We start from the raw sequence: 72,089 nt of genomic DNA on the forward strand, positions 1-72,089 counted from the left end.
CTACCATTTTGCAATAGTCATGAACATATACATGAATATAAAATGCATCTATAAAATAAAGCGCATACTCCTACGATGCCTGTCTAGATTTATCTAAGTATACCTAGCATGTGAGTAGGTGCGAAAGAAAGCCAAGAATCCCGCTAGGATTTAGTCAAACTCATTACCTGAATGATGAGAGTGTGGGACTCCGTCCTGGTCTCGAGTTGGACACCCTGCAAGGGATGGTTAGACCACTGTCAGCTGGAGCGACTGCATGCAGGAGCCTCAGCGTTTCTGGTCAGTGTGTCGGCCTGGAAGTCTGGATTCCCTCTCACTAGTGATAGCAAGAGGTGCTGTATTTATACAGAAAAGAATATAGAGTCCCTTTGTCCCTTGTGCTTGTGTTAGCCATTGTTGGGTATGAGGATGCCGTATGAGATGAACCTTTCTGCGTAGATAGTAGAAAGGTGGTGTATAGCTCCTGCCTGGTTTCCAAGTAGCCTCATGAATTATTCATACGTGCAGTGTCAGTCTATGGATGAAATCATAGAGCACTATTGTTCGGAAAAAACCCTCCTTCTGCACCCAGGCCTAGAACTAGGTAAAAAGTTCAGTCCATAAAAGGCGTTCAATCCTTTTAAGGCGTTGTGTCCTTAAAAGGCTCGTTAGTGTGCAATGTAGGGGAGGTGATGTAGGTGAAAGGGTATGATAATCCCTGGGCCTATATTAGGGAGCCTATAGGAAACATAACAAATAAATGCGTGAGATGCTCTTCCTCAATCTCCCATATTAGCGGCCAAGTATCTTACTGCATGCAGGTTCTTGTTCAGTTGACGGCATCTTTTAGACACCTTGCAGCTTTGCGACTTATGCATTTAGTCCTATTACCTGGCATGGGGCGCAGATGGTCATCTCTGGATATACGCCACAGTCAGCGCCCCATATTCTTGTATCCGTCTCAATGTATACTGAACTGGGTCCAGCCTCTGTCATGAGATAGCTTGCTTTTTTCTTTTTATATTTTTCTTTTTTTCTTTATCATTTTTTTCTAGATTGGTGTCTAGGATTGGTGTCATCTCTATATTTCCACCGTAGTCTACCTAACCCGAGGCATGGCGGACATCTTTTGATTCGGTCGCTTTCCTCATTAATGCACTGTTATTCATGCGCTTGTTCGTTGAAAACTGTTCCCCATTCTACCACCAACAGGATCGCTATACAAGGGATTCCTCCTAGGTATGCATTAGCCGGTACCTCCCCCTTGGACTGACCCCCAGTTGTCCTTGCCAGTTCGTACTGATTGCAATTATGTTAAGATTTTGATCATTTCTTCGCACTTGCTCATTTTAGGACCCCTGCCTGTTGGGCCGCTTGTTGTTTCATCTTGGTTACCCTCATAGTATGTACATTCCCAGACGCAGATCTGTGGTTAAGTAAGTAGCTAGCCTCTTTTAGACCCTGTAGGTGCTTGGCACATATGGTGACCTTTAAACTCTCTGGGTCTGCGGTTACTGTCTGACCGAACTGGTAGAATAGCTTCTTTTTACTCTCACTTTTTGAGTTATGACGAATGTTATTCTCGATGGCACTCGCATAGGGAGATGCATGTTGTATTTATCTGTACTCTATTCTTTTCATCATTGGTTTTCTTCGGTGAGATGGGGCTCTATCTTTTGTTTCAGTTTGTACACTTTTAACATTTGTTGCACGTATCCCTTGAGTAGTCCAACTATGAGCGACTTTCTACTCCCCCCTCCCCTGTCTAGTCTGTAGTGTTTACATTAGTACATGAGCCTAGCTATTCCGTTCACTGTTGCATTTATCCTTTTTCCATTTTTAGACTTTGACTTCTGTCTGGCACCAAGACTCTCTGATTCTCCTATGTTATTAGCGCCCTGAAGAAGGTGTGACCTATTTATTTATTTATAAAGCTTTATATAGCTCAAATTAGACCCTGTGAGGGTATCAGAGTGCTTTAAAAATGTTACATCAAAAGAAATAAAGTGAGAACTAGGCACATAGATATGAGTAGCTAACAGGAGAGTGTAAATGTTGTCCGTACTCTTTGTAGGTCTGGAGGTATTCAGGAGTGTGTTAGTTATTCTCGCTTAGAGTTCATCGTGGATCCTGGTAGGTGAGCTGCGTCTGGTTGGTACCCCACTCGCACCAGAACTGGGATCAGGGGAGAGATTTATTCATTAGAAGTAGTTTGACTTCTTTTTTAAGGAGGTGGTAGAAGGGTTAATTTTGATTGCCGGGGGTAGGGCATTCCAGATCCTAGGTGCTAGGCCGGAGAAGGTGCGGGTGTTGGTTTTCTTTTTCCAAACTGTTTGCGGTTTCAGTAGCAAGGTGTTGGTACTTCTCGTAGTTCTGCTACTGCCTGATAATTCCAGTTTATTGGCTCGATACTTTGGTGTGTTGAAGTGCAGGGCTTTGAGTGTCATGCAGGCAATTTTTAGCTCATATGGGAGCCAGTTCAGTGCCTTTTGATCAGAGGTGATATGGTTCTTCTTTTTGGAGCCGGTGACGAGTCTTGCAGCCGCGTTGAGTGAGGTTCTTAGAGGAGCTGGTCTGGATCACAGTAAGCCAAATAGGGTGGTGTTCCCATAGTCTATTCTGGGCATCACTAGAGCTTGTACGGCTGTTTTTAGGTCGTTGTCGTTGAGGAAGGGTTTTAGTTTTCTGAGAATGTTTATATGAAAGTTTGTTCCTCTGGTGGCGGTGCTGATGTGTTCCTTCATGGTGAGAGTCATGTTGAGTATTATTCCCAGCGATCTTGTAGAGCCTATAATGTGAGGTGTGCAGTTGAAAGCTGTTAAGTGTTTCATCCAGTTTTCAATGTCACCATGTCCTTGTGGTGGGGAGATTCGGAGAAAGTCTGTTTTGAGCGCATTGAGTTTGAGGTGGGTTTTTGTCAGCCAGTTGTGGGTTTTTTGCAAAGTTGTGTTGAGTGAGCAGATGTCATCCAGAGATGATATTTTTAGGTATAGTTGGGTATCATCCGCATAGATGTGGTAATGAACATTGGAGAGTTTCAGAATTTCGGTTAAGGGTTCCATGAATGGATTGAAGAGGGTAGGTGATAAGGAGGAACCTTGAGGGACTCCCAGGGTGACCGGCGTGGACATGGACAGCGATTGGTTAATCTTGATTCTTCGAATTCAGTTGTCTTAGAAGGAGACAAACCACTTTTGGACAATCCTTGTTAAAACCATTCTGTATTCAACTAGGTCCAGGAGACTGTTATGTTTGACCGTATCGAAGGCTGATGATAGGGCTAGGAGGATTAGGAGGCAGGACTCGTTTTGATCTAGTATTCTGAGTGCGTCATCAACAATGTGTGTCAGGGCAGTTTCCGTGCTGTGATTTTGCCAGGAGCCTGATTGGTACTGGTCAATGAGGTGGAATTGAGCTATATTGTTGCACAGTTGGGAATGGACGCATTTCTCCAGGAGTTTTGCTAGGGAAGGAACAGTAGATATTGGACGGTAGTTATCTGGGATTGTGTGGTCTGCTGTAGGTTTTTTTAGAATGGGGTTACCTGTTCTGCTTATAGGCATTCTGGAAGGGTTCCTTGTGATAGTGATACGTTCACTATCTTTGTCCAGATGGGTATAGGAGAAGTTTTGATCTCGCTGAAGATATTGGCTGGGAGAGGATCGCAGAAGTGATTTGATGGTTTGAGTGTAGTTACTAGCTTGAGGATGCCATTTTCGTCAAAGCTTTTGAAAGTGCTCCAAGATGATTTGTTTTTGAGGGTAAGTCCATGTTGGCTTGGGGTTTGTACAGTCTGTGGTGTGTGGGGGTTAAGTGGAGGTGGCAATGTGAAATGTTCGTTTGGTGTATGAAGCTCTTTTTCTATCATTTTAGATTTTTCCAAGAAGTGGGAGGCAAATGTGTTGCAATTAGGTTGCGAGTTGGGACCTAAAGAGGAGTCGTTGGGTTGATGAGAGGATTGATGCTTGATAATTTCGAACAGTTTTCTTGTTCGATTTCTATCATTGTTTAGTTGATCTTTGAAGAAGTTTGCTTTAGAAATTCTGATGTGTTTGTTGTAGATGCTCCTCCTCGATCTTAGTTGCTTAAGGTGCTCTAGGGATGGTGGGGATCTCCAGGCCTGTTCCGCTAGTCTTAGGTTGCGTCGCTCATTATTTAGGCTCCCATTGTCCCAAGGTTTGGAGTCTTTAGAGGACGGCCTTTTTAGTTGAAAGGGCGCAACTGTGTCAAGGATGCTAGTTATCGAGTTGTTATAGAAGGTTGTGAGGTTGTGGACATCTGTCATGTCCGCTGGTGGCGGTAGTAGATTGTTGCTGAGGGATGACAGGACGTTGTGGTTAATGTTGCTGGTGTTTCTTTTACATTTTCCATAGGTCAAACACCGAAACGTTCGTCGGCGCATTCTGAGAAGACCACCTTTTATTTATTTTTTATTTATTTTTATTTATTTGTAGAGTTTTATATAGCGCTGACTAGACCCGGAGGTATCAGAGTGCATTACATGAGGATTATCGAGTTACAAAATTCCATCAGTTACAGGAGCCTAGTATAACATGGGGAAAAAAACAAGAAACAGTGTAACACAATAACATGAGTTACTAGAGCATAGTTTAAACAAATACACATATCCTATGGGGTATAGGAGGTAGAGGGGAAACGTGAAAAGGGGTTGGAATGAAGATCGGGTCAGGAAAGACCAGCAAGGGGGAAAGTAATTCAGGGGAACCAAAAAGAAAAAAAGTCAAAGTCAAACAAGGCGGCTGAATCGTCGGAAGGCGGGGGAGGAAGGAGACACTGCAGAGAGACTAAGGAAAGTCTGCCCAATGTCCGGCTGGGTAGGTGACGGCCGAGGGGGAAATCCATAGCCCATCTCCTCTATAGCTACCTAGGTAGCTCCACTGGGCTAGGTCTCCGTGGTCGGTAGAATGTTCACAAATTCCTCGGCAGTTGCTGAGGCTGGTTTCAAATTCAATCGCTCGAATTGGAGATTTAAAGGAGCGCAGTCCTTAGAACCCCAGGTGTGTATCAAGGTTCAAGTAGGGGGTACTTTGTCGGAGGGAGGGGGAGGAAGGAGACACAACGGGGAGACGAGGAGAACAGTGCCCAATGTCCGGCTAGGTAGGTGACGGCCGGGGAGTGAACCAGAACCGATCTCCTCTATAGCTTTCAAGGCAGCTCCACCGGGCATCAGCCATATTGCTCGGTCTCCGCAGTCAGGATAATAATCTCGGTATCTCTGAAGATTTTGAGTTTAAATGCGGGAGTTGGAGAGATGAGAACCGCAGTCAAATCTAACCCCAGGTGTATTTAAGGGTCCAAGAAGGGGGTAGCTTCCAGGGGATTAACGCCAAAAAGGCAATCCCTAGCTGGGGAGATTCCTGGCCAGCGCTGATCATCTGTCAGCCATCTTGAAGACATCCTGTATGAGATACATTGCAGGACAAGCTGGTACCCGGCTGAACCGTATTGCAGATTGATTCCCCGCTTGGTGCCATAAGGAAGGGTTGAAATGAAGTTCCGTGTCGCAACAACCACAGACGGCTATTTTGCTGATAGATTTGCTGATAGCTACCAGGCCCCGCTACTTAGGGCCAGGACCCGCTCTGGGGAAGATTGTTGTGCTGGTGGAATCAGATTTGTGCAAAAAAGCGTTCCTTACAGTAAGCGGACACAGTCTTACTTAAAATATTGGTTTGTGTTGCTGATCTTTACAGCACAATTACGCAGGGAAAAATAGAGCGCTTCCCGTACACTTTAGCCTCTGTCTTAGGGTCAGGCCACTTTAATTGATGATTGCCGCAAGGTTTGGAAACGCTGGTCATGGCAACAAAAGTAATTATGCCTTGTCGGAAAATAAGGTGGGTAAAATCCTTATGAAGCAGGCGCTCAGGAGGGCAATCCGGTTGTTATTCAGTACCTTCTGTGCTGGTTTTATTGAGGCCTCTCGTAATCAGCCATTTTGAATCATACAGAAACATTGTATAAGACGCTCTACGGAACTATGATACATACTGTCACTCAGAATTATACCCCCTCTGGATATTCAATCACCCCCACTGTGATTCAACAATCTTACTGTTAGCAATTGTTGTTTGCTTTTGACATTAATGTAAGATATTGAGACTGCTCCGATTTTATACATTACTTTATATGGTAAGATCTTTAATCCTTATTCTGGGATGGTCTCTCTAAAGTTGTTCATTTCTTCGTGTTGTTTTTAGGATGTGTTTAATGTTTGTGGTATGAATGTGGTATGCCTGAAAGTGTGAGATCAGACATGATGATTCTCTTTGTGTCTTGGTGTTGTCTTTATTATTTTATTAATTGTATTGCATTGATCATCCTGATTTGATCACAAAATGTCTAGTTTGTTTGTTTTGATATGAATAAAAAAAAGAAATGCAAGTTTTTCCTATGTCTTGTGATCTTATTTAATGCATACTATCTGACCCAACTTTTGTACCTTTATCAACTGTAATCCTTGTGATCGGAACTTATGCTAGGCGCATGTTTGTGACTCGTTAGAGCACTCAAGAGGCGAGTTTTTTTCTGTCATTTATAGTATTTTGCAGACAGGATAATTCTTTTATCTGACTGCCCTTTTCTCCCCTGATTTTCTGCCTGCGTATCCTTCCCCAGGGGCCTTCTCTTTTCTGCAAATATTGTTTAAAGCTGTCTAACTTAACACATGAAAGACAGAATTGTCCAAGGTGGAATAAAGTAAATTCAAAGTTGAATGTAAATGTTGCCCTCTTCCTCGCTTTTTGGACATCCATAACCTAAAATGAGTGACGGATAACCTTTTCCTGTGCACCTTGCACACATCCTGTGTTTTCGCAGTCACAACTATTGTTTAAAGCTGTCTAACAAATTAATTGAAAGGGATCATTATTAAAGGGGAATAAAACTGAGGTTGTGGTTGGGATGCAGTGCCAAATTTTGTTACATGCTGACTAAATTAACAAATGAAAGGCAGCGTTGTCCAAGCTGGAATAAAGGTAGATATAAAACTGAATGTAAATGTTGTCCTCTTTGTAGCTGTTTGGACCCCTTTAAGCTAAAATAAGTGAAGGGTAACATACCTTGCACACATCCTGTGTTTTTGCAGTCACAACTATTGTTTAAAGCTGTCTAACAAAAAGAATTAAAAGGCAGCATTGTTCAAGGGGAATACAACTTAATTTCTGGTTGAAGTGCGGTCGCGAATATTGTGTAAAGCTGTCTAACTTAACAAATGAAAGCCAACTTGTCTGAGGGGGAGTAAATGTACATTTAAAGCTGATTGTAAATGTTGCCTTCTGGGTCGCTTTTTGACACCCATAAGTTAAAATGAGTGAAGGGTAACATTTTCCGGTGTACTTTGCACACATCCTATCTTTTTGTAGTCATAACTATTGTTTACAGCATTCTAACATAACAAAAGAAATGCAGGTTTGTTCGAGGTGGAATAAAGGTAAATAGCCCTCACATTTAAGGTTTAATTAGTTTGAGATAAGATAATGCCCTTCCCATACTGCTTTCACTTGCGATGTTAAGGGAGAGGGCTGGATTATTCTGTTTTGTTACATATCCACATTAACTAATTTGCACAACAATCAGAAGTTGTGGTGCTGCTGGGACTCGAATGCATTCCCTGCTTCAAAGCCAAGATCTGCACATAGCAAAACACGTAGCAATGCCAGGCTCGCTATTTACAGGGCAGTGGCCTTTGAAGCTGGGTACCTGTTAATGTCCTGTAGAAAAGGTGAATTAATTTCCCCCGTAACATTGCAAGTGAAGATAGAGTTGAAAGTACACTTTCTTATCTCAAAAGTAACTGAATGCGACAGAGTGTGTGTATAACAGGCAAGCAGTTCCCTGAATGTGACAACATGTCTGCTAGAGCTAAGAATAAACAAACACTCACGTGCAGTGTCCCCTCACATGAACTCAAGCGAATGAAAATTAAAAAAATGCACAGTAAGGGTGAGGCTAAGATGTAGTTGCAGACAGTGGTGAAAGCTAAATAAACTAGTGGACACAGACAATGGGAGGGTGGGAGGGAGCAGACGACAGAGCCAGCTACAAAGGATGCACTCTATAGCGAGGCTCTACAAAAAGAAACAAATACCTCCCGAAAGCGCGAGCCGTGTAAGGACACAAGTACTTGGGCCATGCTCTATGGGAAGGTCACATGCAAGAAGAGAGAAGTGCTGACCGCAGAGCAGACCAGCAGGAAGCAAGCAATCGGGAGTAGCTTTGATGCCCACCGATGGTAAGTAATGGGAGGGCTCCAAGCCCACTAACAGTCAACAAAATGTTTCGAAGAGACAGCACATGTGCTGTCTATGTGAGACCTAAAACACAGGCTTTATGCAATTACATTAGTGAAACAGACTTTTTTTAATAATAAATGCAATTTTTAATAAAGTTTCATATGACTTATTTTGTCTGTTACAAAGGCCAATGGGTTGAGATGTGGTAAACTGGCTGAACTGCATAATTGAGACGCGAGAGCCCCGGCTAGAATCTTGACCTCAGCCTCGGACTGAAACTCTTGTGATTTAGGGCAAATTGTTTAATATCCCTGCTTTTAAATACATTAAATCGAATTGTGAAATTAGAATACATGCTGATAGCATCAGTGCTGTTCCCACCACCAGGGCCCTGGACTCCTTAATCCAATGGACATACAAGGCTGAACGCCTCTCAGACAAATGCATCTGGTTCACTTCTGCCCTGTCACCATTTTGTATAGCGCACTACTCAGCATTTCCATCACCTCTGTATAGCGCATTACTCAGCATTTCCATCACCTCTTAGCGCTTGCTGCCTTGTTCGCTGAGATCCTTGCACAGATGTGGCTTTCAATTCATCTATAAGTGAGTTAATGGGCAGCCATCTCTCCTCTACAGCCACTGAGTGAACGTTTCATACCTGAGCCCTCTGCACTTCTTTTCTTGGTGGAGAGTTGTTAGCTGTACCTTCCCATACAACCTATGGCTAATTATTTTCTTTTTCTTTTTAGTTTTCACTGTCAGTAGGTTCTCCTGAATCTTCCTCTTTTTGCCCCTTGATATATTTTTGTTACTTTCTCATGTCTTATACTGTATATTTCTTACAATGAGACCCCGGCCTTGTGCCCATGTGTACTCTGTTTTACTTTGTGTCCATCCTTTAAATGCTGTGTATGCTATTATTTAACATAATGCTTCCTGTATAAAGCACTCGTGTCGCCCACTGTGCCTTATTCAGTCTACAAAAAGCGTAAAATAAATTGTTGTCTGCTGGTTGTGCGTTTTTCTAATGGTGAGGCCTCTGTGTTGTTGTTAGTGTTTTGCGACTTTGTCTGCACCTCTGTATGATCAGCGGGTCGTGTGCTTTGTTTAAAGTGCATGCGCCAGGGTCTCCCTATTGCTGTGCACGAGCTGTGCTTAATTTGAGTCCGTGGATTCCGGTGCCGGGCACCGGCACTTAATTGTCAATACTGGCACTTATGACAGTCTAGACAAGCATTGGCAATGCAATAGGTCTCGCATTTGCGAGTGTTTGAGCTATTGGCATTGTAAATGATAATGCCATTTATTTATGTGTTGGTTTTCAAAACAGATTAAAAAAAAGGCATTGTCATTAACAATGCCAATAGCTTAAACTTTCGCAAATGCGAGACCTATTGCATTGCAAATGCTTGTTATTTTATACCCTGTAAAATCAAATCCTCTCCAACACTTCTTTAAACGAACCAATAACTGATTACCTGGCAACACTGACTATAGATTAATAAGAAGCTTAAACAAAGGCTTACTCATCTAAACCCCTATACAAAAAGGTTCGGGCACATGCAGCACCTATATATTGTATCTTTCTGAAAGCAAGATATCTTCTAAAACATTGTGAAGACATTTTGAGTACTTAAGGCAAGCCTAATATTGCTATCACCTTACCATGGAGGAATGATTATGTGGCTTCTGTGACCACTGATTCAAGTCCCCTAGTACATGGAGTTATTTTTCTTGCCTGCTCTATTGGCATTGTGTTCTTTTTGTAGTTATATGTGAACACTCAATGCAAAAGTTGGCAAGTGCTGGCTAAAATGTTGATCAAGTTCTGATGTTGATATAGTTAGAAGCTTCTCCAAAGGCTTATTCATTTAAACCGCTTGACAAAAAGTCACAGAAACATGCAGCGGTTGTGTCTTTTTGAAAGATCATTAGTGAAACATTGTGAAGATATTTTGGAGTACCTAACACGAGCCTAAAAGTGTATTTATTATCCAACCAGAAATGATTATATGGTTTCTGCGTCCACTGATTCAAGTCCCCTGGCATATGAAGTAATTTTTCTTACTGCCTTTAATGGCAGAGGGGCCGTTTTTGTGGTTGCACATATATTCTTAATGCTAAAGCTGGCCAAGTGCTGATATCGCAAGTGATGAATCCCTGTTATATACGTTATGAACAGAATCTGTCAATAAGCGTCCTGGACTTGTCAAAGGCATAGGGAAATGTGCATCAGTTCAAGTGAACTCAGCGACAGCCCAAAACAAGCATTGGCCGCGCGGCCGTGAAAGCGAAAGTAATCGCGATCAAAGTTGAAAGTTATTGCGAGGACGGGCGCGCTGTGTGGTAAGCGCGCGAGTGGTGCGTGCGCAGCCGTGATTGGCGGCTGCGCGCGTGCACGCTCACGTGAACACAAGCGTTAGGCCAGCGCTGGTAACGCTTTGAAAATCCCGTATACAAAATGTCTCGCCTGTGGCAGCGCATGCGCTGGCTTAGGCGAGACCTAAAAAACAGATAATGGTGTTCCTTAGAGGAGCAGCCCGATGATGAAGCATGACACCCTACCAGGTGTGTGAGGGCTTTCTAATCCAACAAAATGGATTTCCGACCTTGAACCATTGTGGTCAGATTGGTGTAGTTTCCCTATTTTCTGACTCTTTCTTCTAAGGAACAGCATTATCTGTTTTTCTAGACTTCTGTCAGGGCACTTTTGCTGGACCTTCTCATAAAAGCCCTTCTGTCCCCCCTTTGAATACTTATGAAAGTCTGCCATGGCGTGGCGCTGTTTGTCTAATTTAGAGAGCAGCACAATAACAATTGTAAATTGAATTAATAAACATTAAAAATGGACACTACCTGCCGCACAAGCCATTCTTTTAACTCTGGGGGGCCGGAATAGTCTATAATGTCACACTTGTATGTGTGTGATGGTTAGTAGTTGTTTTTGGGAGTGTCATTGTCAGCGCTGGCAGGGGCAATGGCTGGTGCAAGCTGCAGTGGCCCCCTGACTAGGGCCGGGCACGTATTTATTTACGATGTATAAGCACTGTGCACGAGCCATGTATTCTACAGCTCGGCATGTTCCCTGCACGAGCCACGTGTATTCCCTGTCTCAGCCTATTCCCTGTCTCATTTTATGTTCATCAGTGTTAGAACCTGCCCAGCCCTGTGTCAGTGTGTACCCTGTTGTAGAGGCAGGGGTACCCCCAAACCTCCAGGGGGAGCGTATTCAGCCCAAGGCCAAGTAATATCTGTTATATATGGGACACTTGTGGTCTTCATCGCATTCTGCAGGGGGCCCTATCATTTTACGTTACGCCACTGCCTTGTTGTTGCTTGTCACTACGCAAAATGTACTGCAAACCCTGTCCTGGAGAATTGCCTACCCAGCAGCGAGTCCGGCCCTGCCCCAGCAGTGGTGTGGTCCAAGACCTCTGTCCTGGAATGCTGCTCCCTCTTCCTTGTTGATGAATGTTTTCAGGCATGCCTTGACAGAGCATTGCCTATTGTTTCAAATTCTTTAAAATATACAAAAGGTGGGCTTTGGCTCCGCCCAGTAAAGTGTCTTTCTTGCCTCATGCTATGTACTGTCTGCTATGTCATTCCACCTCCTATGAAGTGCTTGCATTGTAATGGATGAGGGGCTACTTCAAATCTCAAAGTACACTCAGTCATCACAGATTAAATTCTTCCTTTCATATATGAATTCTCCGCAGAAGGTCATTTATTTTTAATTTTGTGTTTTCAATGGAGCAGGCTTTAAAAAAACAGTTTTGGTTAGAACCTGGCTGATTGTCACACCCACATATACACGTACATGTTGACATACACGCACATGTGAATGCATAAGGCCCACAATCTAGCTACTTAAAACACAAGCATTGACAGTAGCAGTATGGTAACACATATAAACACAGGCACACACAAATGCAGTTTGTGTGCATTACAGCCACGGCCGGTCCATTGGGGCTGAGCACCCAGCCCCCAACTCCTCCCCCACTTTTTATTCCTTAGGAACAGTGTCTGTCAGGCTGAACAAAGGTCAGCCTGACAGACACTGGTAATTTTCAGGTCAGGCAGCCAAGTGCCAGACAAACACGCTGAATGCATGCGCAGGCTCCTGGCTGTCTGAGATGAACTTAGCTGGGCTGAGGAAGTCACAGCTCCTGTGGGCGTGACCTCTTCGGCTCAGCAAACGTCCCTTAGGCCCGCCCCTCAGTGACGAGGAGTGGCATCACTGATTGCCTCGCTCCTGGGTGGTGCAGTTTTAAGCCCTGAAGCGCCCATGGTTGAGTGTCAATCAGTGACACTACATCACAGAATGGGGTGGGATCAGCAGTCTCACTGACTCCATCCCACCCTGTGATGACGCTGGGGCTGCTGCCTTCCTAAGGTCAGCCAATGAGGGAAGACAGCAGTGCCAAGCCTCCTGGGACCTCTGAGGCACAGCTACAGATAAGTGTGGTGTTTTCTTTTTAATTTATTTTTGGTTTGCGCGTGCATGTATGTATGAATGTTTGGTAATGAGTGTTGTGAATGGATGTGTTTGTGTGTGTTAATGCATGGCTGTGAGTATATATGTGTATGTGTGCCTGTATGCCCTGTCTGCCCCCCTTTCTCCAAAACTTACCGGCCGCCACTGGTGCATTAGCACATTAAAGCCAGACCTTTTGGCTTTGCCAATGCTTGTTTAATAAAGCACTGCTGGACACAACTCGACACTAGCAAAGACACAACATACATGTGAAATAAAGGAGGCCTAAACAACACCCGGGCAGGTGAGGAGAGACGAGGAAGTTTGACTAAATACCAGCAGAAAGATTGACTGGTGTGAGTAATAGTCACAGGTGAATGGCTGGATGTCCAGCAGCAGGGAGAAAGGGTCTGTAACAACAGGAAGGAGACAGACAAGAGGTACAAAGACCCAAGAGGACAGTCAGAGTAATGGGGTTTGGGGAGCGGGGTCCAGGGAGGCGTGGCAGAGAGGGCTTGTCCTCTAGTGCACATAGTTTATTCATCACAGAATGCACTTGTAGACTCCATGTATGTGTCCTTATCTGGGCAGATCAGGGTAAGGCGAATGATTTATTTATAATTTGGGGAGAGCAGTATTAAAAGACCACATTTATATTCATTTTAGGAGTTTTGTTTTCAAATTCCGAGTTGGGTAGTTTGTTAGTTTCCCACAGACTTGGCTGCCTGTAGAGGGAGAGCAAAGGGCGGGAATGGGTAACTGGTAGGTGGAGCCCTGTGTAGAAATAACAGTGTTGATGAAAATTCTAGTAACCCAGTTACAAATGCGTTTAACTAGATTCAGTCCCTACACCTGTGTTTTTTGATAACTACTGAAATGGGAGGGAGAACATTAGAGGTGATTCCAGTTGCTGTTGGAGTCTATCGGACATGACGGTATTTTATTTAATAGCAGAATGTTTCTTTACTGCCACATTGATCGCTGCCTAAAACCAGCCTGTGTCAGCTGGGGCTTGTGGAAATCATTCCTAGCATTTTTCAGAGAAATTGCATCTGCAAAGCCACAAAGCTTATGTGAAAGTAACTATTGCAAAGAGAGGCAATAAACTCAGCAGCCATTTGTAAATTGACTGCCCAGAGTAGAGCTCAGATCAGATAATACTCTATTTCGGTGGCAAGCCACAGCCACAGCCATAAACGCACAAATCTGATAGAGACATCTAGCTGCAGATGTTTGAACTTCCAGGTGTCAGGCTGTATCCGGAAGATTGTTCGTAGCAGTACCCCTGCGTGCTGGTAGGTGCCTCCGGTCGAGAGAGCTACCCCCTGTCTTTTTTTGACAGACTTTCTTTTAGACTTTTTGTCGACTCCGTTGGTGTGTTAGAATGTCAAGGAAGAAGACCTCGGGGTTCAAGCTGTGCGGCACCTGTCACAATGCCATATTGGTTATGGACCCCATTTGGTTTGTCTGTGGTGTCTGGAACCCGACCACGACTCTAAGTCTTGCGCCAAAGGCTTGGAGGGAGTGGTCCCTAAAGCTTCTCGAGCCTGGCATCTGCCACCGCGGAGGTCTCCTTGCCGGTCTCGATCCCGGTCCCCGTCTCGGTCGAGCGGAAGGTCTGAGCACCGCTCCGGCGAATCGAAGTCCTCTTTGTCGAAGTCGTCGAAGTCAGGTAAAAGGCACCACAAAAAGCACAAGAAGTCGAAGCCTGCTTCGAGTTCGCTCCGCCTGTCTCGTGACGCGTCAGAGGAACCTCAGCGCTCAAAGTCCCGCTCCACGGGTGCCTCGGTCAAAAACTCCACCTCAGCAAGACCTGGACTGGTATGATGAATTGGGTGACGCCAGTGGTCTGGACACCTTCCCAGATTCTGGCATACTTTGCCTCCTACCCTGGCTACTGAGGAGGGAGCACCTTTTGCCATGGTGGTGCATAGAGCTGCAGAGGTCTTTGACCTACAGCTTCCTACAGTGGCGGTCAAGACCAATGTCTTGACAGAGGTCCTGCAGCCTGGGGTTTCAAGCTCGGAACCCCTGCTGTTTATCAATGTGGCCTTGACAGACATGCTTTTGGGGACATGGTCCAAACCCAGCACAGGGGTTTCTGTGAATAGGACAATCGCCCGCCGTCATCGCCCCGCACCAGGGGATCCACTTTTCCTCACCACCCACCCCACCCCCCAAAGCTTGGTAATCCAAGCTTCCACATCCCGAGGCACATTGCCTTCTGAACCCCCGGACAGGGAATCCAAGAAACTGGGAAAACTTATGGAAGAAGATTTTCTCTCCCACCGCCTAGCGCTGCAGTCAGTGAAGTGAACACCGCATGCCTCTTGGGTCATTATTCCCATTCCCAATGGGATACGGTTGCGCAGGTGCTGCCCAGAGTTTCGGAGGAGGACTGGGCACTACTCTCCCAAGCTGTATCAGATGGAAGAGACGCAGCTAAGTTCGCCATCCGATGTGGCTTGAACACAACGGACTCGCTAGGTCGATCGATTTCCAAGACGGTGGCAGTTCGTCGCCACATCTGACTGAAAAAATCTGCTATTTTGGGGGATGTCCAAGCCAACCTCATGGACATGCCCTTTGATGGCTCCCGTCTCTTCGGAGACTAGGTGGATACTGCCCTCGAGCGCTTCAAGGACTAGCGGGCCACAGCCAAGTCCTTGGGCCTCACTACTGCCCCCAGGGCTTCATCCAGCTTTCGCTGCTTTCGTGGCTACGCAAGGGGCTACCAGCTGCGCCAACCCTATTCTGGCCAGAGGGGCCCGCAACTTTAGCAACCTCTGCCGGGCCGTGGAAGCAGCTCACCCTGGCCTCAAGGGTCCGGGAACCAGAAATTGAGCCAAGCCACTATCTCATCCTCCACCGTAAAACTTTCTTAGTTCGATCCTCCAGGGACACTCTCTGCCTGTTAGTGGCAGAATACTCTATCTCTTCCAGCACTGGCAAACCATTACATCGGACAGGTGGGTGTTGCAAATACTCCGGAGGAGCTACTCCCTCCCCTTCGAGACTACCCCTCCTTCTATGCCTCCAACATACGATCGGCCGACGGAGGATCACCTTGCCTTACTCCGCGAGGAAGTCAATGCTCTCTTGGCCAAGGGAGCTATAGAGAGGGTTCCTGGGCCCAAAGTGGGCAGTAGTTGCTACTCCCGCTACTTGCTGGTCCCCAAGAAGGACGGAGGCCTTCGCCCTATCCTAAATCTCAGAACCTTCAATTTCGTCCTCAAGAAGGAGAAATTCAAAATGCTCACTCTTGCTCAGGTCCAGTCTGCCCTGGACCCAAGGAGACTGGATGGTAGCGCTGAATTTGCAGGATGCCTACTTTCATGTCCCCATCCTGCCTACCCATTGTCGCTACCTGCGGTTTACCGTGGGCCACGAGCATTCACGGTGCTTCTCTTCGACCTAACCAGTGCCTCTCGGGTGTTCACGAAAGTGATGGCGGTGGTCGTAGCTCATCTGCAGAGATATGGGATCCCAGTCTTTCCCCAATACGATGACTGGTTGTTGAAGGTGGGCTCGCCCCATGCTGTTGTCTCCCACCTCCAGACGACAGCGAACCTTTTGCATTCACTGGGGTTCACTATCAATGTGCCGAAGTCACACCTGACTCCCTGTCAGTCGCTTCTTTTCATCGGGGCGGTTCTAGATACGGTACAGTTTGGGGCCTATCCTTCCGAACGGTGATTCCAGGATATTCAGGCTATTATATCAATGTTTTAGCCTCTGCCTGGGTTCCAGTGAGACTGACACTAAGGCTGTTGGGCCTCATGGCCTCCTGCATCCTGCATTGAAGTTCCAATGGGCACAGCATCTAGGAAATCTCGCCGACATGGTCCAGATTTCAGAGGGACCTGCAAAAGATCTGCAGTGGTGGCTGACGGACCACGAGAGATTCAACGGCAGACCCCTTTCCCTTCCCCACCCAGATCTCACAATAGTGACGGACCATCTCTTCTGGGCTGGGGTGGCCATCTGGGGGAGGTGGAGATAGGGGGCTCTGGTCTACTGCGGAAACCAAGCTTCATATCAATCTGCTGGAGCTTCAGGCGATCCAACTGGCACTAAAAGCCTTTTTTTAAAAGAAATGAGTATGCAGTTCCTATTTGGAGGGGAAATTAAAGGCAGGGAGTGGGACAGACGAGTTCCTAAACTAGAGAAAAGTTGTGTATAGGAAAGGAGGGACAGGGAAGCCCTTCCTTTCGGGATGAGAGCCCTCACACACCCAGCCCGCTGGGTGTCATGCTTCATCATCGGGCATGCTCCTCGTCGGGTCAGCGCTGCAATACCCGACGGGCACCCTATGCAGGGGCTCTTTGGCGGCGATCTTTTATTCCTTACCGTTTGGTGAAGTGGGTGTAAGGGGCCTTGTAAGTGTAGGAGTGCAAGAGTGTTGTTCAATTAGACCATGTAAGTTAAAACAGGGAAATGGAAGAGTCAGGTATATTAATTGTTATGATCCTGCCTTCTACCCTGATTAAAAAGGTGGGGGGCGACTCTCTGTAATGATGCTGCAGGGTGTTGCGCTCAGTCTTGTGCGGTCGAAATGTTTCTTGCCTATTAGTCAGGTGGATCTAGACACTTTTCTCTAGTTTGGGAGCTCGCCTGTCCCACTCCCTGCCTTTAATTTTCCCCACCAAATAGGAACTGCATTCCCATTTCTTTGGAAGTCTAATCGGGGCATGTATGCTGGACCTTTCTTAAAAGCCCTTAGTCCCTCTTCTTCTTCTTTCATATCATACTAAAAGCCTTTTTGCCATCCATAAGGGGAAGTCTTGTTCAAGTGTTCACAGCCAAAACTACCATGTAATACTGTACTGCAACAAACAGGGCAGGGTGAAGTTGTGGACCCTCTGTCAAGAGGCCCTGAACTCTGGACTTGGCTGGAACATCAGAACATTTCCCTGTTGGCTCAACACCTCGCCGGTTCTCTGAATGCCAGGGCAAACAAGCTCAGCCGAAGGTGCCTTGCCTTGCGGATCACAAATGGCATCTCCTTCCGGAGGTGGCACAAGGTCTCTTTCAGTGGTGGGGAGAGCCTTGGTTAGATCTGTTCGCCTCCGAAGAGAACACGCAATGTCAGTTTTGCGCATTGGAGTTTCCAAGGCGGCACTCACTTGGCAACGCTTTTTGTCGCGAGTGGAGCTCAGGCCTCCTATACGCCTTTCCGCCCTTACTACTTCTGCCCAGAGTGCTCAAGAAGATCAGGCGCGATTGGGCACAAGTCATTCTTGTGACCCCGGACTGGGCACGGAGGGTTTGGTATCCCGAGCTTGCGGACATGAGCATCGACCCTCCGGTCAGGCTGCCCCTTCAGGAGGATCTTCTGTTGCAGCAGCAGATAAGGATTCTCCACCCAAACCTGTCCACTATCTGCCTCCTAACGTGGAGATTGAGCGACAGCAGTTGACAGCTTTTGACCTTCCTCCTGAAGTCTGGGAGGTTATCTTGGCAGAATCAGGATACGCCTGCCAATCAAACACATTTCGTAAATATTGTACAAATCGGTCTGTTGACCCTCTATCTGCTCCCTTATCTGAAGTCCTACTCTTCATACTTTCTTTGTCGCTTTCATCAAAGCCTCCTTACCTGATGACCTTTCCGGATAAGGTAGTACTCTGGACTAGGGCATCTTTTCTTCCTAAGGTGGTAAAACCTTTCCATCTGGGACAGTCGGTTACCCTGCCCACCTTCTATGTGCCCCCACACCCTTCCAAGGAAGAGGAACATCCTCACCGTCTGGACCCAAAAAGGGCGTTGTCGTTCTACCTTGATCTAACAAAAGAGTTTGGTGGACGATCAACTCTTTATAGGGTATGTGGGTGCAAAGAGAGGCCGTGCTGTCCAGAAAAGGACAATATCCTGATGGGTTGTCCTCTGCATAAAAATGTGTTACGCCTTAGCGAAGAAGGAGCCTCCTGAGGACTTAGGGGCCATTCCACTAGGGTGAAAGCGGCCACCACGGCTCCCCATCGTGGTGTTCCTGTATCGGATATTTGCCAAGCTGCTACATGGGCGTCTCTGCACATGTTTGCCAGACACTACTGCCTGGACTCCCTGGTTCACAGAGAGGGCCTTTTTGGTTGCTCTGTTTTGCAGGATTTTCTGGTCTGAACCGTTCCGCAGTCCCTCCTCCGGGGTTGGTATTGCTTGGGTATCTGTTCAAAGATAAGGAATCTGCGGCTTGAAGTCTCTATCAGGTGGACGAGTTATTTACCTTCGATAACTCCTTATCTGGTAGAGACATGATCTAGATGCAGATTCCTTACCCACCCACCCATTCTCCCCTCACTGCGGAATTGGTTTTAAGTGTCAGTGATGTTCCCCCTCAGGGCCCTCGTTGTTCATTTTTTAACAGACCATGGTCAGTCACTTCATGGTTTCGCGCTTCCGGTGTGGAAATTCGTGAAAAGGACGACGTCACGCAGAGTCGACCGACACCACCTACCGGCGCGCAGGGGTACTGCTATGAAAAATCTTCCGGATCCAGCCTAACGCCTGGAAGTTCAAAGGTGAGGAATCTGCGGTTAGATCATGTCTCTACCAGATAAGGCGTTACTGAAGGTAAGTAACTTGTCCCACAAGCATAAACAGATCATTAAAACCATATCTCATAGTCTTCTCAATAAAACAAGTCTAAAAACAGCAAACAAAATACATTTTTAAAAACAGTCAGTGTCCCCAGCGAGCAAAGTAGGGGAGTTCTTCCACTTGGCTCAATGCGCTGCAGTCACGGCATAGGCAAGTCAAACTAACAAACTTATTGCCCAGAGTAAATTTCCAAATATTTCCTCTTTATTAGTATTGACAAAATCCTGTTTACTGGACCAGCCCCATAACTGGATATAATGTCTAGTAGCTTATTCTCCACCCACATGGAGTAGCATGAAAGATTACTGCCGTACCATTTCAATCTCAGTCCTCATCCCAGTCCTTACTACCGGGACAGCTCCAAGTTAGGGGAATGTACGAGCATAGTACCAGAGAAATCACCATATGAATACATACGTAGGAGCATTTTTTGAAAATTATGGCACAAGGCAGCACAGCAAATGCCCTGCATCACTGGGAAAGGTCAGGAATGTGCCGTATTTATCCAATACGGTGCATTCCTTACTTTCCTCCTGTGCTGGTGCCGTTTTGGCAGACTAGCGCCAATACAGGCACCCTTGTACCAGGGTGCAAGGGTGCCTGTGTTGTAGGCAGGAATATTTTTATGCAGGAAGTCACTCCTTCCGGCACAAAAATACTCCGGGGACGCTAAATATATTTCTCCTCGTTCACCTCGTTCTGTCTCTTCTGGGGAGGCATATCTTTTTGGCACATTCCCAGGTTTACTAGGTCTGGTAAATCTGGGACTGAGTAAAAAAACATGGAGTTGTGTGGGAACACCCATGTAACGCCCATGGAACGCCTCCCAGGCGCAGAGTAATGCAACTCAGAAATGTGCACTGCATTGCAATACTCTATATTTTTTAAGCCATTCTAAGCACACAAACTTGCTTTGCGTGGCTACAAAATTATGACTTACGGGTTGCATCACTTTTGCACCCCCTTGCATGGTGCAAGAGGGACGCAAACCAGGTCATAAATATGGCCCCTAGTACTAGATTTTATTTATACCAGAAATCTCAGGCTAGAACCCTAGGGATAAGTGACGCAGGTGAAATACCAAAATGAACCCTTCCATTTTTAGAAGCTCCATGACTAAGAGGGATTGTAAAATCTGGATGCAGCCCTGTAGAATCCATTGTAGGGCCAGGAGGGTGAGATCTATGCTAGATTTTCAAGATGACCACTGACTATGTAGATTAATTTTATTTAAATACATTACAAGCCATGAGGGCCTTCAAACCCTTTATATAAGACCTTCCTTATTACAGGCGACTTATGACATCTCTAGTCACATGTGTTAGATCTCGCTTTTCCAGCGGGTTTATCCTCAGACTTTTTGCTTTTTGGCCTCCTGTTTTGGACCCTGTTTTTGTTGGTTTTATGACTCTGGGCACTTTACCACTGCTGATCTGTGCTAAAGTACATATGCTGTCCCTGTAAATTATGTTTATGGATTGGTGATTCCATGATTGGCATATTTGATTTACTGGTAAGTCCTTAGTACAGTGCACTCTATATGCCCAGGGCCTGTAAATAAAATGCTGCTAGTGGGCCTGCAGCACTGATTGTGCCACCCACATGAGCAGCCTGTAAATGTAACTCCGCAGTGTCTGCGCGTAGTCTTGTACTGCCATGTCGACCTGGCAAGTGCACCCACTTGCCAGACCCTAACCTTCCCTTTTCTTACATGTAAGACACCCCTAAGGTAGGCCCAAGTTAGCCCCATGGGCAGGGTGCAGTGTATGTGAAAGGTAGGACGTGTACTGAGGTGTGTGACATGTTGTTATGGTGAAATACAGTGAATTTCATTTTTCACTATTGAAAGGCTATCTGCCCCATAGGATTAAATGGGAGTTTATTTATAATATTTTATAAATATAACTTCCCATTGGAACAAGATAGAAAGATGGAAGTTAGTATGCCTGAACTCAGGAAAAAAAAAATCTTTTAGTAAAGATGATTTTTATATAATGTATGTTTGAAAATACCACTTTTAGAAAGGGGGTATTTTCTTGCTTAGCCATCCTGTGTGCCTCTGCTAGGTTTACGTATTGACTGTCTGGATTTTGAATGACAGAGCCTGGGGATGTGCATTCTCTCAGACGGCCACCAGGGGGTGGGGGTTGATATGTGTCCTGCCTTTCCTGAATGAGTCAGGGCTGGACTGAATAGACCTAAGCTGCATTTGGAGTATGGGGGGAGATTTCCTTGCACCTGAATAGGCCTGCTCTGCCTTACACAATGCTGTCTCCACCTCCTGCCTGGAAGCTGCACCAGAGAGGACAGAACTGATTTTGGCTGGTCAAATAACTTCTCTGCCACCAGAGAACAAAGGAATTTGTGCTATAAAAAGTGGGGCCAGACCCCTGAACTTTAAATTACTGCTTAACTAAGGTACCTGCCAGGAAGAAGAACTGGGAGAGCTGAAGGAGGAGTACTGCTGCTGTGCTGTGTGCTGTTGGGGTTGGCCTGCAGTGGTTGCTTCTGTCTTGGGCAGGGAAAGGACTGGACTGTGCTTTCATCATCCTGCTGTTAGAGTTTTCTCCAAGGGCTTGAAGTAGAGCTTGCCTCCTGTTGGAAGTCTCAGGGATAGAAAAGACTTCAAAGATTACTTCTGGGAATCAAGAGGAAAATTTGCCAAGGACAAAAGCTGGAGAAACTGAGGGAAAGTACTGCCCCTTTGCTGTGTGCTGTCTGAGGTTGGCCTGCAGTGGCTGTTTCTGCCAAGGAAAGGACAAGGACTTTGCTGTGTGCTGTGTCCCCTGCTTGAGGAAGATCTCCAAGGGCTTGAAATAGAGCTTGCTTCTTGTTGTTGAAGTCACAGGGATACAAAGACTTCACCCCCAGCTCCCCTGAACTCCCTTGCTGAGGGTTCTGACCTGCCAAGAGTTGCCTGTTGCTGTTTTTGGCCTCTGGAGGTTATTCCTGCTGTTGGGATCTGGAAAAGTAACGCAACGAGGAGAAGAGAAACGCATCCACACCTGTTTCCGACACATTGCCGAAGAAACTGAAGCAGCGCCTGCCTGCCTGCGGCTGGAGAAATAGCCGCACGATGCATCGAGTGAACCAATCTACGAAGGCTGAGATCACCGCACCGATTCTGATGCAGGCCATGCCATGCGGCTTCAAGAACCAACGGATCTTGAAATCGCAGCTGAAGAAATCAACGCAGTGCCGTTGCTGCCATGCATCAAGAACCGACACATCCCAAGTTCCTCCCGCATCGCATCGGGGCGCCAAGTCAACATCAACGCTGAGACCACAGTAAGAAAACGCTGCATCGCCTCCCCGCTAGTAAGAAACCAACACATCACCTGCCCTTCAGTAAGGATCCATAAGGAACCAACGCCTCACCTTCCCTGTGGCTGTTTTTGTTTATGATTTTGACGCATCCAAGGTACTTTGTGTTGAAAGTGTTGCATCTATAGTTTGCTATGGACAGAACTGTTTCTACCTTTTGAAAGCCATATTTTTATTACTGTATTGTGTATTTTTGTTGTTTTGGTCTTGTGTGGTTTAGATAAAGATTACTTATTTTTCTAAATTGGTGTGGTGTCTATTTGTAGTGTTTTCACTGGATTACCGTATGTGTGCGCAAATGCTTTATACACTGCCTCTAAGATAAGCCTGTCTGGTTGTGCCAAGCTTCCAAGGGGGTGAACAGTGGTTATTTTAGAAGTGTATTCCCCTTGCCCCTACTTGGACAACAGTGAAAACCATTGCCAACTAGAGACACCCATTTCTAACAACATGCAATAAAAAAATGACAGAGCTGCTGATTTATTACAGTTAAGATGCGATGTCATTATGACTGCTGACAAAAGCCAAGATGAAAGGCAGGTCAAAGAGCATGATGACAGCTGCAGTTTAGACAACAAAAACAAGAGCTGGCTTTTCCTTTTCTTTAATCTGTTTTTCCGAAATGAACAGCAATTAACAGAAAAGAGCTATTTATGAGAATATATATTTTTGTGCATAATATGTTACTTCAGGAAAGATAGAATGTCTCTGCAGTCTTTGCATGTTTATACACAGTATGATCTATAGAAGTTTTTAAAGCTGGTTTACATTAAATTGATTATAATATATTTTTTCAACAAACTACTAATTACTTTTTAGTGTGCTTAATTTCATGCTACAGATTCTACTTTTATTCTTTTTGTCTGCAAACATACTATCTGTTTCTTATGAAAGAGCAAGACCCTAAGGATTTAAGTGGTTTGTGGGAGGGGTGATGGAGTGATTATGTATTTTAAGGAATAAAATATCCTCTGCCATATGTTAAAAGGACTTTGCAAGACACCTCAGATTTCCATGACTTTCTAAAGGAACTCAACCTTTGGATTTGTTTCTCTGTATGGCCATAAAAATCTTCAATGAATTGTAATATCCTTATGTATGGTGTGAGGACATTATCCCATTTATAAGTACCTTTCCTGTGTGTGGATTTCAGCCATGGATTCATCCTTCCTGGACCTATATTCAGCACTTTTGAAAGTATCAAAGAATAGGCAGCAGATTAGCCAGCTTCTTTCCAGATCTGTATGGGAGGAAGTTATTATGAAGTCCACTTCTTGGCACCAGTGTCTTGGAAAAAGTGTTGCACATATCAGCTTGTCTCCTTGATAGGGAAACACCTAAATCCCCACAAAAGAAACTGCTGGCTGATCAGACGTCAAGGGACTGGAGTGTTCTATGTTATAGGTAAATTCTAGAACATAAACATTTATCCCACTATATCCAGCACCCACAGATTGGTGACTGGGTTTGCCGACTGTGGAAGGAAAGCTGAGAGGCAGACCATGACAGAAACAAGTCTCTGGCTGCTCTGCTGTGGAATAGTCATATATTTGGTGGAAGAAGAGTCTGAGTCCAGAACCTCACTGCTAGGAGCTCCAAATGGCATTCGTTCATCCCATAAAAGCCAATATAACTGTGACTCTAGTAAACGACCATCGCTTGCTTGGTGTACCCCCAGATGTTTGCCCTATATTTTTAACGGCTTTAAAGCTCTGTGCACTTTACCCCTTCTAATCAGTAGTAAAGTGCCTGTGCTCCCCTTTAAACAGGTCTGAATTGGCATTTTCCTAATTGTCATATTTAGGTTGCCTACTAGTCCCTAGTACATGGTACAAAATGTTAAACACCATAGGTGGACTGCAGCACATTTTTTGCCAATCACTACAGTGGCAGTGCAATAGCCTCAGGTCTACCCTGTGTAGCCTGACTGTAGGAGTGTAAGAATTGTAGTTCAACCTGTCAAATTAGAACCTTTCGATAGTTCAAAACCTCCCTTTTAAATATTAAAAAGCCACCCCAATGTAGAAATGTCCTTACAGTGACATAAAACCCTAAAGCTATTTTTCACTGTGGCAGGGCTTGCTGCAGTTGCAATTTTATACAGCACAAACTTGACCTGAAAGTATTGCAGTGCTTTACATGAGCACCAGTTACATTATAGAAGGTCACATTCATTTTTTAGGCTTGGAAAGATAAAGTGATTTGCCCAGAAGCACAGGATGGTGAGCCGACGGCAGGCTTGAACCTGGTTCCCCAGTTCAAATGTGGCAGCTTTGACCTTAACACCACAACTTCTTCCTAGCTGCCCTATATAAAAAAAAAAAAGACCACCTATTAAACCCCTAGTACTGTCTCTCTGGAATAGGACTAGCTAGAACAATAATTAAATAACTTTTTTAAATTGTTATAAAAATCAAAAGTGGTCAGGTTTTTAATAAGGAAATGCAACTTTCAGTAAATTACCTTTTAACTGCCTGACGTTTATGGGGGTTAATTTGCATTTGCTCTCCAACTTCTCTGATCCAGTGATTAGCAATTGAATAGGTAGGAAAAATGTGTGAAATGCCCCTCAGGAGCAAACCACAGGCTGACCTGAATGGGCAGAGTGTGATCCTGTTTGTCAGGTCTGCTGGGGTTTGTTTACATATAATACTTGGGGCTCAGTTGAAAGGAAAGGAACTGGATACAAACTAAATTCTTGTGTATCAATGGTGTGGTTGGTGAAGAACTCTGCTTTTGTCCTACCAGATTTCTGTCTCTGGGTTTATTATGGGTATGTTGGACGCTTCAAAATAGGTTTTAGTGTTATATGTGGAGGACAATAAAATTACCATAGTACACTTCCCACACAAACCCCAGTCTTCAGACCCCAAGTTTAGTATGGCAGAAGAGTTTCAACATCTAGAAAATACCCAAAGTGGATAGGATTGACACCAGGAACCTTTACCCCATTGGTTAGAGAATGGACAGGAGAAATTACGACCTACTAGATCATGTGGCTCCTCCATGACCCACTTCAGAACACTGCTGTACCTGAGGAAGAACAGAAGAGGACTGGACCTGTTGTCTGTGACCTCAGAGGAACCCAGGAGAACTGGACATGCTTTCTCTCAACCCAGAACAAAAGAATGGACTCCATGGGTCCTAAGGCTGACCTCTTGTTCCAGCTACAGAGATACAAAAAGCTAGAAGAGGTCTTTCCTGCAACTGCGCTGCTGACCAGTGGCAAATGGACCTAGACAGTACCCTGCTGCCTGACTTTGGCATAACACCTTGTAAGTCTCTAAGTGCCTCCCCTGCGGTTCTGGGAGGCTTTAGAAGTGTGGAGGATTGGAACTTAAATGTCTAAGTCTGATGGTATAATCTTCAATTGCACTACTGCTACTTATAACTTTAAAAATTCATATCTTCAGTTCCCCTCATTAGATTTTTGTCTTTTTCGTGTTGTGTTTATTACATTTAACTCAATTTTTCTAATTTCTAAATCAGTTCTGGATTTTTATTGTTTTGCATTTTTACTTTATTTTTGGTGCTGCATAAATACTTTGCACCTTGCCCTTAGTTAAGCCTGTCTGTTCTGTGCCATAGCTGTGTGAGGGTTGAGCTCAGGTTAATTTAGTGACTTTGAGGGTTTTCCCTGATAAGGGTTGTGATTATTTCTTGAGGTAGGTAGTCACCCACCCCAAATATTCCAATTTCCTACAGGCGCCTTCTGAGATCCTGAAGTCCTGCTTGTAAGATGGTATAAGAGATATGTCCTCAGGGATTGCACTAGAGAAACTAGCATAAATTGTTCATCAAAAATCTCCCGAGGGAAGCATCGGGCAGGAGATGAAGGGGAGCCTGGCCTCTCTGCCTTATTCCAGTTCCTAGAGGAGATATAGCAGGTTTCCCCGGGAAGCACAAGACAAGCATCAGTGCCCTCTGGTAATGCAGAAAAGAATACTCATCCTCCAAAGAAAGAATAGATCAGGAACATTCACATTTGTGTGTAGGTTTTGCAGGACTTCAGCCATGTCCATCTTTGGCACAACTCTGCTCCACAGTACGCGTTCATCAAAGGGATCAAGGTCAGAATATATGCCTCATCTTCATTAAACTGGAAGGTTTTGTTGGGGTGGCCCCAGCGCAGTCTGCAATTTTGTTGCCAACGCCAGGCGAATTACCTGCTGCTGCATTAGTTCCTGAGAGACAGATGCAGTAAGAGGATGAGGCAAGGGACAAACAATTCCTGCTTGTGGCTGTCAAGGAGATGTTGACCAGTATGGGGGTGTTTGCCTTGCTCCACCCTGTCTATAGAAGAATCAGAGCGGTGATCCACAAGATGGCATGAAGACTGCACTAAAGTCGATGCTACTGGCCAGGCTGCTATCTTTTACCTGTCTACCTTATCCTCAGAACAGCTGAGGAAGAGAGTCAGCGTTCTAGCTTCATTGTCTACTGCGCCAATTAGGGTAATAAGGGAACAAGTGAAAGAGGAGTAGACTCAGTAGGGGCATTTAAGAAAACTTACCTGCAGCCGGCCATGTCACACTCTTCTGCTTCTCTCCTCCTCGCAGGCACAGACTTTACTGAGGCCAATCCTGAGGCTGTTCTCATGTCATGGGAGCAGCCTCAGGATTGGCCTGAGTGCTCTGAATTTGCTTGCCCAGTGGAACGGGGAGCCTATAACTGCTCTCTCCCACCCAGCAACGCAGCTGGGTGGGAGAGAGCTTCACTGTGCATGACGCTTTTGCCGGCCTGAGGTGGCCTGCCAAACCGTCATGCTCAGTGAAGGTAGTGTACCTACCACTCCTCTCACTGCCTGTCACCCCCCAGGCCCGCCCCCAAGAGCCGGCAGGAAAGGAAAAATAAAACCATAATAATAAGCGTTTATTATAATTTTTTCCTTTCATGCTGTTTTGAGGCAGGGGGGCGACACTCCACCGTAATAGCGGAGGAGCCGTCGCTGAGTAGACTAATACCCAGAAGTTCAGCTTTCCGTGGGCAGCAGGAAGAAAATTCAAAGCTAAGACCAACTTCGCTAACAACAGGCCCTTGAAAATAGCTTACAGGAAATTAAAAATGGCAGTCCCCTCACGGTTTCACTTTCAGCAGCGCAGTGATCAGCTACACAGTCACAATCTTTTACCATCATAAACCAGCCAAGTACCTCTCCAGAATCCCAGAGGGCAGGACATGGAAACGGACAAGGGAGCTCAAGGAGGAGCATGCTTGTTCTGATGGGGCAGGACCTGCACTGCCAAATAAAAGCCTGGTTGGAAAGATATCCACCTGTGAGGTGGGGCGGGTGTTGTCATTAACTCTGCCTTCTTCTTAGGGCATGGCTTTACCAGATCTTTAGTGTGGGATTCAGACTCTTTCTGCATGCTGCAAAAACTTGTCCTAAGACACTCAGGGCCTGATTCTGATGCGGTTTGGAAATCTTCCTGACCGAATGGGTTTGGGAATGGTTCCTGACCGACTCGGATTGGGAGAATGCGACCGACCGAGTACGATGCATCCGGACCAGAGGTAGGTGGGCTTTGTCTAAGCAAGGTATTAAACGCAGGCTTAAGAAGCTCAGTGGACTTGTTGACAGAGTAAACTGCATGGTTATGTCAGCTGTTATGGAAGAAGGACATCACTAAATAGATGTGGTCTTACCGTATGACACCAAAGGCTCTTACAGAATGTCTGCCTTTCGTTCTGATGAGAGGAGGAGCAGCAAGGATGAAATTGTGTCCTGCATGGATGACAAAAGGAAGGGGATCTAGAAGTGGTAGAGTCAACAAAAGTACAATAGCCGGTGTGATGGAAGGAAAGGAAGGAAGGTGAAAGATATCATGGTGGGTGAAGTGGGGAGGGTGAGGCTTTCAGGTTTTTATATTAGAGTAATTTTAAAGTACTTCTTGCCAAGGCTGTTTGTGCGATAGCTTCATACTTTTATGTATTTTGTGACGATTTTAAGTTAATACACAATAAAGTAATTGTTATTGTTTTCTTTTTCTTTTTTTGTGTGCACTGTATAGATGGTATGTGATATTTGCCTTATTTATAAATTAATGGGGGGGAGTGTTATTGTCCTTACCTGTTCCTTTTTAGGTCGAGCCTGGTCAGCGCATGCGCTGCTCTGCGAGCCATGATGTATTAGAGTATGGACTTGAAGCCCCGCCCGCTCTCCGTCCATATTTGTCATTGGCTGGTATCATTGTTCTTTGTAAATGCTGGCTTCTGAATTGTTAGTAGGCTTTTTAGTCCCTCCTTTTTTTTTAATTGGGTTTTTTAACATGAGACAATACAATTACAGCATTAGTTATGCAGGAGCACACATATTTTTGTCATTATACAGATGTCGTTCTTTCCTCTCAATTACAGTTCATGGCGTAGCGACGTGTTCCAAGAGTCCATAATGTCTTTGCGGTTTTCCTTCCTTATATATAAGGTAGTATAAAGTGGCATACAACTGTAATTTTTAGTGACATCGTTTACAGTTACATATGTGCCATTAGGGTTGGCCGTGTTATTTGTTAGAACAGCGGCACCCAATTTGCCAGAACAGGGCCTGTGAGTCATTGGGTTGCCGGAGGAGAGAGGGGAGGGGGAGATGAAGTGGTGTCGTGGGGTGCGTGGAATGCAGTGCCATATAGATTGCATGGTGATGGCTCTATAATTCTAGTACCTCTGTGGAGGCATTAGGGGCGGCTTCTGGGTGTGCAAGGAGGTAAGCCCTAAGAGGGTCCCAAATGTCCTTGGGTCGTTAAGCTCGAAGGAGCAGTTCAGCATAGTTAGTCAATTGTTCTTGGCAGTAAATTAGGTCAGTAAGCCAGTCCTTAAACTTTGGTGCTCGTCTCCTACCCCACCTACAGGCAACCCGGCGCTTGGCAATTAACAAGGCAGTGGCGGTGTATCGGCGGTATAGCTTAGCAATGAGTGCGGTGCATCCCAGTATGGCGACCAGCGGTGTGCGTTCCAATGATAGCATTGTCATCTTGTCTAGGGCATTGAAAACCTGATCCCAGTAGTCACGTACCCCCGGGCACTCCCAGGCTAAGTGAAGGAAATCTGCCCCCGGAGGGCTGCATCTATCACAGCGGTCCGTGTCTTTCAGTTTGTTCTTATGCATTTTGACTAGGGTGTAGTATAATCGGTGCAAACATTTGTAATGCGTGATACGCAGTCTGCTACTCGCTGAGATTTGTTCTGTTTGCAAACAGCAATAGGTCCAGTGTTCGTTGGTAAGCACGTGTGCATGAGAGGGACACGGGTGTACATCCTGTAGAGTGTGTATGGTGTGGTGTAGTGTGGATACCATATAGCCCGGGGATGTTGCGTGAAGCATCAATTGCAGAGGGGCCAACATACGAGGTTCTTGGGGGAATTCAGGTGTAATGAATCGTATACCTTGGCGGAGCCTTACAAAGAGGAATACGTCCAGGGAGGATGGCTGGGGATCAGGGAATACTTGATCTAATATCCAGAATTGCCCGTTCTGGTAAAAGTCACCCCATGTTTTGATGTGAGTCCGCTCTAAGAGCTTGTGAAATCCCACCTCCTGGAGTAGTTGCATTCGAGGATGGTATGATAGGGGGAGCAGCGGTGAGTAAAGCATGCGACATTGTAGTAGGGACGAGATAAGGTTCCAGGCCGCGATAGGCGAGACCGTGGTAGGCGTCTTGTCTGGGGGCTTATATATGTTATGTTATGTTAAAATTATTTATAAAGCGCTCTTACACCCAGAGGTTTCATGGCGCTAGTGCAGAGGGAACGACAGAAGTATGATGACAGGGGATTACTTGTATGCCTGAGAGAATAAAAGGGTTTTAAGGAGGGATCTAAATCGGGTATACAGGGTTACACATCTGAGCTCGGCGGGAAGGGAATTCCAAAATTGAGGGGCCAAGAGAGAGAATCTGAGGCCGCCGTATTATTTCCGCATAAAGAGGGGGACAACGAGCAGGTTCGAGCGGGAGGAGCGAAGTGCGCGTGAGGGCGTATAGCGGAGTATCATAGACAAGATAAAAGCCGGGCCTTGACCGCCAGGGCTTTGTAGATAGTGCAACCAAGTTTGAATGCGCAGCGGTTGGCCACCGGGAGCCAATGAAGGCTCTTCATCAGGGGGCGGACATGTTGATGTCTGGGTTGATGAAAGATAAGCCTAGCTGCCTGGTTCTGAACCAATTGTAGGCGGCAAATCTGATAGGCCGGGATGCCAACATAGAGTGAGTTGGCGTAGTCAATACGAGATATGACCAGGGCCAGAAGAACCAGGGTGAGGGCCTCGGTGGTTAGGAATCTAGACATTTTTCGGATTCTGCGTAGATGAAAGAAGCAAGATGATACGACTGTGCTAATCTGAGCTTTCATAGACAGATCTTTGCTTATGATGACCCCTAGGCTTTTCACCGATTCCGCTGGGTGAGGGGGTTTGCCTAAGAGAGGGGGCCAGAAGTTAGGGTTCCAGGGATTGGAGATACCGCCCGTCAAGACCAGTTCAGTCTTATCAGGGTTGAGCTTCAGTTGATTGGCATTCATCCAATTGCTGATGAGGTACAAGGTAGACTGAAAGTTTGAGACTGAGGTGGTAGAGGAGTCGATTTTGAAAACTAACTGGAGGTTGTCGGCGTAGTTGAAAGTGGCCACCTCACAGTCATGCAGGGAGCGTATCAGGGGGGACATGTATAAGTTGAAGAGGAGGGGTAGAGAGAAGACCCCTGAGGGACCCCGCATGTCAGCCTGACCCTTTTGGCTGAGAAGGTAGCAAGACGGACTACCTGGGAGCGGTTATCCAGGATGGAGGAGATCCATTTCAGGGCAGTTCCCTGGATACTGGCACTGCCGACACGGTCGATCAGGAGATCATGATCGACCGTGTCAAAAGCAGCCGACTGATCCAGAAGGATGAGGGCCTGAGAGATGTTGTGGTCGGCCCCCTTCCTGAGTTCGTTCATGACTGCGAGGATGACCAGCTCAGTGGAGTGAGCTGGTCTGAATCCCGCCTGCTGAGGGTCGAGGAACAGCGGGTGTTCCACGAAGGAGCAGAGGCATTTAGCGACATGAGCTTCTAGGATCTTGCTGAGGTAGGGGAGTAGGGAGATCGGTCGAAAGTTACTAAGTATCAGGGGGTCTGCATTGGGCTTTTTAAGAATGGGGACGACTTCGGCGATTTTAAAGGAGTCGGGACCATGCCTAATCTCAGAGAGTTGTTAAGAAGCGCTAGTGGGGGGTCAGGGCAGGAAGAGAAGGCTTTTTGTAGAATGTGCGGGGGACAGCAGTCTGTAGGGGAGCCGGACCCGACTTTTTTTAATAGGTCGAGAAATTCATTGGGAGGACGGGGGGGGGGGATACTGTTTTTGATGGTGGCAATTTTCTCCATAAAATACACATTAAGGGAATCACATAGCGGTTGGGAGGGGAGTGGTTTAGCAATTACTCTGTCTGGCAGTGATAGTTCGTCGACTATGGCGAAGATGTCTTTGGTCTTAATGGCAGAGTTGGTGATTTTTGATGAGAAGTACGTAGTTTTGGCCAGGATGATAGATTTTTTATAGTCATTTGAGAGGCTCATATAGATGGCTTTTTTATCCGGGGTATAATCACGTCTCCAACTGCGCTCGGCCTGTCTGAGAGCTAATTTCTTTATTTTCAGCTCATCAGAGTACCAGCATTGGGCGTCGTGGGGATGTTTAAGTTTGGATCGTCTGAAGGGGGCAACGATGTTGCTGGCTAATTCGAGCCAGTGCTTGATGGCGGCGGCCTGATTGTTTAGGGAGCCCTGGTCAGCCGGGAGGGAGGTTTTTAATAAGGTGCAAAGTTCGTCGATGTTGGCTTGGTTCCAATTTCTGGCCAAGTGGTTGCCCAGGAGAGGGGGTTTTGTAGGGGGAGTGCAGTGCAAGGAAAAAGAAATGATGTGGTGGTCTGACCACAGGCAAGGGGAGATGGAGGGTAGTGTAATTTTCAAGTTGGAGGTCCATACTTGATCCAGGATGTGACCCTTGATGTGAGTGGCGGTGTGTACATGCTGGGCACAGTTTAACCCGGATAAGAGGTCCGTAAATTCTAAGGAGCTGGTGCTCTCCTTTGTGTCAGAGTAGTTAAAATCCCCTATGATAATGACTTTAGCATTATTGATGACTAGTTGGGAGATCAGTTCACCTATCAGCTGAGGGAAAGAGGGCATGTATTGGGGGGGTCTGTAAAACAGAGCACAGATAAAAGGGGAATAGGGAGAGTCAAATTTTAAAATGAGGCTGTCCACTGACGGTATGCCAGCAACTGTCAAGGAGGTAAATCTGAGCTTGTGGTGAATAATGGTGGCGACTCCGCCGCCAGGTTTCCCCGCAGTTCTGTTGGCCTGGAGTATGTAATACCCCATGGGTATTGCTGCCAGGATGGCAGGTACGGAGTCGGCGGCGAGCCAAGTTTCTGAGAGGAGAGGTATGTCCCGTTTGTTGAGGTCGAGTAGCTGGAATACTTTCAGTTGGTGTTTAACCAACGAGCGAGTGTTTAAGTAGTTAAACACCAGGGTCGTGTTTTCCTGGATATATATTGCGCCATCTAGAGGCACAGGGTCAGCCAGTGTTCCTGCAGCAACCTGCATCATATAGCGAGGGGGGTGAACACAGTAGTCAGCATAGTGTGCCTGGGCGCATATATAGTATAGTTCAAAATTCAGGATGTCGAATCCCCCCAGGGAATAAGGTCTAGTGAGTATGTTCTATTGCATTCGTGGTTGCTTGCCTCCCCATACTAATCTAATCATTTCCGATTGTAGCGCCTTGAAAAAATGCCTCCCAGGATGGTATGGGATATTGAGGTATAAGTACAATAGTTGTGGGAGAACCACCATTTTAATCAAAGAAGCACGGCCCGCTAGAGAAAGAGGCAGGGCTATCCAGCGGGTGACACTGTCTGTGATGTGATCCAGAGCAGTACCATAATTGAGGTGCATTAATTCCTCCCTGTTCCTGGTGATGGGAATCCCCAGATACCACATGTCCGAGTGACACCACTCTAGTGGGAAATCTAGGGGAAACGGCTGAGTCGCGGAAGTGAGAGGGAATATTTGTGACTTGCCCCAATTTATTTGAATCCCAGAGAGTTTCCCAAAAACAATGAATTCCCGCAAGAGTGGGTTTATATTATCTTGTGGGTCTCTGACGTAGAGGGTAATATCATCCGCATAGAGAGAAAGCAATATTTGGCGTAATTGACAACATAGTGCCTTGTCCTGGTGGTGTTGTCGTAATTTTGCCGCCAATGGCTCTACCGCCAAGGCGAAGAGCAGGGGAGAGAGTGGGCACCCCTGTCGAGTGCATTTGGTTATTGGAAAGGCAGCAGATAGGTGACCATTGATGAGGAATTTGGCTGTGGGGAGTTTATATAATAGTTGGATCCAGGAGAGAGACAGTGGAAGGAAGTCCATACGTTGTAGGATTCCAAATAGGTAATCCCTTTCGACGGAATCAAACGCCTTCGTGGCTTCTAAGAAAACCGCCGCCAGAGGTAAGTCGGGATCGACATTATGGAGGATTGAGAAGAAGGTGCGGAGGTTGTATGTTGTCGCCTATCCGGGAATGAAGCCCGCCTGGTCGGGGAGAACCAGCTTCTTCATGAGCAAATTTAAATGGTTCGAGTATTTCATCTATCTCAAAAGGGGCGCAGAGAAATTCCCATTGTGAATCACCCAGCCATGCCAGTGCCATTTCATCTAGATAATTGTCCAGGTCGAGGATGTTGTGTCTATTGGATGTGTACAGCGAGGAGTAATGTTTGGAAAATGTGTTAAGAATATCAGTGGTGTCTCTGTAGAGTACATCACCTGGACCAGCTATTTCTAGGACATAATTGGAAAAACGTGGTCTTCGTATTGTTTCGGCCAAGACCTTTCCTGGGCGCTCGCCCTCACCATATCGTCGGGCCACCCAGTGTTTGCCCCTGAACTTCGTCTCACGGTTCGCAGTATCAGTGTATTCTGTGAGTTTGTCTCGGAACGTGCGACATGTCGGTCCATCGGGACCTGTCGCGAGTTTGGTCTCCAATGCCTTGAGCTATGCTTCCAATTTTTTCATCGTTCCCTGTATGTCTCGTAGGACGCCTGAGCTTTTCGATATGCAGAAACCCCGAATTGTGACCTTGAAGGCCTCCCAGACCACCTCAACACTATCTACAGACCCTTTGTTTTTCTGTAAAAACTCTTGGATTTCCTGCCCCAGTTTGTCCTGAAATACCGCATCTAACAGCGTAAGGGGGGGTAGCCTCCAGATACTGCGTGGGAGACCGCAACCCGGGCGCGTGAGCGCTACTTTCACGGGAGCATGGTCAGAATATGTGCGTGCCAAGTGCGTCACAGCCTGAAGCTGGGGGCCTAGTCCTCGTGTCAGTAGGAAGTAGTCCAGGTGCGCCCAGGATGCATACTGAGCGGAGAAGTGAGTGCTATCAGTAGTGCGCGGGTGAAGGTGGCGCTATGCATCTAGTAGACCATTTTCTGTAACTATGCCGTGTGACCGGTTGTAGTGGTGTACCGAGGGGTTGGATCTGTCCACGGTTGGGTTAAGAGCGACATTAAAGTCCCCACCCCATATTATGTGTGTAGACCCTATCGCCGCGATCTAACCCCAAAGCACTGTGAAGAAATCGGGGGAGTCGATGTTGGGACCGTAACAGCAGGCAAGGGTGACCAATTCTGTGCCTAGCCTGCCCCATGAGAGGCAGTATCACCCATGTGGATCATGTTCAGACCCAATTAGGGCGAAGAGAGTTCTTTTTTTGATGAGTATAGCCGTATAAGAAGAATATGAGGAAAAGATCCTGTGATCAGCCAATTTATGCGCGAAGATGTTGTTATGCTTGGGATGTACGTGGGTCTCTTGGAGCATTGTGATGTGGATCTGGTGTCTGTCTAAGTATGCCAATATTAGGCAGCATTTCCTAGGCTCCCCCAGCCCTCTAACGTTCCATGTGGGGGTCTGTAAAGTATGGGGGGTTGTCAGGTTAGGCATAATCTGTGGTGGCTTATGGAAGATTAGAGTGTGGCTGCGCCATTTACATGAGGTAAGTAGGAAGAACAACAACAATGCTTCTGGTTGTCATGAGTGTCTTGTGCACTGTGAAAGAACTTCAGGAACAATCCCCATCCCTCCCCCACCCACATGAGCATCCCAAACATGCCATTAAGAAGTGTCCCGCCCCCTTCCGAATCCTCTGTAACATCATGAACATACTGCGTATAACTATGCACTGTAGAAACAAACTAAAGGGAGAGCCCCCTCGAGGGGGACTCCTAGGTGCACGCGCTGTCTCGCCCCACCCTCTGAGAGCTGGAGTGATGGAGTAGGCAAAAGCCCAGAGAGGGCGTGGGTGCTCTGTGTTAAATGTCATACAGTTCCATTGTGTCACTTATCTGACTGACGACGGCAAGTGATCAGTTCCGGGTGATGTCTACTCCCAGTTTCAAGAGATGCTTCATCACTGTCCCACCACGGTCTGTCCAGAATACGAACATGGCTTGGTGCCGGAAGCAGTTATTCAGGATTCGGAGATCTCGATCTCGGTGAGGAGGTCGGAGAGACGGATGCACTGTTATTGCATTTGAGGCGTTTCAGAAAGTCATCTACTTTGTGCGGAAGAGTAAAACATTTTTGTTTGCCCTGGTGCGTAACTCGTGAGCACGCCAGGTAGAGTAGAGCATAGTCAATTTAGGCCTCTCTTAATTTTTGCTTGACAGGCATGAACTTGCGCCTTTCTTCTTGGACAGCTGCTGTAAAGTCTGGGTAGATGGTAAAGTTATTGCCTTCAAAAGTGAGTTGGCGCTTCTCCCGGGCAGCTTTAAGGGCAACATCTTGATCTCGATAATTGAGGAGGCGGGCTATGATAGGGCGAGGTGTGCTTCCTGGGGGAGGCCGAGAGCCAAGGGATCTATGTGCCATTTCGACAATGAACTGTGACGAGAAGGATTCCGCTCCTATTGTGTCACGCAGTAGTCTTTTTATGTACTCTTCCATCCTGCCAGTATTTGTGCTCTCGGGAATGCCAAGGACACAGATGTTATTCCTTCTACTGCACGCTTCGAGATCCTCATTTTTTGCTGCAATGATCTTCAGCAGTTTTTCCATTTGCGCCATGTTGGTCTGGAGGTGAGCAGTAGAGTCCTCGGCGTCAGAGATACGACGCTCCATTTCTGTAATGCGTTCCTCGTGTCCTTCCAATTTGTGCACAATGGCGTACAGCCGGTTATGCATGGTGTCCGTTTTGTCTGCAAAGGGGGGTGTGTCTTTGGCGCATCACCAGGAATAGGGCTTTCATGTCATCATCGGGAGTGGGCAACGACCGGCTTGCAGGTTCAGCTCTGGCTTGGTCTGGGTCTTCCTGCAGTGTGCAGCTGCCCTTCTTGACCTCGAACGTCAACCTCCGCTGCCATGTGTCTGGTTTCCCCATGTTCAACATTTTGAGGGCACCTGAACAGCTCCTGCCAGTACATGCTCAGTGCCTAGAGTCCCTCAGCGCGGCAAGGTAGTCGGGTATGTCTTTTCCGGAACCGTTGCGGCCAAACAGGTCGATGGTAGTGGCAGCACCAGCTATTTCTCGGAGTCAGGGTGTCTGATGGCGAGTGGATGGGAGGCACAACAGTGTGTCCCAAGCCCAGCAATTATTGCAAGGGTCACAAAGCTGCAGGAACACCCGGCCCACCGCCTGGAGTCAGCGTCTCGGTGCACCAGGTGGGCCCCCAATAATAGCATCGCTGTGGCGGTCGTGGCGGGCGGTGGAGTTTATTGGGTCGCAGTTCTGGGGCGAGGGTGTGCTGCAGTGGAGATAGGTGGGGGGTCTCCTTTGTCAAGGTGTCGTCGTCAAGAGAGGAGCAACATAAGGCACCCACAACGCTGGCCCTCGTGTCTGTGCATAAGGCTCTAAGGTGACTGCAGCGCTTATGCGGAGTTGTCAGTGAGCTATAGAGGACCACCTCCCAAGTCCGGATGATCTGCGCTGCTGTATCGTTGGCTGCCCTTTAGCGGTGTTGTAGCAGCATGGGACTCAGGACCGAGGTGTGTGTGCCCCGGTCGTTTGTTGCACCTTTAGCACTAATATAGTAGTGATCTTCTGGACAGGATTTTTTGGGTGGATTAATGCAACAAGCGGCAGGAGCCTCACGCAGGTGCGGCCATCTTGCTCCTGCGCCACCTAGCGCCCCCCTTGTTAGTCCCTCCTTAGTACCACCTTGTCTTAATTTGTAAATTGTAACTTTCCATGAGGGCTTCCCTTTTACTTCAGTTGTTACACAGTATTCTTATTTAGTCTGTAAGCACCATTTTCTTTAATGGTTTCTCCTACTGCATGCACTACATGCTTTCCTGCAACATTCAGCACGCCATGCACGCTTTCATGGGGCAACATTTTAATAGAGGCCACTGACCTTTCTTTAGACACAGCTCGTCTAAACAAAGGGGCGTGGCTTCTATTAACGTTAAAGCCCAGCATGGGACGCTTGTAAACAACAAGCATTTGCAATCCAAGAGGTCTCGGATTTTAGAAACTTTGACCTATTTGTATTGTAAATGACATTGCCTTTTATTATTGCAGGTTACTTTTTTAAACACAAATAAAAGGCATTGTCATTTGCAATGCCAATAGCTCCAAATCTTGCAATTGCAAGACCTATTGTATTGCAAATGCTTGTTCTTTAGACCGTGATGTACCAGATGTGCAGCTTGGAATGTGGAGTACTGAATCCTTCTTTGAGCTTTGAAAGCGTGTACAAAGTTCTAGAAAATCTAGTTAATTACCACTCCAGTGCTTAATTTGTAAACTAATAAGTGCGGTGTCCAAAGCGCTTTTCAGACGTCCGCGGCCAGTGTTATAAAATGTTATAAAATGTCGGTGCACCGAATACCAAGTCCCAAGGCTGGTCGTCCAGTATACATATTAGGCCTTGTTAAAGCACTGTCCCTGTCCATTCATCTCTCTTTTCCCTTTTTCTCTTCCTCCTTTCCCCGTGTGTGTGTTTTTCATCCTCTTGCTCTCGGAAAATGTCTGATGTGAAAAAAAAGAAGTGCTGGTCCCCAAAAATGGTGCTGGTGGGCTCCACCGGTAACCACTGGCTCAAATTAAGCACCATACCACACTCAATGCGGGGAGTGTACTATGTGTTTATTACAATGATTGCCCTCCTTACACCTGTAGAACTGTTACTAACATACCAGGACCCGGTGGCCTGTCAGGTTCTTATGACTGATTGATTTATTAATTGTAAAGCGCACTGATACCCAAAGGCCTCTGGGCGCTGGTAGACAACATCCGAGAGAGAATATGGGTGCACAAATGACCAAGTCTTCTACTTTTTACAGAAAGATGTCATGTAAGAGCAGGAGAAAGAGTGACGTCGACGGGACGGGAGCTCCAGAACTTGGCCGAAACAAAGGGTGTGTGCAAGAGAAGACAGGCTACTGAGTATTGCATAGTTTGAAGATGGTTTAAGAGATACTGGGGGACCCCAGGGTACAGGGAATTAAAGTGCCAGGGCTCTCATCTGGAGGCCACTGCAGCATGCAGCACACATTGACCCCTAGCTCTGCCAGTAATAGTAACAACACAACTACAAGTGTGACAATTCAGACTATTTCAGGCCCCAAAGCTATAAGAACGACTTGGGTGGCAAGTCATACTGTTTATTTTTAATGCATATTGTGTTAATAATTAACTGTTGTTGTGGTCATCTCTAAATTAGCCAGACAGCGCCTTCTTGTGGCAGACTGTCACCACCGCCGGTGTTGACAATTAAGTGCCAGTGCCGAGCACCAGAAACAACCGGCTCAAATTAACCACTGGGGTATTACCATAATCCAGTCTTGAGGCTATGAGATTCTCTATGACTATATGGCTGAGAAAGTATAAAAAGAACATTACGGAGTAAACGTAAGAACTGAAAACAGATGGTGGCAACATGATTGAGCTGATCAGCAAAAGACAATTTGTTGTTGAACAGAATATCCACAATTTTTGCCAATGTTGTTAGAATGGGGCATTGACCTTGTGAGAACGGCCACCAGGTGGCTGCCCAGACTGATATATTCTTGCAGACTAGTACCTCAGTCTTATCGCCATTGATTTTTTAAAAAGTTTGATCTCATCCACCTGCCCGCTTCCTCCATGCACTATCTGGACGAAACCGAAGACTCTTGGATGCTGATAGACACGAGCGCCTGCGTAAGATGCAGTCTCGCAGCCATGAGCATGGACAAGAGAGATGAGACATAGATGTTGATTAGGGCGGAGCTTAATAATGATTGTTGGAGTGAAACCATGTCAAAGCTTGATTGAAAATTCAAGCCTCGAAAAAAGGCAGAAGAGAAGCATAGGAAGCGAGGCTGTATCAAAGGCCGCAGAACGATTCAATGTGGAACTGCCCAGTCTAATGCAGATCTGACAGCCTCTAAGAGGGCTTGCACTGTGGCTAGGCGGAAGCCAGGCTGAGAGAAGTGAAGTATCTTCTTGCTTTCAACGTAGGCAGATAGCTGAAGATTGACCACCTTCTCGAGAACTTTTGAGATGAAATGCAGGAAGGTATATGGCTTAAATTAGCCCAGATGCTGGGTCGGAGGAAGGTTTTTCAGGTATGGGGATCACCTTGGCCCCTTTTCGCCAAGTATCCATGAAAGGATTATAGGGGACATGAGTTGTTCTTTTACAAGGGAGAGAATATTAGGGGGACAGGGACCAGCAGTGGATGTCGAGGTCATGCTGGACATAATGGTCTGTACCCGTTCGCCAGTGAGAGGAGAACATTCTGGCAGTGGCCACCTGAGAACTGAGGGAGATATTGAGTGGAGGGCCTGGATTGGTGCAAGCAGAGAAACTGAGTTACATTTTGGAGATGTTTTCTCAGAAAAAACAAGGCAACTCAACAACAAAGGTTTTGCCATGGTCACATTGGATTGTCTCAAGAAGATGGGGTCAAATGTTTCCTCACTATCAAGAAGGTCTCTTGTGAACCAAGTTGTTTGCATTTTCAATTTTGGTGTTAAAGGAAGTGTGTGCTTTTCTAGTGAAAACTTTATATGTAATAACTTTATTGGTGAGAATTAAACTTCACGGCAGGGCAGTAGTCCTTCCCCCAGATGAGTTGTAGATGTTTACTTCTACATTTAGCCTCACGTAAGTCATTGTTCGAGGAAGCTGGGAGGAGTTTGCTATGGCCCGTTGCAAGCCACAGTGGAGCAATTGAAGAGAAGGTGAAAGTAATCCGTGGGCTGAATTCAGCCGAACACGCAACAACGTTTTCAGAGGTAGGATGGCGAGTGCAGCAGAAATACTTGATGGTACTTTAGGCAGGTATGATGCTTCCGTGACTTCAGAAACGGAGCAGACTGCATACGCAGCTTTTCATGTTCCTTAATGGTCTCTCGCACGAGAACCATCTGCAAACAAAGTCAGATCTGACCTTTCAAGAGGAACATCTCTGAGATCTGGTCTTGCCCTGGTACACAATTCTGTCACATTAACACAGTCATTGGGGTTCTCATCTCCATCATTGTCATCCTCATCTTCTTTGCTTTCTGAAACCAGTAGCAATGTTGCAGGATGAAGAGGGTTGCACCATTTAATCAGCCGCCAGCTTGATTTGCTCACACCTTGTGTGGCGACTGTTGGCCAGATGCTGAGTTCTAGTGCCAGTTAAAAAAAATTCAACTAAATGGGAAACAAATATATAAGTGTATGCCCCACGAAAATCCCTTCACTTTGTTCAATTGCAATGCAAATGGCTGTGACTGCTTACAGGCAACCAGGAGGAGCTACAGCTACTGGATATAATGCAGTAGAAAAGTAAGCCACAGGCCTCATCACCCCTCCATGATTTTGAGCAAGCAATGTTCCCACACACCTACTCTTCTCATAACAGAAAAGGTAAAATCAGCAATTCCAAGGGCAGGCGCAGTACATACATTTTCTCTTAATTCTCGGAAGGCCTTCGTGCATTCAGTACTGGATCTTTGATATCACTGTAAGTAGGCCTTATTAAAGGCTTCGCAGTCATGGAAAAGTTTGAAGTCCACTGACGGTAATAGCAAAATATTCCAAGGAACATCCTCATTTTTTCTATGACGGACTTCATTCCTCCTTCTGCTTGTCTTGAATGATTATACTGTAGAAGTCGGGGGTAAATGGAATTAGGTTTGACCTGAATCCTGACTGGTTCTGCACTTTTTTCTGAACCTATCTCTTTACCTGTAAAATCTCATACCTCTTCTTTGTGAGTATGTTGTAAGTCCATCTAGCTAGCACCATATAAAACTCAAAATAATAATGATAATAACTTGAAAACAGCTGAACTCTTGAGTCTTGTGATTTTATTTCAAAACCGGAATCTTTATCTTGGGTTACAATTGTGACACCACCTGGTGCAATAAATCATGCAGTTCATCTTGCAAAGCAAGCCCTTGCCAAGTAAATCAGCAGGACTTGAGTCATAGAATATGAACTGGTGACTGTACTCCATTGACCCTTTTTTAACGGGGACAACTGGGTGAGGAAGCTATAACTTGATCAAGAAAAGGGCCGGTCTTGGGACCTCCACAGACAGACTGTAGAGCAGTCAGCACCAGTACCAATCGGAAATGATAAAGGATGGCCATTCACCCCACCATCTACATACGGGCCACTATGGTCTAAATCTAGGACTTCAACAAGCATACAATTCTTCTCCCCCTCAGGAACTGTCATTTGAATGTGTCTCTGGTGAAAACGGAGAAAGATCATTACTCAGAATCAATGGATTTTGTTGTTTCTCTGGCTTGTATGGCATTTTGTTTCTCATATTTTGCTTCATCACTGGAGCTACAGACATATTTGTATGGAAATACCCTTAATTTTGCACATTCTGCACAAGAGTCTGTGCAGCTACGGTAGCAAACTGCATCTAATTTGTGTTTTGCTGCACCTCCGAAACAAAATCGTTCTGGATTCAATCTGGATTCTGTCTACACTCGCGCCTCTTGTGTCCAACTTTCCCACAGATGTGATGAGCAGTGCTCTCATTAGCAAATTGATATTTGCATCATGCACTCCAGCATTATTCACATTCCCTCTACCACAATCTTCTCATTCCTATGCCTTGCTTCCCTTGCATTCGTTCCAGAATTTTCAGGCTGCACAAAATTTAAGCCAGAACCCATTGTCTGATTTTTGTTGTTTCTCTGAATCTGCTTCATCTTTGCAATCATCAATTTCTCCTTACTCGTTTTCTGCTCCACGTCAAAACAGTCACTACAGTATTTGGCACACTCCAGAATCTCATCAGTACTCCTGGTGTGTCAGCACAAAACTCTCTGACGAACATGAGAATCAAGCTCCAGATGCAAACCCAAAACGAAAGCCGATAAGAATCCGCTAAGATATTTTTTCTCAGGTTCTTCCACTCCACTGTACTTGTTATAAATCTGCACACCTCTCATAGTAAGCATGCACGGACGCCTTCTGCTCTTGTCTAGCTGCCATTATCTTTGCCCAGTTAACTTTCTTTTCTGACACTTTCTTTTTCAAATGCTCTATTACCGCTTTCTATTTTTAAGCACCCACCTCAGCTGGAGCCTTATTAGGTGGAACACTGTTCGGGTCTTCAGTTGACCAAGCAACAGCAGCCTTACATTCTGTCCACAAATCACTAGAAACAGCAATCTCAAATAACGTATCCAAAGTAACCGAAAGTATCTTTGAAGTTGTCACCAATCTATGAACCTCCTTATGCTACTTGTGAGGTTCCTCTATCAGTTATGAAAAATATGTTGTAAAGACATAGAGATCACTCCTAGTCCAAGGAACATGCACATCATTCCCTCCATGCACTTCTGTTAATGGGAATTCTGCCACTGTTTCTAGTTCTGAAACCCTAACGACCACCTTCCCTGTCTCTGTATGTTTCTTATTAGTGGCAACCTTCTTTTTCCACTTTTCTTTGTATTTCTTTAAATCTCGCAAGTCCTTGATTCCTTCAACTAAATCTTTAATGTGGGCTCTGAAAGTTGCTAAACCCATCTCCCCTATTTCTACTTCACCAAATCCATTCTGTAATTATTATGTAAATTCCTTAGACCTACTTATATTGACCTCATATTCTTCAGCTAAATCCTCAAGTTTATTATTTGTTTCATTTGTATACCTTGCTGATTCTCTGCTCAGGTATCTCATTTCATCAACATATGATATGTTTATCTTTAAGTCAATTGTTCCCTGTAAAACTTCTCAAAACTCAATCTTTAAGTTTGCAGTATTAATTCCTCTCTCTTTAGGAATTACAGTAGGCTCAGAAGTGGCAGGAGCAGCCATGGCAAGAGGCCCATCTGTAAAGACAGTGGTAGTAGTACCTCTACTAGTCCTAGGTGAAGCCATCAATGTATTCTTAGGTGGAACACTTACACTCACCGTTGAACTTGCACCTGCTACTGCAAGGGCCATCATTCCCTTTGCACTTGTACTCTATTCACTCACTGCACCTATGTCAGGTACAAATGATCTCTACACCTCTGCCTGTGTATCAGCATTGATCTACAGAGGAAGTCTAAAATGTAAAAGATCATTTAAGAAGTTGTCCTCCTCATCTGAACTTTGTCTTGCTTCTCTTTGTCACCCTCATCAGCTTTCTTTTTCTCTGCTGTCTATTTAACCATTGCAAAATCTTTCCTGATTATCACGCTTGTTCTCTGACCACTGTCACAATGAACTCTTATACTGTTTCTTCATTTTCTTTCTCTATTTAGCCATTCAATCCCATTTATTCAATGCTTCAAATTTTATTAATCTAGGTAGTGGCTTTCTCTCATTCATCGTCTGTCTCAATAAATCTAACTTTCTATTGTTAAAGTTACCCTCCCAAGGAAATTGTAAGTCTTTTTCACCAGAGGTATGCATACTCATGCCAGTCTCAAATACATGTACACATGTAGAGCCTAACGTCTGAGAACACTTTGTACGCAGGTTAGCCCTCTGAAGTAATCTTCTTTTCCGCCATGGGAGTTGCGGTAGGAACTTTAGGCTTTTTAAGTACAGCACTCATTAGTCTCACTCAAAGTAATCCCAAGAACCACACAAAACAAGTAAATGTACAACAACCAATCCCAGTCCAGCTATGTCAAAGATCAACCAATTACAGCGCTACTACAACAGCAACCAACGAATGACAGTGCGATTCTGTGGTCACATATCTCTTACCAAATCCTGCGTCTCTCATCAGTAGACTGACCAATCAGTGTGACTTCTATTCATGGAGAATCCGTATATGGGGAAAATAATACACAGACCTTACTGTCACAGAACACACACAAATAAACAAAATAAATCTTGTCTGCTCAACCTACACATGAGAAAATCAGCATGCTAGAGTAAAATAATCTCTGCAATCAATGGGCACAAAACCAGCACCTTCGTAGCACGTGTCAAACACAATTCACACTAAAGCAGACTTTTGTCCAGTAGCAATTTACCTCTGACCAGTGCACGTACTCCTGTGCACCGAGGGGAAAATAGTAACAATCCAATTTAGACATACAGAACCTGAAAATAAACTGATTGGTTCAGAAAATCCCTAGTTGAGTGAATGCAGTGCCACACAAATCACACTACTGTACAGACAAGTTCAACAACAATATTTCGAGTTCTTGGATTACAATCAATTCAATTAACTAATTAACAAGTAGTAAAACCAAAAAAACATTTACACAAATTACACATATGACAATTGCATTAAAATCACAGTAATCAACCCACCAATTGAACCAAGAAACAACAGCACATAACAAAAAACTTCAAAATCCATCATTCAACTCAAACCACACTCTTAACTACAACTCCCACAGTGCATCACTAGCACAGACAAACACTCTCAATTTCAAGAATCACTCCACCATACTAAATACTTGCAAACCAACTCAGAACTCATCAAATAATGTAGACAGAAGGCAGAAACCCAGACTGGCCTAGTAACAGGGCAAAAAGGAATCTTTTTATCTCTCAATACCATCCTCTGCTACCAAAATGTTGTGGTGGCGCGGTACCCCTAGGAAACACCTTATTATCAAACACACCCACAGGTTGTGGATTGAGGACAGTGTTAAACCTCCAGTTCATGAAACAACGTGTCCCAATATAGGGTAAGAAATTACCATATCAAAATGCAGTCAATTAAGGACAGGCTCAATAAGTGAGTTCTAGGGCGGAATTTGGAAATGTATAAAGGTTTATTACAAAAATGTAATGGGTACGATACATAATTTGTAAGGTGCTACTGCATAAAGTCATTGCTATGAAGGCTCTCAGTAATAAAATAATACAGAATAACAGGCAAAATCATAAATAGATTACGGGCCTGATTTAGATCTCGGCGAATGGGTTACTCCGTCACAACGGTGATGGATATCACGTCCGCCGAAATATAAATCCCATAGGATATAATGGTCCATCCGCCAAGACCTAAATCCGGCCCTAGGTCCCATATGTGCATCAAGATCAGTAAGAAATCGGACAGCATCCCTAGTAGTATCGGAAAGATCGTTGGCTGCTCCTGAAAATTGTGTGTTTGCATAAGAAATTTTCTCATAGAACAAAATGGAGGTGCAGATTTATCATGGTGGGAACAAAATAAATAGATTCTCAACAAATCAGAACATTGAATCAAATAGCGTCATACAGCCTGACCAAGTAAGCAATAGCCCACTACATGAATATTGACTCATCTTCCTCCATACTAATGTCATGCGGAGAAGTCAGAACAAACTAGTTACAAAACAACAGTGAACCATTGTGAATGAATGCGATACTGCGCAAAGGCGGAAGATTCTTGAAGAGATGCAACATTTCTGTGCACATGCTCGAGAGTCTTCTTCGAGAACAGTGACAATCAGAATAAACAAACATGACTCGCTTGACCGTGTTCATCAGAAATAACAATGAATGGGCAGAACGAGACATCCATTTTGAACAAGATGGCGCTGAGACCTAGCTGAAGCCTAGTTAGCTTTAGCCAAACATTTTCCTGGCTTTAACCGGTCCTATCAAAATAGTTTCAAACCTTAAGGTATCTTATTACTGCACACATGGGAATTCAAGTGTAGGTCAATATTCTGCACATTGTTAATAAAACAGAATTTAATTAGTGCACAAATGAAATTCTCAGGAGCCATGTGGAACCTAATCTTGTGTTCTTCATAAACATATTATTTAATATTAAAATACGGCAAGAGAAGGCCACTGTGTGAAAACACATACTCCACTTCCCTGGTGGACGCAGTTTACTCAAAAGCTGAAAGACAGACTTCTGTAGAAACCAGGGCGGTTGTCATTTTTCACTTATTTTGTATGGAAAAATACAGGACTCTTAATTTTCAGAGTTCTGTGTGTGCTGAGCTCCTGCATTCCATATTCGTAATTTGCATTCTGGGACCTCTAGTCCTGTTTTTATAATAGGGCAAGCAAGACTACAAACCCCAGAATGCACCGGGGCAGTTTGGGTGCTCTGATAAATATTGGGTAGACCCCCACCTATTTCACCCCTTACAGGGGCTGAGCCGCAGCTGATAGCTTATAACAAGAAAAAAAAGCATACAAATAAAAAAAATCACAGCAGCAGATAAGGACTGGGAAATACTTACCTGGAGTTTACAAGCAAGGACAAGACAAACCGAGCCGAAAGAAGGAAAGGGATGCGATAAGGAATTCTAATGACGCCAGTCATGGAATGAACCATTTTAAGAGCCTGGGTGAGGAAGCACTTTGTGTAAATTGGAGAATTTACACCATGGGGGTATTTAAAACCCTCCCGTAGGAGATGGATAGGGGTCCTGTGACCTGGAAAGAAACTCTACGGGTTCCCTACGCACGTGAAGGCGTCACCCATGACCTGGGGCCACTCGGCCGCTATTCATTTCCATAACAAATTAGTACAATATGTTTTCAGCACTGGAGGAAGAATTGGGTGACACACATCAAAGCCAATGTTTTATTTTTGGAAAAAAGAGTCCGTTCCAGCGTTCTTATTTATACTCCACACGGAGAACTTAACAATGATTTTGTTTTTATTCACCATAGAAACGGCCCAACTATTTGTCATAAACGAATATTTACACCCTGTATAGAATGCCAGCAGTATTGTAATTGGTTGTACGGGAGGAGGGGGGTTTACCTGTGCCAAACCTCTTACCTGTTGAGATTGCCACCCCATCCACCCAACACCTTCAGTGCAGCCCCACCCACCAAACACCCTCAGTGCTGAACCCTTTTGTTAATGTTTGGGGCACTTCGCACTTAGGTATCAAATGTGCATCTCCCCCCCCCACCATGTTGGAGGTTCTGGAGGTACCCCACGATTTCCGGATTGCCTTGGAGGGAACCTAGGACATAGGCAGAATATAGAAACTTTTTTTTTTATTTAGAGAAATGCTGTGCAAGAAAGCACATCTTATTTTAGTCAATATGGGAACAGAAAAAGGTGTGTGGAGCAAAGATACCATCTTCTTGGCTCTCGGAAGAAAGTTGTAAAAAAAAATATATTTTTTTAACATTATTTTGCATTTTTCTGTTTGGTAGACCATTTTTAGCTCTCGCCTGTGACAGCGCAGGCGCTAGCCCATGTGCTCTCGCTTGCAAGGGATATTGTTTTCTACAAAGGCCCCGGATCCCGCCCCCTGCTTACCATTCATCAGTTTGGTTTTCATTCTTATGTGCTGCCTCTTAATTGGCCAGTGCATGGACCAGGTAGTGATTGCTCCATCTTGATTAGAATCCTTCCACTGCTCGCGCTGTGATTGAGGTACTATTTTTAGGTTGAAGCCTACGAGACAGCATTTCTGAAGTGTGGTTGAAGCAAATATTTTAATACGATCAATGAACTAGGTGATGACATTTGCACACATTATCGTTTGTGCGCAGTAAAACCGTATTTCGGTGCAAATTTATTGGTCATTTTAGTTGAAAATGTGTTGTCTGTAACTACAGTGCCCTACCACACCATGCACAGTCCACACCATGCCGCTCCACTCTATGGCCCTCCGCTCTATGCAGTTCCACTCCATTTTACGACATTCCACTTCTCTCTATGCGGCTCCACTCTAATACGTTCTATGACATGCCACGCCTATCGACTCTGTGCCACTATAATCTAAACCACTCACTCTATGACACAACATGCCACTCTACTCTGCACCCCTCCACTCCACTCGACTAACTCCACCCCACTCTACCCCATTGCAATCTACCCCACTCCACTCCATTCCATCCCACTCCACTTTAAGGTATACCAATGTACCCCACCCCACTTCGCTACAATTTACCCCAATGTACTCCACTCCAATCTACCCCACTCCACTCCACCCAATCTAACCCACTCCTCTCCAACCTACCCCACCTCAATTTACCCACCCCACTCCACCCACCCAATATACTCCACCCCACTCCAATCTACCCCACTCTAACCCAATCTACTCCAATCAACGAAATCCACTCCACTATGATCCAATCTACTCCACTCCCCTACAATCTACACCACTCCTCTCCACTCTACCCCAATATATCCCACTCTACTCTACCCCACTCAACTCCACTCCAATCTACTCCACTCCAATATACACCACTCCACTCAATCTAACCCATTCAACCCCACCCCACACTACTCCTATCTATCTCACTCCACCCCAATCTACAACACTTCGCTCCAATCTATCCCAGCCTACTACACTCCACTCCACTCCAGTCCACTCCAGCCTACCCCACTCAAATGTACCCCAATCTAAGCCAATCCAATCTACCCAACTCCACTCCAATCTACCCCACTCCACTGCAATCTATCAAACTCCTCTTCACTCTAATCTACCATACTACACTCCAGTCTACCCCACTCCACCCCAATCTTCCCTATTTCAGTCTATCACAATCCACCCTACTCTAATCTACCACAATCTACCCACTCCATGCCAATCTACCACACTCCAATCCACCGAATCTACCCCACTCAACTACGTCACTCCACTCTACTGTACTCCACTCCAGTCTACCCAAATCTACACCACTCCAATTCACACCAATCTAACCCACTACAACCCATCCACCACACTCCACCTTACTCCAATATACCCCACCCCATTCCAACCCAATCTACACTGTTCCAATCTACCCCACCCCAATCTACCTCACCCATTCTGTGCCAATCTACCCCACTGTATCCCAAACTACCACACTCCACCCCACCACTCTTCAAGCTACCCCACTCTCACTGACCCCACTCTACCCCACTGCAGTTCAACTCACTCCACTCCAATCTAACCCATTCCAATCCAATATACCCAACTCCAATCATCCTTCTTCAATCTACCGCACTCCATTCCATCTACCCTAGTCTAACCCTCCCAATCTACCCCACTACACTCCGCTCCAATCAGCCCCACTCCACCTGTCCCCAATCTAACTCACTCCTCTCCAATCTCAACTCCACTGCAATCCATCCAGCTCCACTCCACTCCATCCACTCCATTCCACTCTACCCTACTCTACTTCACTCCAGATTACCACATACCACCCAAATCAACCCCACTCCAGTCCAATTTAACCCTCTTCACCCCAACCCACCCCACTCAATCCCACTCCAATCTACCCTACACAACTCCACCCCAAACTACCCTACTCCAATCTACCCCATTCAATTCGCCCTATATCAATCTACCTCACTCCAATCTACCCCACCATAATGCAATCTACCCCACTCCACTCCAATCTACCCCACTCCATTCTACCCCACTCTAGGAGCTGCCCATGCGGGTAAGAGTGGTGGTTCGGACTGGACTCAAATTTTCCCTTTTCGCCATCTGTCGAGTTTCCCTTCCTAGTCCCAAGTCTCTTACCTACACAGGCCGCTCCTGCCCCACTCCAATCTACCCCACTCCTATCTATATCACTAAAATCTACCCCACTCCACGCCACTCTACCCCACTTCAGTCCAGTCTACCCTACCGTAATCCACCCTATCTAACCCACTCCAATCTACCCCACTCCATCCTAATCTACACCACTCCACTCCAATCTACTGCAATATATCCAACTTCACTCTACCCCAAATGAGTCCACTCCAATCTACCCATCTCCACTCCAGTCTACCCCACTCCAGCCCAATCTACCCCAATTCAAACTACCCCACTCCAATCTACCCCACTCCACTCCAGTCTATCCCACTCCACTCCAACCTACAGCAATCCACCGCACTCTGCTCTGCCCCAGTCTACCCCACTCCACTGCACTCCAGTCTACCCCACTCCAACCTACTGCAATCCACCACCCTCCACTGTGCCCCAATCTACCCCACTCCAGTCTCCCCAACTCCACTCCAGTCTACCCCAATCCACTCCAACCTACCACAATCCACCGCATACCACTCTGCCTCCAACTGCCCACTCCACTCGTCTACCTCAATATATCCTCCTCCACTGGTGAACATAATGGCTAAAACTCATTGCCAAAGCCAATAAGTCTCACATAGGCGTGACCTATTGGCTTTGCCAGGGCTTGTTTTTTTCTTTTTGTCGTGTTGTTTCTTTCCTCCCACCACCTTGTCTGTGCTACTTGTTCCCTCCCCCAGTAATCTATGAAGGTTCTTTCCTCCCACCCCTAGTTGTCCATGCTCCTTTTTCCCTCCCATCCCCAACCCTCCCGTTGTCCGTCTTGCTTCTTCCCTCCCACCCTCCTTTTGTCCATGTTGCTTATTCCTGCACACCCAACCCTCCTGTTGTCCATGTTGCTTAGTCCCTCCAACCCCCATTCTTCCATTATCTGTGTTTTTCCCCACCCCATTTGCCATAGGAAAAAGAAAAACATTGCACGGAGAGCAGCGCTAGTGACATAATTGCGATTTTTTACCTGTCTCGCTATACCATTCACCTCCCTCCCACTGTCTGTGTTGCCTCATCCCTCCCACCCTCCTTCTTGTTGTCCATGTTGCCACCCCCTTCTGGTCCTAAGGGAAAAAAAGTGTGCATGATCTTCTCAAAAGAACTAATTAGTGATTTTTTTTTTTGCAGAGTTTTATATCGCGCGAACTTGACCCGAATCCAATCAGGTATCGGAGCGCTTTACATAGCACCAGTTACGTTACATGGGGACACACATTCATTTTTTGTTAGGCACAGGGAGATTAAGTGATTTGCCCAGAATCACAGGATGTTTAGCGTCATTACCGAGACTCGAAACCAGTTTCCCAGGTCCAAGGTCGAGCGCCCTAGCCGTTATATTGAAAAATAGGAAAAAATAGCAATAAGTGACAACGTTTTTATCTGTAATTTTTTTACCTGATGCCCGATTTACAAAAGTAATATACTGTTACTTCCATTAGACCTTTCTGATTACAGAAATATCTAGTGTTTGTTGTCTAAAAACAGGTGATACCCAGAGCAAGCAACTAACTAAAGCTTATTATTATGTATCGTTGTGTGCCAACCATGCATCAATTCATAAAGTAAAATGTAAAGAATAAAAATGAGTGTAGAGGAAACGTAGGTATTTTTTAATGTGTCCTAGATACTGAGTTTAGCTATACCATTTTTATCGAGGGAAGTCCCATGGATCTTCCCCAGGGATCGTCGCTCAGCCCCATGCTTTTTAACATCTACTTGGCCCCCCTCGCCGCCATCGTCAGACAGCACGTATCTTACGCCGACGACACCCAGCTCAGCCTCTCCCTCACCAAGGACCCCATCACCATCAGACTCAACTTCCAGGAAGGAATGAAAGACGTTGCATCCTTGATGAACTGCAGCTGCCTGAAGCTCAACTCAGAGAAAACAGAGGTCCTCGGACCATCCCCCTCTGCATAGGACAACTCCTGGTGGCCCATTGCCCTTGGCAAACCCCCCAGCCCCAGGGACCATGCCCAAACCCTCGGCATCATACTCAACTCCTCCCTCTCCATGACCCTACAGGTCAACGCCGTCACCTCCACCTGCTTCAACACCCTCCGCATCCTACGAAAGACCTTCAAATGAATCCCCACCGATTCAAGGAAGACCATCACCCATGCACTCATAACCAGCAGACTGGACTACGGAAACTCCCTCGACCCCGGTATCAACAAGTCTCTGCTCTGCAAACTCCAGACCTTGCAGAACACCGCAGCCAGACTCGTCCTCGGCATCCCTCGACACGATCACATCACCCAGCACCTGTGTAGCCTCCACTGGCTCCCTGTCGAGAAACGAGTAACCTTCAGGATACTCACCCACACATGCAAATTCCTCTACAACACCGGACCCCAATATCTCAACAACAGAATCTCGTTCCACACACCCAAAAGGAACCTCCGATCCGCTGACCTCGCCGACACCCCACGCATCCGCAGAGCAAGAACGGGTGGATGAACCGTCTCCTACATCACGGTTAAGACTTGGAACAAGCTGCCGATCAACATCAGTCGAGCCCCCACCATGCACATCTTCAGAAAGACCCACAAGACCTGGCTCTTCGACTGAACAGAGCTGCTCATACCCCCCAGCGCCTTGAGACCCTCACGGGTGAGTATTGCACTTACAATTTCCCTGATTAATTGATTGATTGAAGTCTGGGAACGCTGGGTGGTAAGAATTATGTGGAACCCGGTAGATTCCAGAACCTTTCCTCGCAGAAATGTGAGAAAAGTGCTTGATTGTAGCTACATTTGCAGGGCATTCTGCGTAAGAAAAGTTAGTGAGATCCGCGCTGGCCACACCACCCTGGATTCGCCTGGGTCTCTAGGTTTCCGAAAAGGCCAGGATTTGTAGTGCAGTCATTCACCAAGGCTTGCGGGATGACATTGGGATCTCAACCCTCCCCCCCGACCCATATATCAAAACTATGCCCAAAAGATTCCTGATTTCCTCTTCTTGCCTTGGGAATAGGGATGCTATTGGCCCCAGATGGGCAGAAACATTGTGGTACGTTTGAGGGGTGCGGCCTACTGTCAGAATGGGCTACCCCAACATATTATTTTTTTAAATGTATGCGGCATCCAATAGGCTTTTGTGCCCCTGTTACAGATTGTGGGTAAATCCTCCAATCTTCTGTGGGGGAGGGGTTTGGAAAGAGGAAGCCCCACACTTTTGGAGCCTAAGTGGTGAGGATATGGACCGGGGCGGTCGGTCCCCACACCATTCTTTTTTATGTATAGACATCTGTGGGTGCAGTGGGCTTTCTGCCCCCAGCTCCAAGATGCAGATTGGGGCTTAACCCCCAGTTTGCCTCCCGGCGGACGGAAGAAATATTATTTGGTGCTTTAGATGTGGGATAAGCACCGATGCCTGGTTTGGCCACCTTCTCCCCATATTCCTTCTTTTAAAAAAATCCATGGTATCTAGTTGGCTTTCGTCCTCTTTGGGGCCAGAAAGACTATGGGGGCCCCTCATGGGTGGAAGTAAGGACCAATGCCTCACTGAGCCGCTCCCACCTCATATTTCTGTCCTAAAAAACACAATTCCTGGTATCTAGTCTAGTGGAGTTTCAGCCTATTGAGAGCCAGATTGGAGGAAAAAACCCCACATTCTGCCATGGGGAGCAGAAAGACTTTTGGACCCATTATATGGTGAGAACACAACCCGATGTGAGGGCGCCAGCCCCTCCCTTCTTTTTTCAAAACAAACGTTACCTAGTGTCTGTTGGTTTATATGCCCCCAGGGGACAGATTGGGGGGGATAGCTTCCATAATCTGCCCCAGGGTGGGCAGAAAAACTGCTCTGCCCATTATAAGGTGGGATCAACAACCCCTTTTGTTTTTCCAAACAATTCCCACCCTGGGCCCCACTTCTTCTTTTTTTAAGCACCCCCTTCCTTTTTTTAAGCTAATTTTCCCTGTTGTGTAGTGATCTTTCTGCACACTCAAGGGGGGCAGATTGGGTGTAAACAAACCCCGTGATCTGGCACTCAAGGGGGCAGAAAGACTGCTCTGCCTGTTATAGGGTGGGGCATGCCTGAGATGGAAGCCCCACCCCTTTTTTTCCAAAACATATTTTACATTGTATCTAGCGGACTTTGTGCTCCCCACTATGGAAGGGGCAGATCTGGGGTACCTCCATTGGGTTAACTCAGATAACCCTGCACCTTACTGTGGCCTCTATCTGGACACCTATGGTTGACATCATTCCCAAACTCTGGTTCCCATTTTGGCCTAATGGTCCTATTGTCTTGTGCCTAACCTGCCTGCACCAGTACAAGGTAGTCTAACTCGTCTCCTCTTGTTCCCCTTTTTCTATATTCGCCTTTCTACTACCAGCAGTAGCTCTGGGTAAAAAGACGCTCTGCTTAGGCTTGTTTCAGTATAGACATGCTAGCTGGTGGTCAACACCCGAGAGAAGAGAACCACCAGCAGATTTAAACAAACGTAGATATATTAGCTGGTGGTCAATACCTGAGAGAAGAGAACCACTAGCAGGTGAGGACAAACGTAGACAAGTTAGTTGGTGGTCAACACCGGAGAGAAGAGATCCACCAGCAGGCAAGGACAAACGTAGACGTTAGCTGGTGGTCAACACCTGAGAGGAGAGAATCACCAGCAGGCGAGGACAAACATAGACATGTTAGCTGGTGACCAACACCCTAGAGACGAGAACCACCAGCAGGCGAGGACAAACGTAGACATGTTAGCTAGTAGCCAACACCCTAGAGAAGTGAGCCTCCAGCGGGCAAAGACAAATGTAGACATGTTAACTGGTGGTCAACATCTGATGGAAGAGAACCACCAGCAGGCAAGGGCAAACATAAACATGTTAGCTGGTGGTCAACGCCCGAAAGAAGAGAACCACCAGCAGGCAAGGACAAACTTAGACATGTTAGCTGGTGGTAAACACACAAGAGAAGAGAACCACTAGCAGGCAAGGACAAACGTAGACATGTTAGCTGGTGACCAACACCCGAGAGAAGAGAACCACCAGCAGGCAAGGACAAACGTAGACATGTTAGCTGGTGGTCAACACCCGAGTGAAGAGAACCACTAGCAGGCGAGGACAAACATAGTCATGTTAGCTGGTGACCAACACCCAAGAGAAGAGAACCACCAGTAGGCAAGGACAAACGTAGACATGTTAGCTAGTGGCCAACACCCTAGAAAAGAGAGACTCCAGCGGGCAAAGATAAATGTAGACATGTTAGCTGGTGGTCAACACCTGAGAGAAGAGAACCACCGGCAGGCAAGGACAAACGTAGACATGTTAGGTGGTGACCAACACCCAAGAGAAGAGAACCACCTGCAAGCGAGGACAAACGTAGACATGTTAGCTGGTGGTCAACACCTGAGAGAAGAGAACCATCAGCAGGCAAGGACAAACGTAGACATGTTAGCTGGTGGTCAACACCCGGGAGAAGAGAACCAGCAGCAGGCAAGGACAAACGAAGACATTTTAGCTGGTGGTCAACACCCGAGAGAAGAGAACCAGCAGCAGGGGAGGACAAATGTAGACACGTTCCCTGATGGTCAACAAACGAGAGAAGAACACCACCAGCAGATGAGAACAAACATAGACAAGTTAGCTGGTGGTCAACACCCGAGAGAAGAGAACCACCAGCAGGCAAGGACAAACGTAGACATGTTAGCTGGTGGTCAACATCTGAGAGAAGAGAACCAGCAGCAGGCAAGGCAAACGTAGAAATTTTAGCTGGTGGTCAACACCCGAGAGAAGAGAACCAGCAGCAGGCGAGGACAAATGTAAACATGTTAGCTGGTGGTCAACACCCGGGAGAAGAGAACCAGCAGCAGGCGAGGACAAACGAAGACATGTTAGCTGGTGGTCAACACCCGAGTGAAGAGAACCAATAGCAGGCGAGGATAAACATAGACACGTTACCTGATGGTCAACAAATGAGAGAAGAACACCACCAGCAGATGAGGGCAAACGTAGCTCAGAACTGTCACACAACTGGGAGGACAAACCACCAGAATGTGTGAATTATTTGGGATTGGGAGACTCATGTGACTGGGAAGCTGAACCACCAGGATGTAAGAATTGTACTGGATAGTGAGACTCGCGCTACTGGGAGGTCCTACCTCTGGGATGTGAGAACTGTAGGGAGGAGGAAGGCTCGCGCAACCGAGTGGCCGAACCACCAGAATGTGAGAAATAGAGAGGCATACGGCTAGGAGGTTGAACCATCAGGAAGAAAGGAGAAAAGGGAGCGGATAAAATCAAGTGACCTTGAGGTCAAAGGGAGTGTGGTCATTGAAAAAAGTCATTGAATGTAATAAGGGCTAAGAGGCTAGTAGCCAAAGAAGTTGAGTTCAATGAATGGATTGGTGGCAAGGGTAAATGAAATAATGAGCCTGGGATGGCAAGAGGCTAACAGTATATCACAACTCAAGCAGGAAGCAGGTGAGCTCAAGGAGTACAGAGCAAGCATTCCTGTGAGGCAGAGAGGAAGTAGAGAGGACAAATGTGACCTAGGAAGCTGAAGAAGACTTCAGATGGACCATAGACTTTCACAGGCAACAGTTCAGCCCCATGAGGGAGATCTCAGCAGGATGGGAGCCAAGGTAAGTGGAGAAACCCACGAAGACAGTGACTGTGATAAAACGGATATATATATATATGGTGAGTCATATGAAACCCCACAGTAGAAGGTAAATAGAATGCCATATATCTCTGAGTCCTTTCCCACTCCCCAAAACAATGGCATTGAAGAGCGCCAGAGCAATCAGGAAATACCCCAACCCATTGGGAAGAGGATCAAATGAAGGGTAGAAGGACTAACGAAAGCGGGAAATTTGTAACTCAGCGTTGCTAAGCAATGTGATTTTCGTCTGACTCTATTAATATTGACCTGCAAAGTCTCCCCTGGTCTGTGTGTGCCGCCAGTATGCCCCTGCCACCGCTGGCACAGGCTCCACCTTGTTAATTGGGATCTATAGCTAAGAACTCTATGGCTGCCCCTTACCTGGTTTCAGCGTTTTCTGTGGGAGATTCCCGACAATGCAAACTTTAACCTTTCACATTAAAACAGTCTTTTCAACATAGCAACAATATTTGTTTTGTTGCCCTGACTAGTCCCAGAGTGGCAAATGCACTTGGGATGTTCAGCCTCCCACATCCAAAAGTGTATGCCTCTGGGCTCTCGTCAGGAGGGCACGGCAGCTTGCCACACACAATGCCCCTGCCATGCTGCCTAGAAGTGTGACAATTCAGAGTATTCCAGCCCCCAAAGCTATAAGAACAGCTTGGGCGCTATGTAACAGGCATTTTTAATGTAGATTGGATTATTAATTAACTGTTGTTCTGGCCATCTCTAAATTAGCCAGACAGCGCCACCTTGTAGCAGACTATCAATCAAGCGCTGGTGTGGACAATTAAGTGTCAGTGCGGAGCACCGGAAACCACCAGCTCAAATCAAGCACTGATCACGAGCCATAAAATGTGTTTTGTGTGCCAGTGGACCTGCAAAGGGGAGGATGTGTGGGATTGCCAGTGCGTAGGTGGGTGTGCGAAGAGAAGGTGTGCCATCTTGCCCTGCAAAATACGCACCCCCTCTTGAACCGGCCTAATTAGACAGATGAAGGAGGCTCCTGCCTCTATTCGCACCCGGGAGTGATGTATCTGATGCTACAATGACTACTCCTAGGTGACCTCTCTGTCTTACACTGGCCTCATCTAAATGGTTGTACACTGCATTCCAATTTCTGACCGTTACCCTGGTAAAAAAACACAGTTTATGGTTAAGTGTAATGTACAAATGCTCCTTAACCTCTTCGCTGCGGCGCAAATTCCGCCGCAGCGCTGCCGCAGTGCTGGACATTCCATTTGTGGGCGTGGTCATGACGTCTCCCGGCCGTCGTCCGCACACGCCCATCGTGACTCATGACGGCCGGGAGACGTCATGAGCATGGAAGAGATTAACCTGTATTTTAGGTTTCGCCTACGCAGCGCGCTTGCGCTGCATAGGAGGGTCTTTAGCCGTCGCTCTGCTCATTTTCAAGCACACATTCGTGCTTGTGGCGGCATCCACCTTGCGGGAGCGCGCAGCGGTGCGCCACAAGCACGAGTGCAGTGCTTGAAAATGAACAGACTGCTATCCCAAGCGCGAGCGCGCCACTCGCGGGCTCACCTCATCGACTAAGTCGCGTGCGCTGTTTGCATAGGCCTGTGAGTTTCTGCATGCCTCACTGTCAGTAACTGTGTGTGTGTTTATGTGTCTGGGTTTTACTTGTGTCTTTGTCTACATACATCCATGTGTATGCCCGTTTCTTGGTCTGTCTGTGTGTGCGTTTATGTGTGTATGGGTCTTAGAATGGATAAGTCTGTGGGTGCGCGTCTGTCATTGTCTGAATGGGTGTGCTTAACATAATTATAGCATTTGTATAGCGGTTTCCTCTTTGTGAGCCCGACTGACAGTATGTGTGGGTATTTTATATGCTGGTGAGTTTTATTTTTGCAACAAAAAAAGGTTTTGCTTTCTAACAGATCAAACCTGTAGTGGACCTTTAGGTGGAAGTTGTACCCGCGTAACTATCAGATCGTCTAACGAATACTAACCCTCGTGTCTTTGCATGCCAATTAAATTTGCTCAGGGTCAACACAGCTTGCCTTTTCCCTTACCAGTGGCTACACCTTATATGACCCTTTCCCCAGCAACACGACTATTCTTCACTTCACAATTCGGTAATTTGCACAACCGTTGTTCACCTCAAACCGTGGCGGGTGATACTGTGGTAAATAAAAATACCGGACTGAATTTCATACGGAATCTTAAAATAAAGTAAATAGCTCAAAATAACAAGAGGCAGAATCCGTGGTATAAGAGGTTTTCTAATGGGCTTTATTCCATTCAAAATGGCCGACTCGAGTCGCGGCCTTCAGGTTCCGTCACCACGAGGGTTCAGGAAGTGAAGTACAATAATTTATTAACAGACATGTATTTTTATAATAAGTACATTACAATGAAACGAATGTAGAAGGCGTAACATTTGATAAGAAAAGTGACAAAACAGTGACATAATCGAAACTAGGCGTAATAAGGAATAAAAGAAACATGATTGGTTAGAATTATCAGACATAGGTGGATCTATAAGATAATACTTGGCATAGATGCGCGCGCGGCAGCATGACGTGTAATTGACGTGCAACTAGGGGGTGAAGGGGACTTGACATTTAGCTCTACATGTGGAGACGAGAAGTCTGGGGGTCAAGTCAACCTAATCCCAAATCATATCTAACATCCTATGTTTAAAGAACTATGTTATCCACAAGGAAGAGACTCTCGGACAGAATCTATTCTATACTGACTGTGTACGTGTACAAGCGTCTAAGTGTCTATATGAGATGTGAGGGATAGAAAACTTTCCATGGCAACAGGGCTATGAATCACTTGCAGGAGGACGGAAAGGCTGAGTCCTTTGCTTGTGAGCTAAAGGAAATGTTTACCTAAATCACTGGACAGGAATGCATCGGCTGGAGAGCAAAATAGATAATTCGAAGGTGAAATACAACTTCTTGGCAGACAGGCGAAAACTGGCCGAGGCAGGCACCGTTAGCTGCACAGGGAGTAGGACAAAGTTCATGGATACAGATGCGAGCTCAAGCTGAAGCTGTCAGAGACAGAGAGCAGGGAAAGGCTTGAGGACAGAATCGGGCCTACTTGCCTGAACTGTAAAAATGAAGTAACTTAGCCATATAAAGTCGGTGGCCTTTCATACTTAGGAATCGAATATCCAACCCTGTGATGGCGGATCTGACAGAGAACATGTCGACGGTAGACACACATATGTTTGCGTCTTAGAAACTGGAACTGGAGGGAACATACATGTACTTGTAACATGCATATAGAACCGTTGGGGTCCAAGATAGGGGACATAACTGATCAGGAAAATCCACATTTCCACATTCCCTCCTTGTCCCCTTCTTGCCCTTCACGAGACATCAATCTTCATCATTCCATTGATTTGCTCATGGAGCATCATTTCTTCTTCCTTCCGGCATTCTGAACGGGACCTGTGATGTGGAATGCATGATGTGGCACACAGACCACAAATCGCTGGTCCACCTTGCAGGCATAAACAACAACTGAAGAGCATAAGAAGGCCAATACCTAGGAAGGATAAAACTCTCCATCCCCAGGCTGATATCACATTCCAAAACCACCCGGACCACGTCCAAGTGCCTGGATTTTCGTGTATCTGGCTTACAATCTTATGAAGGTGTGTTATAGCTTTATATACAGATGGCGAATTTTCTGGTATGAATATGCAGCAGCTGGATCCGATGACCCTGCAAGCTCCGCCCCTATCGGCCAAGATGACGTCAAGGACAAGACGATTCTGGAGAACAACAATTCTCATCACTGATTGTTCCTCTGTCAGATTGCCTAGGGCGGCTATAGTCTCGTTTACTACAGCTTCAAGAGTCTTGGTGAGTCTGCGTATCAGCTTACTATTTGATATTGTACCTATATAGGGAAAGATACCTTTATTGAAATCTACATACTTGTCCCATGCTGTCTCAGTATAATCGACAACTGGGAGATCTCTTTGCTCTCTATTGTGTACTAAATGAACATTTCGATAATAATCAGGGGGAGCTAGGAAAACAGGTGGCAAAAGGAATGCTATGTAACAGGTACCATCCCAATCTAGAGGCAGACGCATATATGCCGTCTGACCACATATGAAGTAAGAATGGCGAGAAGCTCTAAATGAAGATTTACCTTGATCACTATATTCTACTGTAGTAACGCATTGGCTATGGCCCATATGTATGGAACCAACTTTTCTTACACATAATTCACCCTTAACTGGAAATACTGACATAGTGGGCAGAATTAGTTCAACTTCGGATTTGACATTCAGAATCATAAGATTAGGCGTAAAATTACCTAATTTATACACTTCATTTTCTAAATCAGTTCCTGTTCTACTGGGGTGACCCTCCTTATTAGGGTGACAGACTTTGAATAAAACTAGATTCAGATTTCCCCATATCCAATGTTGTTGATAAACTGCTGTGTCTGGGTCTATGGAATTTAATAAACTAAACCATGCTCCACAGGAGCCATTGTGTGTGAATGGATGTGGAAAGAAAGGCAGAACTCCTTTGTTATTCTGATAGGGAGGAAGTCGGCCACACACCCAACAATTGGTCGCATTACTAGTCTGATGGGAATGATGTAACATACTAATGAAGGTGTTATTGCGCAGCGCAAGTCTATAAGATAATTCATGTGGCGGTAGGTCACTAAAAGAATGTTCTGCAGCAACATTATAAACATGTCTAGAGATAGGATGATATATGTGCAAAATCACACTCGTAATAATTACTAAAATACTCAATAAAAACAAAATTAATAATGTCCTCATACAGTAGCTACGCAGTGATTTACAATACGCCTGTCGTTTCAACATTTCTCGGGTATTTTCTCTACTCAGGTCCAAGGGATACATGTCGGAGACAATTCAACCGCTTCACCTTGGAGAGGACTTAAACAATCAAATTGCTCGACTGTTTGGGCCTAAGCTTTAATTTATAGTATTGAGAGTCATTCTGTTCAACAAAAGGAAGTTTTGAATCAGTCTGTGAGGGAGTGCAGGGCACAGTGTCTATATCTGAAGGTAGTCCATGAAATTTTTTGACGTGACTTGAATGAATCCACCCTTTGCGTCCCTCGATCTTCACGGCTGTTCTTGTGGTCAACAGGACCAACTTGGGTGCTTTCCACCTGGGCTCCAGTTGACTTTTCCTGTCGAAATTTCTCACAAAGACAAGATTACCCGGAACAACGTCATGGGGTTTCGCCTCAGTGTTGTCGGGAAAGGCTGCAGCTACCTGTGAACGAGAAGATTGTAGTGCAGACATCAAGGAAGCCAAGTAATCTGTCAGCATGTTACAGTCAATGTCAGTTATTTTGCGTGGTATAGGCGTCCCCCACATATTCGGTGGTCTACCAAAGATCACCTCATACGGGGATAGCCCTGTTCTAGAGTGTGCTACCATTCTCATGTAAAAGAGTGCAACTGGTAATGCTACTATCCAGTCGACACCTTTCTCTCTACATATTTTGGACAGTCTGATTTTCAGTGTCTGGTTATGTCTTTCTACGAGACCTGCTGCCTCGGGGTGTCGGACACAGTGGAATTTCCACTGATATCCCAACAAGAGTGAGACATGTTTCATTAATTCGGATGAGAAAGGCTGACCGTTATCTGAATATACAACACGTGGTAAACCGTACCGTGGGAAGAATTCTCGAACTAGCTGCTTGGCAGTAGTCGGGGCAGTGTAATCTGATACGGGATACGCCTCTGTCCAACGGGAGAGAGCGCAGACAACTACGAGGACATATTTGAATCCTCGACAACGTTCCATCTGAATATAATCCATCTGGAGGACTTCAAAAGGATGGTCAGGAGGCTGAAATCCACCCTGCTCTACGGGAACACTCTTTCCTGGATTAAACTGACAACATATCATACAGGTACGAACTTTTTGTTTAGCTGCTGCTCGTAAATGTTTGTTGAACCAAATGTGCTGAATGCTGTCTAGCATAGCCTTCTCTCCTAAATGTGCTGGACTGTGAACTGTAGCTATAATGGCTTGAACCATGGAATCAGGGAGAAACCATACAGATTTCTCCTTCGTCATCCACCCTTGATCTGTCTGGATCCCTCCTAGTTCAGTCCACTTCTTTATTTCTTCTGCTGTGGCATGTGTCTGTATGTCAATTACGTCAAGTGCGGGATCCTTAATTGTCATACACTGTGTTGGTGTCTGAACTATTGGCTTTGTCATGTCTAATGTGCGATTCTGAGCAGTCTGTTTAGCTGTTTTGTCAGCTAAATCATTGCCTTGAGAAATGGTATCAGTAACCTTCGTGTGTGCTTTACATTTCATAATCGATATAGCAGTGGGTAGATGTATTGCATCTAACAAAGCATGAATGAGGGGCCCGTGCTGAATGTGGGCACCATGGGACGTTAAATAACCTCTCTCTCGCCACAGCACGCCGAAGTCGTGTACAACTCCGAATGCATAACGTGAGTCAGTGTATACATTAACTTTCTTATTTGTGGCTTGAATACAGGCTTGCGTTAGAGCAATAAGTTCTGCTGCTTGGGCTGACAGAGTATCTATACAATGTGTCTCAATAACTTCAGTGTCTGTTGTGACTGCATACGCGGCCACTAAATCTCCTGTACTTGCTCTCATGCATGATCCGTCTACATACAACGTCAGGTCTGGATCTAACAATGGAACGTCTGTCAAGTCTTGTCTAGGTTTCGTCTTTATTTCAATGATTTCAACACAATCATGAGCTAGTGGGTCTGTTCCAATTACAGGTAATAGTGTAGCAGGATTCAATGTATTACACCGTCGGATCTCTATGTGTGGTTGAAACAATGTCAGTTCATAACCGGTAAGTCTTGCTATGGTCAAGTGTTGTGTTTGTGTTCGGTTCACAAGAACCTCTACTGCATGTGGTACTTGAACTGTCAATGGGTGTCCTAATACTATGGCATCGCTTTGTCTGATTGCTAAAGCTGTCGCTGCCACTGATTTCAGGCATGCAGGCAAAGCCTGAGCTACGGGATCTAATGTACTGGAAAAATAAGCACATGGCTTGCATGATCCTGCTTGATCCTGAGTGAGTACTGACAAGGCAGTACCTTCGCGTTCTGTAACAAAGAGTGTAAAAGGTTTGTTATAACATGGTGTTGCTAAAACAGGTGCTTGACATAAAGCTTCCTTTAGGCTTTCAAAAGCTTGTGTATGTTCCTGAGTCCAAGGGAGAACAGTCGATGTGGCTGCCTCCTGTGTGGTTAACTGAATGAGTGGTTTTGCTAGAAATGCGTACTGAGGGATCCACTGCCTACAATATGAAGTGAGGCCTATGAAAGCCCGCACCTCCTTTTGTGTCTGGGGTATTGACATGTTAGCAATTAACTGGATGCGATCTGGTGTAAGCTGCCTTCCCTCCTTGGACAGCGAGTGACCAAGATAAATAACTCGCTGAACACAGAATTGCAGCTTAGAAGGGGACACCTTGTGCCCCTTGTCGGCTAGGAAATGTAAAACTGTCAGAGAAGCTTTTTCACATTCTGACTCGCTTCTCGCGGTGATCAGCAGATCATCGACATATTGAAGCAGTGCAGTATTGACTGGCATGTGGATACTGTCAAGTTCTCGTTTCAATGCTTGGCTGTAGATGCTGGGGCTTTCTGTGAATCCTTGGGGAGCGCGTGAGAATTTAAAACTGCGCCCATTTAAACTGAATCCGAACAAGTATTGGCTTTCCGGATCTATTGGGACGCTGAAAAAGGCATTCTTGAGATCAATTACAGTGAAGAATGTTGCTTCGGAATCAATTGCTGTCAACAATGATGATATATCAGGGACCACAGGGAATTGTGGTACAATACACTTGTTTAGTTCACGCAAATCAATAACCAATCGGTATACTGGCGGAGCAGTAGGATCAGTTCGTTTAAGAATCGGAATTATCGGTGAATTACATACATTGGAGTCTGTTTCTACAACTACTCCCTGGGCAATCAGCTCATCAATGATTTTCAACAAAGCCACTACAGCATCATGCGGTAACTTGTATTGTCGCATTCGTGGTAGTACCACTCCTGCTTTCAATGTAACTCGATAGGGTGTAATGTTCATGCAGCCAACATCCGTAGGGCCTTGTGCCCATAGATGTACTGGTAAAGTCTGTAGTCGGGGATCCATGTCTCTAGACACATAGTGACCTTTAAAATCACGCAAAAACAACCTTACTCCTTCCGGAGAACAACATATTATGGCTCCTAGTGCTTTCAGAGTTTTAATTCCTAACAGATTTTCTGGGCATGATTTAGTAAGCAATAAATCTGTAGTTCGTGTCAAAGGTCCTATCGTAAGTGGTAGAGGCTGTGATACTTCATTAACAATAGGTTTTCCCGAAAAACCAAGGGAAACATTTTGAGAGCCTGAGAGGGGTGCCCCTGGAACTTCACTACGTTTTATGGTTGTTCGACTTGCCCCTGTATCGAGTAAGAATTTTCTATCTTGACCTAATAATTCACTATGTACATAAGGTCCTTCTTGATCTACAGGAATCTCGATAAGCGGTAAGTCAACTTCCCTCTCTAGGCTGGTTCATGCGTAACGCTGATACTCAGGGTATTCATACTGTGCAGTCTGATACATTTGTCGTGTTGTGGTTTGTGTGGCAGTAGCAGGCAACGGTGGTGCAGCTGGCACAAACTGTATGGGTTGCTGTGAGGCTGGCATGGACTGTTGCTGAACTGGCATGGACTGTCCATGCTGCATAGCTCCTTGTTCATTCTGATCTTGTCTAACTAATCGTGGTCTCTCTTTTGCAATACCTGTAGCTATATTACGTTTCAGGACTGGACAATCGTGTACATAATGGCCTAGTTGTTTACAGTAATTGCAGGTTCCTTTTACAGGAACTGCAGAATCACCAGAATGTGTCACACCCTTTTTGTGACCATCTGCTGGTACTGTCTGAGAAACTAGCATTTTCATTTTTGTATCCTTCATGCGTCTATGCTCGTGTTCTTGTTCATCCCTAATTCTATTGTGATGATACTGTAACATTTGTAGCATTTGCGACGGAGTGTTACTTTGCCAGGTACTCTCGAATTTCAATATTCTATTCTTTACTGGAGGTAATGCATTTTCCACTAATTTTGTCACAAATAAATGTGGATATGAATCACTACTTGCTTTTATACCACTATTTATACCAAAACATTTTTCAAATCGAGCATAATAATCGCTTGTGTCTTCATCTTGCTTTTGTTTACAGGCTGTGATTGCACCCCAATCTTCCTTTTTTGTAGTTAATAAACGTGGCAGTACCTGTACTAGTAAACCTGGTAATAGTTTAACTTTATCCCCGAGCCCTGAACCTGCAGCTCGGCCCCTTTCTTCCTCTGCTAATGCTGTCCAGTCTATCTTTTGGTCTCCCACTTCCCACTCTTTTTCTTTCAGTTTTTCATATATGCCAGCAGGCAAAAGCACCTTTAATATCGTCATAATATCAGGAAAGGTGTACTCTCCCATCAGTAACATGTCTTTAATTTCTCGGTGGAAACCCGCTGGGTCTTTGTCATGACTAGGTACTACTTTTTTCATTTCTAATAATTCCATTTTTGATATGGGTGTGTAAACAAATACACGGTGAAACTCATTGTCTTCGCCTTTTATTGGGTGCACTTCTCGTAGGGGATTTTGTCTATCCATATAGTACGGCGCTCTTTCTCTGTGGGGCAGCGAGAGAGAATCCGGACTTACAAAAAGGACATACTGCTTACGTGACACTAATATCTCTTTAATTAGCTTGTTACTAGAACCTCTCCATCTGTTCGTGAGTAGTTCCGTTAATATATCAGGTAAAGGACCAGGGTCAGCATGTTGGCTCTTATATAATATGAGGAGTTGCTGAATCATATATATTCCAGCTAAACGTTGTTCATCTGTACTGAGGTTAAAAAACGTGTGTGCTACGGTCTCATCACCGTATTTTTCAGGACTGTCAATCCAGTGAACGGCTGATCTGGCTAATTCTTGCTCATCCATGGAATCGAGGAGGTGGTAACCTCTTCGTTCTCGTAGTATTTTATCTGCGGCTTGAAACGAATGTTCAGGAGATTTCAGATTTATTACAGGCGTCGGATACGTTCTGCTATTATTTGGACATACAGAGTGTATGGGATCAGAAAAACATCTAGTATTTTCACAGTATCTTCCTCTGCCTACATAGGCTATGGTCTCTGACTGTCTTGCGGAATTCCCTGATTCGGACACTTCATCTTGCTCAAACTCGTCTGTTCCCAATCTCTCTTCATGAATACGCTCTATTTCTTTACGTATTTTTCGGCACATGGCTATTATACAATTTTGCTTATCGTGTCTCCCTTCTGATATATTCTGACTCCATCTTGTAAGAATAAGCATTGCATTCGGGTCTACCCCCGGACGATCTTGATTTCTGATTACACAGTTTATGAGGAAACGTAACAGTTCCCCCTGTATTTCTACTTTCTGGAATTCCATAGCTCTGTTAATACATCCTGGATCTCGTCCTGTTTGAACAAAATGATATATGTTATCCAGATGCGTAGTCATTCCTGGTAACCTTGCTAAATACTCTGCGGCTCGTCTGATACGTAATGATGCCAGGACCATTTCGTCCTCTTTACCGACCACGGGGTCATATCTACAATTTACAAGGAGTTCCTTAAGCGTACGTTCATTTACGAATTTTGGTGTACGTGAATGTGTTGACTCTTGAAAGACAAGTTTATTTATTCTGGGTGGTGTAAAGGTACTGCTAGCACCTCCCGTGGCCCCATCTGGGGCGTCGGGTGTGAATGGATTCGTTGAACGTGACACAGCAACTACGGGTGTCGATACCCCTATAGGATCGACTGCGGAGACAGATGCGGAAACAGATGTGCTTGCCGAAGCTTGTATCGGGACTTGCTGTTGCACGGGGACAGATACCTGATCCTGACGTTGAACCCCTCCGCCAGACGATCTATGTGGTGTGGCGTTAGCATACTCGGGAGCTGCATCGTCTAGATATGAGGAAAGAAAAACATCTTCTGCGGTTCTGGGATGCCCCTTTGGATGTACCTTAATTGGAAATAATGGGGGTGGCAAGTCTTTTGGCATCTCTGTAACAGCCTTAGGTAGTCCTTCGGCTAGAAGGGGATACATACCATTCATAAGAGCATTTCTTTGTCTATTCACTTGTTCTGATTTCACTCGGATACCTTCCTCAATTAATAGATTTTCTTGAACTTTATTTGAACTTTCTTTACTCCTCTCTTCTTGTCTACGTGCTTTTTCTGTTCGTCTATGAGATTCTTTACGCCATAACTCAACAGCGTCTTTCTGTGACTGTCTGACCTTTCTTTTCCATAACTCTTCCTCCACTTTCATGATGCACTCTGCATCCCAGGTTCCCGCTATGGGCCACCTTTGACTTTCCGGTAATCCTTTGGTATAATCTACCCATAGATCAAGAAACAATATGGCATCTAAGCCATGTTTATGGTACATAAAATGCCCTGGGGTGTCCCTAGGAGGAATAGGAACTGCTTCTTCAAGCACCCCTTTTCTGGTAGTAATCTGTCTTAACTTCGAGAAGAGCGGCATATTGACAACTGATCTGATACTTACTCTTGAATTTTCTTAATACGAAAAACACCATAAATGAACAGTGAACAATGAACAGTCATTCATACCACAATATGCAAGACATTTCTGAATACTTTAAACATTAAACATTAAACATTATAACAATGATCGACAATGATGACAGTCTGCCTAACTAATCACCACGCTGAATTCTTGACAATAACTGAATACTTCGGAATACTTGATATACTGCTAAACAGTACATATACACTGCTAAACAGTGCAGACCGGATTTGTGTACCCAAATCCGTCTTGACCGGCACAACCTATGTGCGCGTCAACACGCCTCCCCGGCGATGGTACTCACCGAGTAGCTCCTTGAAACGGAAGGCCTCAGAGAATGGACAGGACTCGATAACTGCGGACATCGGACCCTCTGGACGTCGGGATTTCGGAAAACCTGGTGGGCCTCTGTATACCTCGGATCTTGCTCTCTCAGCTAGGCTCTGGTCGGGATACTTCGCACTTCTCACCGCCTCGTCTGGGTTGATCGCAGCCTCAGTCGCCCCCGCTTGACCGGAGGGAGCTTACAGGAAATCCTGCTGGTACGCGTTTATGGTCCGTCCAGCTGTGGCAGGAGACCGGGCCTGCAACGCACCGCCGGCGCGTGAGATGAGAAAGTGTCCCTATTCGGGCGCCATTATGTGGTAAATAAAAATACCGGACTGAATTTCATACGGAATCTTAAAATAAAGTAAATAGCTCAAAATAACAAGAGGCAGAATCCGTGGTATAAGAGGTTTTCTAATGGGCTTTATTCCATTCAAAATGGCCGACTCGAGTCGCGGCCTTCAGGTTCCGTCACCACGAGGGTTCAGGAAGTGAAGTACAATAATTTATTAACAGACATGTATTTTTATAATAAGTACATTACAATGAAACGAATGTAGAAGGCGTAACATTTGATAAGAAAAGTGACAAAACAGTGACATAATCGAAACTAGGCGTAATAAGGAATAAAAGAAACATGATTGGTTAGAATTATCAGACATAGGTGGATCTATAAGATAATACTTGGCATAGATGCGCGCGCGGCAGCATGACGTGTAATTGACGTGCAACTAGGGGGTGAAGGGGACTTGACATTTAGCTCTACATGTGGAGACGAGAAGTCTGGGGGTCAAGTCAACCTAATCCCAAATCATATCTAACATCCTATGTTTAAAGAACTATGTTATCCACAAGGAAGAGACTCTCGGACAGAATCTATTCTATACTGACTGTGTACGTGTACAAGCGTCTAAGTGTCTATATGAGATGTGAGGGATAGAAAACTTTCCATGGCAACAGGGCTATGAATCACTTGCAGGAGGACGGAAAGGCTGAGTCCTTTGCTTGTGAGCTAAAGGAAATGTTTACCTAAATCACTGGACAGGAATGCATCGGCTGGAGAGCAAAATAGATAATTCGAAGGTGAAATACAACTTCTTGGCAGACAGGCGAAAACTGGCCGAGGCAGGCACCGTTAGCTGCACAGGGAGTAGGACAAAGTTCATGGATACAGATGCGAGCTCAAGCTGAAGCTGTCAGAGACAGAGAGCAGGGAAAGGCTTGAGGACAGAATCGGGCCTACTTGCCTGAACTGTAAAAATGAAGTAACTTAGCCATATAAAGTCGGTGGCCTTTCATACTTAGGAATCGAATATCCAACCCTGTGATGGCGGATCTGACAGAGAACATGTCGACGGTAGACACACATATGTTTGCGTCTTAGAAACTGGAACTGGAGGGAACATACATGTACTTGTAACATGCATATAGAACCGTTGGGGTCCAAGATAGGGGACATAACTGATCAGGAAAATCCACATTTCCACAATACCAGCAGCCCGCTGTCACGTCGGAGCCGGTCACAGGTACTGTAAACGAATGAAGCGTCAGAGCATACTTCGGCTCCTCGCAGTAGCCATCAAACTCTGGCATGCATGCACGGGCACGAGTTTTGGGGGTGGCGGCATCATACCCATACCCACCCCCCACCCACCCTTACCTGCGGCTGTTGCAGGGCGGCAAACACAAGAACCGCCAGGGGCAGCCAAAGATATAGCTACTCCGCTGTCTCGCTCCAGTCAAGGAAATGCTTTTATCCCATCGATATACAAGTACCCTGACAAAGAAAGGCGTGGTGTAGGTCAACACATAGCTTCTTATACACGATGCAGCTCAATGCTTTACAAGAGGTGTTTTCAAAGAAAGCTATAATCAAATGGAAAATATTTTACTTTCACTTAATAAATTCATATGCCATGGAGTCAGCGGACCGCTATATATTGTCTTATCCCAGAGTACAGTTTTTTATAAAAACAAGCACAATACAACCGTTATTGGAAAACAGTTCTTGTAATAAAACGCATAGCTGTCATTCTCCTAATCACAACGCATTACAACATGTCTCCTTGAACTCAGTGCCAAGTTTACTCAGAGTTCATGCCTTGGGGATTCTGAACTGCAAACTGAGATCCAGTAATATTACTCTGCTTGTCCAGGTGGATTTAACAGAAGCGGCGATGGTGGGAGGATATCTATGCCAGAGTACCACTCAGTGATGCCCTGGCGTCAACGTAAGAACGTAAAAATACACCCAAAAAAAGAGTCCTCTCAGAAGAAGCTTTTCCAACCATCCATTCACAACTATCCATTCTCCTTCTGCAAGGGACAGGGCTCTGTGTACAGTTTGATCCCGACAAACATCGAAACCCAAAAGCCTGCAATCACAATCCCTCACAACCTCAATCAATGGGAACATTGAGACATGTGGCTTACACTTACCAACGCTACGAAGCGGCAACCCATTACAATCCAGCACTTCACCAAACAAATAACCATTAGTAGTGTTCTAAATTCAGAAAGCCCTTTTCAAGTAACTACTGCTTAGAAAACATTATGGAGCATAACGCTTTCCTAAGAAAAAATAATTTGTTCCACCTTTAAGAATATATAAATATGTAGGGTTTTTTCATTCCTGCTGCAAGCAGGACGTCTCCCCCAACCGTCCATTAGGGTGATTATGACCCGGTTGAATCTCTCATTGCTTCAGTGCCTACATACAGCAGATGTGGCCTAGGTCACAGCTGTCGACATTGCAACTGGAAAACCAGGTTCGAGTCCCGACGTGGGCTTAACATCCTGCGATTCTGGGCAAATCATTTATTCTCCCTGTGTCAAAAAACAAAACAAAAAAAACACTGCCTGATCTTGCATAATGTGATCTGGTGGTCATGTAAAAGCGCTTGCCCTTGGGTCAAGTTCACGCTATATAAAACAAGCATTGGCATAGCCAATAGGTCTCGCCTTTGGGACCTT

This window comes from Triturus cristatus, chromosome 6 (assembly GCF_964204655.1).
Source record: "Triturus cristatus chromosome 6, aTriCri1.1, whole genome shotgun sequence".
Taxonomy (NCBI): Eukaryota; Metazoa; Chordata; class Amphibia; order Caudata; family Salamandridae; genus Triturus; species Triturus cristatus.